The 61,856-nt window shown below is 46.2% G+C and overlaps 1 protein-coding gene across 1 annotated transcript; it reads right to left on the bottom strand.

Annotated features, from left to right (window-relative positions):
- Positions 1-28,742: 28,742 nt before the first annotated feature.
- Positions 28,743-58,224, bottom strand: LOC120038430 (stAR-related lipid transfer protein 13-like). The gene is made up of 13 exons (XM_038984198.1): positions 58,147-58,224; positions 55,917-55,980; positions 54,807-55,106; positions 42,599-43,707; positions 42,295-42,465; positions 41,929-42,088; positions 39,827-40,025; positions 34,741-34,954; positions 34,380-34,494; positions 33,724-33,972; positions 31,926-32,143; positions 31,398-31,574; positions 28,743-30,520 (listed from the first exon to the last, which is right to left on the bottom strand). Exons 2-13 carry the CDS (start codon positions 55,947-55,949, stop codon positions 30,403-30,405), a joined length of 3,063 nt encoding a protein of 1,020 aa, XP_038840126.1. The 5' UTR covers positions 55,950-55,980; positions 58,147-58,224; the 3' UTR covers positions 28,743-30,402.
- Between the last annotated feature and the right edge of the window lie 3,632 nt (positions 58,225-61,856).

Raw genomic sequence — 61,856 nt, 5'->3', positions numbered from 1 at the left:
AGGAGGAAACGTCTCCATAAGTCTAGGACCGATAGGAAGGAAAGCCCTCCGTAGTCCTAGGACCGATAGGAGGAACATCTCCATAGTCTAGGACCCGATAGGAGGAACGTCTCCATAGTCTAGGACCGAGTAGTGACGTGCCTTCCATAGCCTAGCTCTAGGACCGATAGGAGGAACGTCTCATAGTCCTAGGACCGATAGATGACCTCCATCAAGTTCCTCAGACGCGATAGGAATGGAAACGTCTCCATAGTCTAGGGACCATATAGGGTACGTCTCCATAGCCTAGGACCGAAGGAGGAACGTCCCCCCCCTCCAATAGTCTAGGACCCGAGAAGGAGGACGTCTCCATAGTCTAAGGACCGATAGGAGGAACGTCTCCATAGTCTAGGAACCGATAGTAGGAACGTCTCCATAGTCCTAGGCCAGAGGAACGTCTCCATAGTCTAGGAGAACCGATAGGAGGAACGTCTCCGTAGTCTAGGACCGATAGGAGGAACGTCCTCCTAGAGCTAGGCCGATAGGAGGAACGTCTCCATAGTCTAGGAACCGATAGAGTGAGACGTCTCCATAGTTCTAGGCCGATAGGGGAAACGTCTCCTAGTCTAGGACCGATAGGAGGAACGTCTCCTAGTCTATGGACCGATAAGGAACTCTCCCATAGTCTAGGACCGATAGGAGGAACGTCCTTCCATAACGCTTAGGACCGATAGAGGACGTCTCCATAGTCTAGGACCGATAGATGACGTCTCCTAGTCTAGACCGATAGGAGGAACGTCTCCATAGTCTAGGACCGATAGGAATGTACGTTCTCTAGTCTAGGACCGATAGGAGGAAACGTCTCCATAGTTCTAGGACCGATAGAGGAACGTCTCCATAGTCCTAGGACGAGAGGAAGGAACGTCTCTCCTCCATAGTCTAGGACCGAAGGAGGAACGTCTCCATAGTCTAGGACCGAAGGAAGGAACGTCTCCATAGTCTAGGACCAAGAGAAAGGGGGGGAGGAGGAAACGTCCTCCATAGTTCTAGACCGATAGGAGGACGTCTCCATAGTCAGGAACCCGAGAAGGAGGAACCGTCTCCATAGTCCTAAGGACCGATAGGAGGAACGTCTCCATAGTCTAGGACCGATAGGAAGGAACGTCTCCATAGTCTAGGACCGAATAAGAGACGAGAAGACACGTCTCTCCATAGTCTAGGACCGATAGGACGGACCGTCTCCATAGTCCTAGGACCGATAGGAGGAACGTCTCCATAGTCTAGGACCCGATAGATGGACGTCATCCGGTAGTCCTAGGACCGATAGGAGGAACGTCTCATAGTCTAGGACCGATAGGAGGAACGTCTCCATGTCTAGGACCGAAGGAGGAACGTCTCCATAGTCAGGAACCGAAGGTGAACTCTCCATAGTCTAGGACCCCGATAGGAGGAACGTCTCCGTAGTCTAGGACCGATAGGAGAACGTCTCCATAGTCTAGGACCCATTAGATAGACGTCTCCGTAGTCTAGGACCGATAGGAGAACGTGCTCCATAGTCCCTAGGACCGATCAGATGAGCGTCTCACATAGTCTAGGACCGATAGGAGGAACCTCCTCCATAGTCCTAGGGACCGATAGGAGGAAACGTCCTCCATAGTCTGGACCAAGGACGTCTCCATAACCCCATAGGACCGTAGGAGGAACGTCTCCCAATAGTCTAGGACCGATAGGATGTAGCGTCTCCATAGTCTAGGACCGATAGGAGGAACGTCATCATAGTCCCTAGGAACCGATAGAGGAACGTCTCCATAGTCTAGGACCGAGAGGAGAACGTCTCCATAGTCCCTAGGACGCGATAGAGGAGTAACCGTCTTCCTATAGTCTAGGACCGAAGAGGAAGGACGTCTCATAGTCCTAGGACCGATAGGAGGAACGTCTCCATAGTCTAGGACCGATAGGAGGAACGTCCTCCATATTCTAGGACCGATAGAGGAACGTCTCCGTAGTCTAGGAACCGTAGGAGGACGTTCTCCGTAGTCTAGGACCGTAGGAGGAACGTCTCCATAGTCTAGGACCGATAAGGAGGACGATCTCCATAGTCTAGGACCGATAGGAGGAACGTCCTCCCCATATAGTCCCTAGGGACCGATAGGAGGAACGTCTCCATAGTCTAGGACCGATAGCTGACGTCTTCCATAGTCTAGGACCGATAGCTGAACGTCTCCCATAGTCTAGGACCGATAGGAGGAACGTCTCCATAGTCTAGGACCGATAGGAGGACCGTCTCCATAGTCTAGGACCGATAGGAGGAACGTCCTCCATAGTCTAGGAACCGATAGGAGACGTCTCCCATATGTCCCTAGGAGCCGTAGTGAACGTCTCCATAGTCTAGGACCGATAGGAAACGTCCTCCATAGGTTCTAGACCAGAGGAGTGAGGATACGTCCTCCCATAGAATGTCTCTCCAGGACCGATAGAGGAAGTCTCGACCTAGGACGTCTCCTCCATAGTCTAGACCCGAGAGGACCGTCGTAGACAGTCTTCCGATAGTCTATAGACCGGACTCAGAGAGCTGGAGTCGGGAAAAAAAAAAAAGGATATAGGAGGAAAAAATAGGAGGAGAAGGAAAAAAACGTGAGGGCAACCCAAGGAGCGGAGAGGGGAAACGTCTCCATAGTCTAGGACCGAGAGGAGGAACGTCTCCGATTGGTCTAGGACCGAGAGGGGAACGTCTCATAGTCCTAGGACCGATAGGAGGAACGTCGTCCATAGTCTAGGACCGATAGGAGAACGTCTCCATAGTCTAGGACCGATAGGAGGAACTTCTCCATAGTCTAGGACGAAGCACGATAGGGAGAACGTCTCCATAGTCCTAGGACCCGATAGAGGAACGTCTCATAGTCTAGGACCGATAGATGACGTCTCCGTAGTCTAGGACCGATAGGAGGAACGTCTCCATAGTCTAGGGACCGATAGATGAAGGACCGATAGCTCCCATCGACGTACCTCTAGGACCGAGTAGGAGGAACGTCTCCATATTCTAGGACCGAGAGGAGGACGTCTCCATAGCTAGACAGAGGAGAACGTCCTCCATAGTCTAGGACCGATAGAGGAACGTCTCCATAGTCCTAGGACCGATGAATGACGTCCCATAGTCTAGGACCGATAGGAGGAACTGTCCTCCATAGTCTAGGACCGATAAGGAGACGTCCTCCATAGTCCTAGACCGTAAGGAGGAACGTCTCCAATAAGTCTAGAACCGATAGAGAGGAACGTCTCCCATAGTCCTTAGGACCGAGAGAGGAACGTCTCCATAGTCTAGGACCGAGAGGAGGAAACGTCCCTCATGAGTCTAGGACACAGAGAGAACGTCTCCATAGTCTAGGACCGATAGAGGTAACGTCTCCATAGTCCTAGGACCGATAGGAGAACGTCTCCATAGTCTAGGACCGATAGGAGGAACGTCCTCCATAGTCTAGGACCGATAGGAGGAAACGTCTCCATAGTGGTTTTTCTAGGACCGATAGGAGGAACGTCTCCATAGTCCTAGACACGATAGGAGGACGTCTCCATAGTCCTAGTGACCGATAGGAGGAACGTCTCCGTAGTCTAGGACCGAATAGAGAACGTCTCCATAGTCCTAGGACCGATAGGAGGAACGTCTCCGTAGTCCCTAGCCTACCGATAGAGGAACGGCTCCATAGTCTATGGACCGATAGGAGGAACGTCTCCATAGTCCCTAGGACGCGATAGGGTGGAACGTCTCCATAGTCTAGGACCGATAGAGAAACGTCTCCGTAGTCTAGGACCGATAGGAGGAACGTCTCCATAGTCTAGACCGATAGGAGGAACGTTCTCCGTAGTTCTAGGACCGATAGGAGTAACGTCTCATAGTCTTAGACCGATATAGCTACGTCTCCATAGTCCTAGGACCGAGATAGTGACGTTCTCCATAGTCTAGGACCGATAGAGAACGTCTCCCATAGTCTAGAGGACCGATAGGAGGAACGTCTCCAAATACGAATAGTCCTAGGACCGATAGGAGGAAACACGTAAGGGGGGGGGGGGGGTCTCCCCCGTTGACAATTTTGATTCTCATTTTTTATATTGTAAATAAGCTTTGGCAATATGTACATTGTTACGTCATGCCAATAAAGCAAATTGAATTGAATTGAGAGAGAGACAGAGAGAGAGAGAGAGAGACAGAGACAGAGACAGAGAGAGAGAGAGAGAGAGAGAGAGAGAGAGAGAGAGAGAGAGAGAGGGGAGAGACAGAGAGACAGAGAGAGAGACAGAGAGAGAGAGAGAGGAGAGAGAGACAGAGAGAGAGAGAGAGAGAGAGAGAGAGAGAGACACAGAGAGACAGAGAGAGAGAGAGAGAGAGACAGAGAGAGAGCAGCACAGTCAGACAGAGATATAATATAATATATATATATATAATATAATACATGCACAGACACACCCAGCAAACACATTTTCACTAGACACAGAAGTCAATTCAATGTCTATTCCACGTTGGTTCAATGTAATTTCAAACAACATTGATCCAACCAGTGTGAGCCCAGTGGGATGCCTTAGATGCAAGCCCCCCCCCCCCCCCCTTCCTCCTACACACACCTCTTTTGTTAGCACACAAAGGCACCTTTCTGCAGCTTTGTCATGATCCTACAAAGACTCCTTCAGTAGCAACACAAAGGTCTTAGCTGGATCTACTAGGACTGACTGGCTAAAACACTTGCATTGTTCTGTCTCTCCCTTTCCCTCCCTCCCTCCCTCGCTCCCTCCCTCCCTCCCTCCCTCCCTCCCTCCCTCCCTCCCTCCCTCCCTCCCTCCTGTTCTTCTCTCTCCCGTTCACTCCCTCCCTCCCTCCCTCCCTCCCTCCTGTTCTTCTCTCTCCCTTTCACTCCCTCCCTCCCTCCCTCCCTCCCTCCCTCCCTCCCTCCCTCCCTCCCTCCCTCCCTCCCTCCCTCCTGTTCTTCTCTCTCCCTTTCACTCCCTCCCTCCCTCCCTCCCTCCCTCCCTCCCTCCCTCCATCCATCCCTCCCTCCCTCCCTCCCTCCCTCTCAACCTCCCTCCTACCCTCCCCCCCTCCCTCACTCCCTCCCTCTCTCTCGCCCTCCCTCTCTCCCTCCCTTACTCCCTCCCTCCCTCCTGAAATCTCTCTCCCTCTCTCTCTTCTCTCTTTCTCTTTCTGTCTGTCTGCCTGTCTGTCTCTCTCCCTTGTTCCTTTCCTCTCCCACTCATTTCTCGCTCCCTTCCCTCCATCACCCTCTATCTCTTACCCAGTGTATAGACTCAGTACACGGGCAGATGGTCACTTAGCCGGCTGCTGTGACTGAGTGAGTGTGAGTGGGTGTATTATTGTACAGAGGTATTGGAAAGACCTTGACTAGGAATATGCATCACAAATTGCACCATATACCCTATATAGTGCACTACCTACCATGGGACCTGGTCAAAAGTACTGCACTAGATAGGGAATAGGGTGCCACTTGGTATGGAGGCTAGATAATAATCTCTGGAGTGGAAAGTGGAAAGTGAATGTTAGTTACAGGATCTGGAGGGTAATGGGAGATACAGGGTCTGGAGGGTAATGGGAGTTACAGGGTCTGGAGGGTAATGGGAGATACAGGGTCTGGAGGGTAATGGGAGTTACAGGGACTGGAGGGTAATGAGAGTTACAGGGTCTGGAGGGTAATGGGAGATACAGGGACTGGAGGGTAATGAGAGTTACAGGGTCTGGAGGGTAATGGGAGTTACAGGGTCTGGAGGGTAATGGGAGATACAGGGTCTGGAGGGTAATGAGAGTTACAGGGTCTGGAGGGTAATGGGAGTTACAGGGTCTGGATGGTAATGGGAGATACAGGGTCTGGAGGGTAATGGGAGTTACAGGGTCTGGATGGTAATGGGAGTTACAGGGTCTGGAGGGTAATGGGAGTTACAGGGTCTGGATGGTAATGGGAGTTACAGGGACTGGAGGGTAATGAGAGTTACAGGGTCTGGAGGGTAATGGGAGTTATAGGGTCTGGAGGGTAATGGGAGATACAGGGACTGGAGGGTAATGAGAGTTACAGGGTCTGGAGGGTAATGGGAGTTATAGGGTCTGGAGGGTAATGGGAGATACAGGGACTGGAGGGTAATGAGAGTTACAGGGTCTGGAGGGTAATGGGAGATACAGGGTCTGGAGGGTAATGGGATTTACAGGGTCTGGAGGGTAATGAAAGTTACAGGGTCTGGAGGGTAATGGGATTTACAGGGTCTGGAGGGTAATGAGAGTTACAGGGTCTGGAGGGTAATGAAAGTTACAGGGTCTGGAGGGTAATGGGAGTTACAGGGACTGGAGGGTAATGGGAGTTACAGGGTCTGGATGGTAATGAAAGTTACAGGGTCTGGAGGGTAATGGGAGTTACAGGGACTGGAGGGTAATGGGAGTTACAGGGTCTGGATGGTAATGAAAGTTACAGGGTCTGGAGGGTAATGAAAGTTACAGGGGCTGGAGGGTAATGGGAGTTACAGGGACTGGAGGGTAATGGGAGTTACAGGGTCTGGATGGTAATGAAAGTTACAGGGTCTGGAGGGTAATGGGATTTACAGGGTCTGGAGGGTAATGGGAGATACAGGGTCTGGAGGGTAATGAGAGTTACAGGGACTGGAGGGTAATGGGAGTTACAGGGTCTGGAGGGTAATGGGAGTTACAGGGACTGGAGGGTCTGGAGGGTAATGGGAGTTACAGGGACTGGAGGGTAATGGGAGTTACAGGGTCTGGAGGGTAATGGGATTTACAGGGTCTGGAGGGTAATGAGAGTTACAGGGACTGGAGGGTAATGGGATTTACAGGGACTGGAGGGTAATGGGATTTACAGGGACTGGAGGGTAATGAGAGTTACAGGGACTGGAGGGTAATGGGATTTACAGGGACTGGAGGGTAATGGGATTTACAGGGACTGGAGGGTAATGGGAGATACAGGGTCTGGAGGGTAATGGGAGTTACAGGGACTGGAGGGTCTGGAGGGTAATGGGAGTTACAGGGACTGGAGGGTAATGGGAGTTACAGGGTCTGGAGGGTAATGGGATTTACAGGGTCTGGAGGGTCTGGAGGGTAATGAGAGTTACAGGGTCTGGAGGGTAATGAAAGTTACAGGGTCTGGAGGGTAATGGGAGTTACAGGGTCTGGAGGGTAATGGGAGTTACAGGGTCTGGAGGGTAATGGGAGTTACAGGGACTGGAGGGTAATGGGAGATACAGGGTCTGGATGGTAATGGGAGTTACAGGGTCTGGATGGTAATGGGAGTTACAGGGACTGGAGGGTAATGGGATTTACAGGGACTGGAGGGTAATGAGAGTTACAGGGTCTGGAGGGTAATGAGAGTTACAGGGTCTGGAGGGTAATGGGAGATACAGGGTCTGGAGGGTAATGGGAGTTACAGGGACTGGAGGGTAATGGGAGTTACAGGGTCTGGAGGGTAATGGGAGTTACAGGGTCTGGAGGGTAATGGGAGTTACAGGGTCTGGAGGGTAATGGGAGTTACAGGGACTGGAGGGTAATGGGAGTTACAGGGACTGGAGGGTAATGGGAGTTACAGGGTCTGGAGGGTAATGGGAGATACAGGGACTGGAGGATCTGGAGGGTAATGGGAGTGACAGGGTCTGGAGGGTGATGGGAGTTACAGGGTCTGGAGGGTAATGGGAGATACAGGATCTGGAGGGTAATGGGAGTTACATGATCTGGAGGGTAATGGGAGATACAGGGTCTGGAGGGTCTAGAGGGTAATGGGAGATACATGGTCTGGAGGGTAATGGGAGATACAGGGTCTGGAGGGTCTGGAGGGTAATGGGAGATACATGGTCTGGAGGGTAATGGGAGATACAGGGTCTGGAGGGTAATGGGAGATACAGGGTCTGGAGGGTCTGGAGGGTAATGGGAGATACATGGTCTGGAGGGTAATGGGAGATACAGGGTCTGGAGGGTCTGGAGGGTAATGGGAGATACATGGTCTGGAGGGTAATGGGAGATACAGGGTCTGGAGGGTAATGGGAGATACAGGGTCTGGAGGGTAATGGGAGATACAGGTTCTGGAGGGTAATGGGAGATACAAGGTCTGGAGGGTAATGGGAGATACAGGGCCTGGAGGGTCTGGAGGGTAATGGGAGATACAGGGTCTGGAGGGTCTGGAGGGTCTGGAGGGTAATGGGAGATACATGGTCTGGAGGGTAATGGGAGATACAGGGTCTGGAGGGTAATGGGAGTTACAGGATCTGGACCCTGCTACAGGGTCTGGAGGGTAATGGGATTTACAGGGTCTGGAGGGTAATGGGAGTTACAGGGTCTGGAGGGTAATGGGAGTTACAGGGTCTGGAGGGTAATGGGAGTTACAGGGTCTGGAGGGTAATGGGAGTTACAGGGTCTGGAGGGTAATGGGAGATACAGGGTCTGGAGGGTAATGGGAGATACAGGGTCTGGAGGGTAATGGGAGTTACAGGGTCTGGAGGGTAATGGGAGATACAGGGTCTGGAGGGTAATGGGAGTTACAGGGTCTGGAGGGTAATGGGAGTTACAGGTTCTGGAGGGTAATGGGAGATACAGGGTCTGGAGGGTAATGGGAGATACAGGGTCTGGAGGATCTGGAGGGTAATGGGAGTTACAGGGACTGGAGGGTAATGAGAGTTACAGGATCTGGAGGGTAATGAGAGTTACAGGGTCTGGAGGGTGATGGGAGTTACAGGGTCTGGAGGGTAATGAGAGTTACAGGATCTGGAGGGTAATGGGAGTTGGCAGGCAGCAGATGGAGCTATATTGGGATTGGTTACGGTGGGTGTGTAGAGAGGGTGTAGGGTGTAGGTTGGGGATGGTTGGGGGTGTAGGGTATAGGTTGGGGATGGTTGGGGGTGTAGGGTATAGGTTGGGGATGGTTGGGGGTGTAGGGTATAGGTTGGGGATGGTTGGGGGTGTAGGGTATAGGTTGGGGATGGTTGGGGGTGTAGGGTATAGGTTGGGGATGGTTGGGGGTGTAGGTCTGAGAATACAGATGCTGTCAAATATATTGGCATGATTGACTATTTCTTCTAAAATAAGTTCCTATTGAAAAAACGTTTGGTGTTCACATGTGTATTTGTTTGATTTACAAACAAGAAGAAGAAAACAAATCGAAACTGAAATGGACATTTTCACTTCAAAGTCAAAATGCAGCTGGGGGCCACATAACAGCTTTTTGATGTGTGTTTGGGGTCATTGTCCTGCTGGAAGACCAACAACATTCAATGGTGACAACATTTTTGGACAGTGAATTGAAGATTGGACTCCAAAACCCCTGATAATCTTCAGATGTCATGATGCCATGTGCACTTCGACCCCAGTACCAGAGGGAAAAAAAGCAACCCCACAGCATTATCAAACCTCACCCATGTCTGATTGTAGGGAGGGTGTTATTTTCATTGAATGCTTCAGGATAGAGAGCTCAATAAAGAAAGTTGTGAGTCTAGAGAGGGGAGGTTGAACGTTTGGAGAGAGGAGGTTAATAGTTTAGAGAGAGGAGGTTAATAGTTTAGAGAGAGGAGGTTAATAGTTTAGAGGAGGTTAATAGTCTAGAGAGAGGAGGTTAATAGTTTAGAGAGAGGAGGTTAATAGTCTAGAGAGAGGAGGTTAATAGTTTAGAGGAGGTTAATAGTTTAGAGAGAGGAGGTTAATAGTTTAGAGAGAGGAGGTTAATAGTTTAGAGAGAGGAGGTTAATCGTTTAGAGAGAGGAGGTTAATAGTTTAGAGAGAGGAGGTTAATAGTTTAGAGGAGGTTAATAGTCTAGAGAGAGGAGGTTAATAGTTTAGAGAGAGGAGGTTAATAGTTTAGAGGAGGTTAATAGTTTAGAGAGAGGAGGTTAATAGTTTAGAGGGGGTTAATAGTTTAGAGGAGGTTAATAGTTTAGAGAGAGGAGATTAATAGTTTAGAGGAGGTTAATAGTTTAGAGAGAGGAGGTTAATAGTTTAGAGGAGGTTAATAGTTTAGAGGAGGTTAATAGTCTAGAGAGAGGAGGTTAATAGTTTAGAGGAGGTTAATAGTTTAGAGAGAGGAGATTAATAGTCTAGAGAGAGGAGGTTAATGGTTTAGAGAGAGGAGGTTAATAGTCTAGAGAGAGGAGGTTAATAGTTTAGAGGAGGTTAATAGTTTAGAGAGAGGAGGTTAATAGTTTAGAGGAGGTTAATAGTCTAGAGAGAGGAGATTAATAGTCTAGAGAGAGGAGGTTAAAAGTCTAGAGAGAGGAGGTTAATAGTCTAGAGAGAGGAGGTTAATAGTTTAGAGAGAGGAAGTTAAAAGTCTAGAGAGAGGAGGTTAAAAGTCTAGAGAGGGTAATAGTCTAGAGGGGGTAATATTCTAGAGGGGGTAATAGTCTAGAGGAGGTAATAGTCTAGAGGGGGTAATAGTCTAGAGAGGGTAATATTCTAGAGAGGGTAATATTCTAGAGGGGGTAATAGTCTAGAGAGGGTAATAGTCTAGAGGGGGTAATAGTCTAGAGAGGGTAATAGTCTAGAGAGGGTAATAGTCTAGAGGGGGTAATCGTCTAGAGGGGGTAATCGTCTAGAGAGGGTAATAGTCTAGAGAGGGTAATAGTCTAGAGAGGGTAATAGTCTATAGTCTAGAGGGGGTAATATCCTAGAGAGGGTAATAGTTTAGAGGGGGTAATAGTCTAGAGAGGGTAATAGTCTAGAGGAGGTAATAGTCTAGAGAGGGTAATAGTCTAGAGAGGGTAATAGTCTATAGTCTAGAGGGGGTAATATTCTAGAGAGGGTAATAGTCTAGAGAGGGTAATAGTCTAGAGAGGGTAATAGTCTAGAGGGGGTAATAGTCTAGAGAGGGTAATATTCTAGAGAGGGTAATAGTCTAGAGAGGGTAATAGTCTAGAGAGGGTAATAGTCTAGAGAGGGTAATAGTCTAGAGAGGGTAATAGTCTATAGTCTAGAGGGGGTAATATTCTAGAGAGGGTAATAGTCTAGAGGGGGTAATAGTCTAGAGAGGGTAATATTCTAGAGAGGGTAATAGTCTAGAGGGGGTAATAGTCTAGAGGGGGTAATAGTCTAGAGGAGGTAATAGTCTAGAGGGGGTAATAGTCTAGAAAGGGTAATAGTCTATAGTCTAGAGGGGGTAATAGTCTAGAGAGGGTAATAGTCTATAGTCTAGAGGGGGTAATAGTCTAGAGGAGGTTAATAGTTTAGAGAGAGGAGATTGATAATCTAGAGAGAGGAGATTAATAGTCTAGAGAGAGGAGGTTAAAAGTCTAGAGAGAGGAGATTAATAGTTTAGAGAGAGGAGGTTAATAGTTTAGAGAGAGGAGGTTAATAGTCTAGAGAGAGGAGGTTAAAAGTCTAGAGAGAGGAGATTAATAGTTTAGAGAGAGGAGATTAATAATCTAGAGAGAGGAGGTTAAAAGTCTAGAGAGAGGAGATTAATAGTCTAGAGAGAGGAGATTAATAGTTTAGAGAGAGGAGATTAATAATCTAGAGAGAGGAGGTTAATAGTTTAGAGGAGGTTAATAGTCTAGAGAGAGGAGGTTAATAGTCTAGAGAGAGGAGGTTAATAGTCTAGAGAGAGGAGATTAATAGTCTAGAGAGAGGAGGTTAATAGGGGGTTGATATTCTAGAGAAGTTAATAATCTAGAGGGGGTAATATTCTAGAGGGGTTAATAGTCTAGAGAGGGTAACATTCTAGAGAGGGTAATATTCTAGAGAGGGTAATTGACTAGAGAGGGTAATATTTTAGAGGGGGTAATATTCTAGAGGGGGTAATAGTCTAGAGGGGGTAATATTCTAGAGAGGGTAATTGTCTAGAGAGGGTAATATTCTAAAGGGGGTAATATTTTAGAGAGGGTAATAGTCTAGAGGGGGTAATATTCTAGAGAGGGTAATAGTCTAGAGGGGGTAATAGTCTAGAGAGGGTAATAGTCTAGAGGAGGTAATAGTCTAGAGGGGGTAATAGTCTAGAGGGGGTAATATTCTAGAGAGGGTAATAGTCTAGAGAGGGTAATAGCCTAGAGAGGGTAATAGTCTAGAGGAGGTAATAGTCTAGAGAGGGTAATAGTCTAGAGAGGGTAATAGTCTAGAGGGGGTAATAGTCTAGGGGAGGTAATAGTCTAGAGGGGGTAATAGTCTAGGGAGGGTAATAGTCTAGAGAGGGTAATAGTCTAGAGAGGGTAATAGTCTAGGGGAGGTAATAGTCTAGAGAGGGGAGATTAATAGTTTAGAGAGAGGAGGTTAATAGTCTAGAGAGAGGAGGATAATAGTCTAGAGAGAGGAGGTTAATAGTCTAGAGAGAGGAGATTAATAGTCTAGAGAGAGGAGGTTAATAGGGGGTTGATATTCTTGAGAAGTTAATAATCTAGAGGGGGTAATATTCTAGAGGGGTTAATAGTCTAGAGAGGGTAACATTCTAGAGAGGGTAATATTCTAGAGAGGGTAATTGACTAGAGCCGGTAATATTTTATAGGGGGTAATATTCTTGAGGGGGTAATAATCTAGAGGGGGTAATATTCTAGAGAGGGTAATTGTCTAGAGAGGGTAATATTCTAGAGGGGGTAATATTTTAGAGAGGGTAATAGTCTAGAGGGGGTAATAGTCTAGAGAGGGTAATAGTCTAGAGGGGGTAATATTCTGGAGAGGGTAATAGTCTAGAGAGGGTAATAGTCTAGAGGAGGTAATAGTCTAGAGGGGGTAATAGTCTAGAGGGGGTAATATTCTAGAGAGGGTAATAGTCTAGAGAGGGTAATAGTCTAGAGAGGGTAATAGTCTAGAGAGGGTAATAGTCTAGAGGGGGTAATAGTCTAGGGGAGGTAATAGTCTAGAGAGGGTAATAGTCTAGAGAGGGTAATAGTCTAGGGGAGGTAATAGTCTAGAGAGGGTAATAGTCTAGAGAGGGTAATAGTCTAGAGACGGTAATAGTCTAGAGGGGGTAATAGTCTAGAGGGGGTAATAGTCTAGAGAGGGCAATAGTCTAGGGGAGGTAATAGTCTAGAGGGGGTAATAGTCTATATTCTAGAGGGGGTAACAGTCTAGAGGGGGTAATAGTCTAGAGTGGGTAATAGTCTAGAGGGGGTAATTGTCTAGAGGGGGTAATAGTCTAGAGAGGGTAATAGTCTATAGTCTAGAGGGGGTAATAGGTGGTTGTGGAATTTAACGGCTAATTTCTGGATTTTGATAATTAACGGGTATCGGCCTAATTTTGATCTGCATGCATTATTTGGTATTTTACGTTGTACACAGAGGATATGTTTGCAGAATTCTGCATGCAGAGTCTCAATTTGGTATTTGTCCCATTTGGTGAATTCTTGGTTGGTGAGCAGACCCCAGATCTCAGACCTCATCTATAACTATTTTTTATCCAGATCCTAATTGGTATGTCAAATGGTATGTTCCTTTTGATGGCGTAAAAGGCCCTTCTTGCCTTGTCTCTCAGATTGTTCACAGCTTTGTGGAAGTTACTTGTGGCGCTGATGTTTAGGCTGAGGGTTGTATAATTTTGTGGGCTCTAGGGCAACGGTGCCTAGACGGAATTTGTATTTGTGGTCCTGGCGACTGGACCTTTTTTGGAACACCATTATTTTGGTCTGAGATTTACTGTCAGGGCCCAGGTCTGACAGAATCTGTGCAGAAGATCTAGTTTCTGCTGTAGGCCCTCCTTGGTTGGGGACAGAAGCTCCAGATCATCAGCAAACAGTAGACATTTGACTTCAAATTCTAGTAGGATGAGGCCGGGTGCTGCAAACTGTTCTAGTGCCATCGCTAATTTGCTGATATATATGTTGAAGAGGGTGGGGCTTAAGCTGCATCCCTGTCTCACCCCACGGCCATGTGGAAAGAAATGTGCGTGTTTTTCCCCATTTTAACCACACACTTCTTGTTTGTGTACATGGATTTTATAATGTCGTATGTTTTTCCCCCAACACCACTTTCCATCAATTTGTATAGCAGGCCAAATTGAGTCCAAAACTTTTTTGAAATCAACAAAGCATTTGTCAATTAGGGTGTGCAGGGTCAGTACGTGGTCTGTCGTATGGTAATTTTGTGGATTGTGGTGAATATGCCAGAGCTGAGGATGATGTTAAAGAGTTTAAGTATAGCCAATTGAAATTTGTGGTCTGTATATTTTATCATTTCACTTTAGGATACCATCAACACCACAGGCCTTTTTGGGTTGGAGGGTTTGTATTTTGTCCTGTAGTTCATTCAATGTAATTGGATAATCCAGTGGGTTCTGGTTGTCTTTAATAGTTGATTCCAAGATTTGCATTTGATCATGTATATGTTTTTGCTGTTTGTTCTTTGTTATAGAGCCCAAAAGATTGGAGAAGTGGTTTATCCTCACATCTCCGTTTTGGATAGACAACTCTCAATTTTCCCAGAAGTGGTTAGATTCTATGGATTCTTCAATTACATTGAGCTGATTTCTGACGTGATGATCCTTCTTTTTCCATAGCGTATTTCTGTATTGTTTTAGTGATTCACCATAGTGAAGGCGTAGACTCAGGTTTTCTGGGTCTCTGTGTTTTTGGTTGGATAGGTTTCTCAATATCTTTCTTAGGTTTTTGCATTCTTCATCAAACCATTTGTCAATGTTATTGATTTTCTTAGGTTGTCTGCTTGAATTTGTTTTATTTGATAGAGAAGCTGAGAGGTCAAATATGCTGTTTAGGTTTTCTACTGCCAAGTTTACACCTTCACTATTACAGGGAAACATTTTGTCCAGGAAATTGTCTAGAAAGGTTGAATTTATTGTTGCCTAACAGTTTTTTTGGCAGATTTCCACACTACTTTCCTTCCATCTATAGCATGTCTTAATATTATTTAGTTCCTTTGGCTTTGATGCCTCATGATTGAGTATTGCTCTGTTCAAGTAGAGTGTGATTTTGCAGTGGTCTGATAGGGGTGTTAATGGGCTGACTGTGAACGCTCTGAGAGACTCTGGGTTGAGGTCAGTGATTAAGTAGTCTACAGTTGTAACGCTCCTCCTCTTCGTCTGATGATGAGGAATAGGAATCATCGGACCAACACGCAGCGTGGTAAGTGTTCATAGTAAATTTAATCAAATAAACTGAACACTGAATGACAAAAAACAACAAAGAGAGTGAACGAACACGCAACAGTCCTGAAAGGTGAAAAAACACAAAACAGGAAACAACTACCCACAAACACAGGTGGGAACAGGTGACCTAAGTATGGTTCTCAATCAGAGACAACGATTGACAGCTGCATCTGATTGGGAACCATACCAGGCCAAACACATAGAAAAGGACAACATAGAACAAAACATAGAATGCCCACCCCAACTCACGTCCTGACCAAACCAAAATAGAGACATAAAAAGGATCTCAAAGGTCAGGGCGTGACAACAGTACTATTGCCAGGAGATGAGCTGTAGGTGTACCTACCGTAGGAGTCCCCTCTAAGCCTACCATTGACTATGTACATACCCAGTGTCCGACAGAGCTGCAGGAATTGTGACCTGTTTTTGTTGGTTATGTTGTCGTAGTTGTGTCTAGGGTGGACATATTGGGGAAGGAATGCTGTCACCTCCAGGTAGGTGTTTGTCCCCCTGTGTGCTGAGGGTGTCAGGTTCTTGTCCAGTTCTGGGGCCTCTTTTATAAAAAAAATTATTAGATTTATACTTGAACTTAGTCGTAAGATTATTTCCGAAGGTGTGTTTACGTTGGATTCATAAAGGATACTGAGCATAAAAAACCTTGCTTAGGCCGCTTCTAAGAAGCCCACTTGTAACTTACGCACCTGTGATCTATAAATCTCTCATTAACTTAACATTGACGGCACCTGAACGTGCCTTACAATCAGCGATTCCCCCTTATAGAATGCTAGCACACATGAGGGTTTAGTCAGGAATAGCCATGGACCAAAAGAGAAAAGCAAACGTTCTGGAAGACGAGATCACGACGATGGTAGAGGAGATTGAAGACAGGCAACACGTATTATTCAGTGGACTAAATAGTGGGTTGACAAACAAAGCCAAACAGGTATCTTGGGAGTGTGTCGCCGCTGCAGTGAACGAGGTGGGACAGCAAAGACAGAACTGTGTCTGATGTGAAAAATAAATGGTCTGACCTTAAACTGCAAGGGGGAAAAAATAGCCCTACATAACCAGCAGGAAAATCACTTCGGTCAAGTCTAGACTTTACGTAGAGATAAGATCATTTCCACATCAAAGTAATGTTTAATAAATAACTACTTATATGTGGTTTTCTGCGTAAGTCATACTTAAGATCAAAATTGATCGTAAGTCCGTTTTACAAATGAGGCCCCTGGCGTTTAGGTCTCCACAGTACATGTCCCTGGGCCTGGAAAGGGTTGATGTCCCCTTCTAGGATGGAGAAGCTGTCTTCATTAAAGTATGGGGATTCTAGTGAGGGGATATAGGTAGCACACAGGAGGACATTTTCTCTGTTGAGATCATTTCCTTTTTAATTTCTAATAAAAAAACATGAGCTGGCGCACACCCAAATAAAATTATTTTATGTAGAGGTGCTGACTAATGGCGAATAAACTATAAGCTATGAAAATAAAGAGAGTTACACTCTGTATATAAACTCCCATTAATTTATTGGGTAAATCAGATGCAAAATGTTCCTGTTTGGACTAATTGAATAGAGTGGGTTAGGTCTGCTCTATATCAAATTAGCACACACCCTGAGTCTCTTCCCTGTTTCACACCTGGTAGTTTGGTGGATGGGACTACCAGCTTTCTGTAACCTAGAGGGCAACCAGTGGGTCCGTCTCCTCTATATCATGTTTCTTGTAGGATGACAATGTCTGTATTTCCAATTTATTTGATGATGTCTGTGTTCCTGATCTTTAGGCCAGATGACCTCAGACCTTGTATATTTCAGGATTAGATAGTAAAAGCTTTGTGGTCCATAGTGTCTAGTGTTGTTTTTGGGTGGTTTCGGCCCGGACCATCACAGTAGGTGTGAGCAGAGCATATTGAACGTTTGATACAGTGCCCTGCAAAAGTATTCACCCCCTTGGCATTTTTCCTATTTTGTTGCATTACAACCTGTAATTTACATAGATTTTTATTTGGATTTCATGTAATGGACATACACAAAATCAGTCCAAATTGGTGAAGTGAAATGAAAAAACTAATTTATATAATAAAAAAAGGGAAAAGTGGTGCATGCATGTATTCACCCATTTTGCTATGAAGCCCCTAAATAAGATCCGGTGCAACCAATAACCTTCATAAATCACAAAATTAGTTTATAAAGTCCACCTGTGTGCAATCTAAGTGTCACATGATCTGTCACATGATCTCAGTATATATACACCTGTTCTAAAAGGTCCCAGAGTCTGCAACACCACCAAGCTAGCGGCACCACCAAGCAAGCGGCACCGTGAAGACCAAGGTGCTCTCCCAGGGACAATGCCGTGGAGAAGTACAGATCAGGGTTGGGTTATAAAAAATATTAGAAACTTTGAACATCCCACGGAGCAACATTAAATCATTATTTAAAAAGTTGAAAGAATTTGGCACCACAACAAACCTGCCAAGAGAGGACCGCCCACCAAAACTCACGGACCAGGCAAGGAGAGCATTAATCAGAGAAGCAACAAAGAGACCAAAGATAACCCTGAAGGAGCTGCAAAGCCCCACAGCGGATATTGGAGTATCTGTCCGTAGGACCACTTTAAGCCGTACACTCCACAGAGCTGGCCTTTACGGAAAAGTGTCCAGAAAAAAGTCACTACTTAAAGAAAAAAAAATAAGCAAACACATTTGGTGTTTGCCAAAAGGCATGTGGGAGACTGCCCAAATATATGGAAGAAAGTACTCTTGTTAGATGAGACTAAAATTGAGCTTTTTGGCCGTTAAGGAAAACGCTATGTCTGGCGCAAACCCAACACCTCTCATCACCCCGAGAACCCCATCCCCACAGTGAAGCATGGTGTGTCACGTTCCTGACCTTATTTTCCCTTATTTTGTATTTATTTAGTATGGTCAGGGCGTGAGTTGGGGTGGGTTGTCTATGTGTGTTTTCTATGTTGGGTTTTTTGTGTTCGGCCTGGTATGATTCTCAATCGGAGGCAGCTGTCAATCGTTGTCCCTGATTGAGAATCATACTTAGGCAGCCGGGGTTTCACGTGTGGTTTGTGGGTGTTTGTTCCTGTGTTAGTGTTTCGCCACACGGGACTGTTACGGTAGTTTCGTTTGTTGTTTTATATCGTGTATTGTTTTCGTGTACATTAAATTCATGGAAACCTACCACTCTGCACATTGGTCCTCCGATCCTTCTCGCCTCTCCTCGTCCGATGAGGAGGACGAAATAGACTATCGTTACATGGTGGTGGCAGCATCATGTTGTGGGTATGTTTTTCATTGGCAGGGACTGGGAAACTGGTCAGAATTAAAGGAATGATGGATGGCGCTAAATACATGGATATTCTTGAGGGAAACCTGTTTCAGTCTTCTAGAGATTTGAGACTGGGACGGAGGTTCACCTTTCAACAGAACAATGACCCTAAGCACACTGCTAAAGCAACACTCCAATGGTTTAAGGGGAAACATTTAAATGTTTTGGAATGGCCTAGTCAAAGCCCAGACCTCAATCCAATTGAGAATCTGTCGTATGACTTAAAGACGCTGTACACCAGTGGAACCCATCCAACTTGAAGGAGCTGGAGCAGTTTTGCCTTGAAGAATGGGCAAAAATCCCAGTGGCTAGATGTGCCTAGCTTATAGAGACATACCCCAAGAGATTTGCAGCTGTAATTGCTGCAAAAGTTGGATTTACAAAGTATTGACTTTGGTTTTTTTTTTTGTCTTATTTCTTGTATGTTTCAAAATAAAAAATATTTGTCATCTTCAAAGTATGTTGTGTAAATGAAATGATACAAAGCCCAAAATATCAAATTTAATTCAAGGTTGTAAGGCAACAAATTAGGAAAAATTCCAAGGGGGGTGAATACTTTCGCAAGTCGCTGTACATACCTCTTAGGTTGCAGAATGGGGCTTGGGCGGGTGTAATAGTGGGGGTTGGGCCTGTTGCTCTCCTCATGGCCTGGGCATATGTCCTGCTGTCATGTTGAGGTCCTTGCCGCAGGGTCATAGGTCTGATATGGGGGGTCCTATATAAGGTGTGGCCAGGGTTTGCTTGGGGTGGTCTGAGCTGGTTGGGGTGTGGCTGGTGATGCTGTGGTCTGGGTGTAGGTCCTCTTGGCGTGGGTTCTCTTGGTGCAAGTCCTTCAGAAGGGGGTTTTGCAGGTCTGAGAGGGTGTCTCACTGGCCTGGGCGGAGTGTCCGTTGCTCCTGTGTGAGGTGCTGGGGCTACGTTTGAGGGTGACGTCCTTCAGGGTCCTGGCAAAAGTTGGGATTGATGCCTTGTAGAGGTGAACCTGGTTGTAAAGGCTGTTCAAGTCCAGGGTGGAGTGGTGGGCCAGGTAGACATTATGTTTTGAGGAACCGTCTCGCTAAATGCTTGCATTCACCCGCTGTATGGTGGCAGGATGAAAGTATTTTCCTGGTAGCAGGGTGGAGATAACCACTTGTGCGTTGGGGAAAGGGGAAAAGGCTTTTTCAATCACTCCCTTGATTACTGTGGCCACCCTTTCCTGCTGGGCTCTCAGGTCATGTGTGTCTGTGTGAATGATGATGTGGCTGGGGGACCCTAGTCTGTCCTCTGACAGCAGCTCCAGGGCATGCCTAGTGTTTGGGTACCAGTGTTTGGACATGTATTTGCCATTTGAGTCAATGATGCACACAATCTCTGGCTTGTGTGTGTCCTCAGTGGATGTGTGGGGGTTGTCAAGAGGGTTATCAGGGGGGCTGACAGGGGGGCTGTTAGTGGGGGGTGGAGTGTATTTTGGGTTGGTGGGTCCTGTGTTGTGTGTCCAATTGTGGTGTTGAGGTTGTGGTCCGGGTCTGAGGTGGGCTGTTCTGCTGGCTTCTCTGGGGGAGTGTCCTGCTCTCTGTCACACCTCAGCTTTCTCCCATCCAGTACTGTTATCTGTGCCATGTGTTCCTCTCCCTCCTCCTTCAGTGCTGTTATCTGTGCCATGTATTCCTCTCCCTCCTCCTTCAGTGCTGTTATCTGTGCCATGTATTCCTCTCCCTCCTCCTTCAGTGCTATTATCTGTGCCATGTGTTCCTCTCCCTCCTCCTTCAGTGCTGTTATCTGTGCCATGTGTTCCTCTCTCTCCTCTTTAAGTTCTCTCACCTTAGTCCGTAGAGCAGCCTGCTCTCTCAGACAACTGTCCATCTCCACCTTCTGCCCTCTGGGTCTTGTTGGGCTGGTCTCTCTGGGTCTTGTTGGGCTGGTCTCTCTGGGTCTTGTTGGGCTGGTCTCTCTGGGTCTTGTTGGGCTGGTCTCTCTGGGTCTTGTTGGGCTGGTCTCTCTGGGTCTTGTTGGGCTGGTCTCTCTGGGTCTTGTTGGGCTGGTCTCTCTGGGTCTTGTTGGGCTGGTCTCTCTGGGTCTTGTTGGGCTGGTCTCTCTGAGTCTTGTTGGGCTGGTCTCTCTGGGTCTTGTTGGGCTGGTCTCTCTGGGTCTTGTTGGGCTGGTCTCTCTGGGTCTTGTTGGGCTGGTCTCTCTGGGTCTTGTTGGGCTGGTCTCTCTGGGTCTTGTTGGGCTGGTCTCTCTGGGTCTTGTTGGGCTGGTCTCTCTGGGTCTTGTTGGGCTGGTCTCTCTGGGTCTTGTTGGGCTGGTCTCTCTGGGTCTTGTTGGGCTGGTCTCTCTGGGTCTTGTTGGGCTGGTCTCTCTCATATATAAAGAATAGGGTGCCAGTTGAGACTGTACCCTAGATTCCTGATACCCACATTCTAGATTCCTGATACCCACATTCTAGATTCATGATACCCATATTCTAGATTCATGATACCCACATTCTAGATTCCTGATACCCACATTCTAGATTCATGATACCCACATTCTAGATTCCTGATACCCACATTCTAGATTCATGATACCCACATTCTAGATTCCTGATACCCACATTCTAGATTCCTGATACCCATATTCTAGATTCATGATACCCATATTCTAGATTCATGATACCCACATTCTAGATTCATGATACCCACATTCTAGATTCCTGATACCCACATTCTAGATTCATGATACCCACATTCTAGATTCCTGATACCCACATTCTAGATTCATGATACCCACATTCTAGATTCCTGATACCCATATTCTAGATTCATGATACCCACATTCTAGATTCATGATACCCACATTCTAGATTCCTGATACCCACATTCTAGATTCATGATACCCACATTCTAGATTCCTGATACCCACATTCTAGATTCATGATACCCACATTCTAGATTCCTGATACCCATATTCTAGATTCATGATACCCACATTCTAGATTCATGATACCCACATTCTAGATTCCTGATACCCACATTCTAGATTCATGATACCCACATTCTAGATTCCTGATACCCATATTCTAGATTCATGATACCCACATTCTAGATTCATGATACCCACATTCTAGATTCATGATACCCACATTCTAGATTCCTGATACCCATATTCTAGATTCCTGATACCCATATTCTAGATTCATGATACCCATATTCTAGATTCATGATACCCATATTCTAGATTCCTGATACCCACATTCTAGATTCATGATACCCACATTCTAGATTCCTGATACCCATATTCTAGATTCATGATACCCACATTCTAGATTCATGATACCCACATTCTAGATTCATGATACCCACATTCTAGATTCCTGATACCCATATTCTAGATTCCTGATACCCATATTCTAGATTCATGATACCCATATTCTAGATTCATGATACCCACATTCTAGATTCCTGATACCCATATTCTAGATTCATGATACCCATATTCTAGATTCATGATACCCATATTCTAGATTCCTGATACCCATATTCTAGATTCATGATACCCACATTCTAGATTCATGATACCCACATTCTAGATTCCTGATACCCATATTCTAGATTCATGATACCCATATTCTAGATTCATGATACCCATATTCTAGATTCCTGATACCCATATTCTAGATTCATGATACCCACATTCTAGATTCATGATACCCACATTCTAGATTCCTGATACCCATATTCTAGATTCATGATACCCACATTCTAGATTCATGATACCCACATTCTAGATTCATGATACCCATATTCTAGATTCCTGATACCCATATTCTAGATTCATGATACCCACATTCTAGATTCATGATACCCACATTCTAGATTCCTGATACCCATATTCTAGATTCATGATACCCACATTCTAGATTCATGATACCCACATTCTAGATTCATGATACCCACATTCTAGATTCATGATACCCACATTCTAGATTCCTGATACCCACATTCTATATTCATGATACCCACATTCTAGATTCCTGATACCCACATTCTAGATTCCTGATACCCACATTCTAGATTCCTGATACCCATATTCTAGATTCCTGATACCCACATTCTAGATTCCTGATACCCATATTCTAGATTCATGATACCCACATTCTAGATTCCTGATACCCATATTCTAGATTCATGATACCCACATTCTAGATTCATGATACCCACATTCTAGATTCATGATACCCACATTCTAGATTCCTGATACCCACATTCTAGATTCATGATACCCACATTCTAGATTCCTGATACCCATATTCTAGATTCATGATACCCACATTCTAGATTCATGATACCCACATTCTAGATTCCTGATACCCACATTCTAGATTCCTGATACCCACATTCTTAGTCCCACATCACATGGTGAGACACAACCCTCTCGACATTACTAAACATTATTAAACATATTTATTGGATATAAATAATACAAAATATATTGTGTTTCAGTCTAAGCAGACCTTTATCAAACAGCCTCTTAGAAGCATCAACAAATGTAAATAGTAATATAGTTATGGTCAACAGTAAACTATATTGTGCTGCACGTCTAGTCAAATATGAACAATAATCTACTGTACTACTCTGTCTATTCAGCTCTTTAAACAGATCTACAGGTTCTACATCAGGTCAACAGCGCCACTTAGTGGCCATGCTGACGAATAACTAGTGGGAGAACATTCTGTTGTGTTGTACGTAATGTGAAATTCAGTGGTTGATACTGTGCTTCAAGAGTGGTAGAGTGACGTACACTGTCATAAAAAAGGTTATATTCAAAACATAAAATGCTTCTTCGGCTGTCCCTGTGGGAAAACCCCCAAAATCCAAAAGGGTTCCACGTAGAACCATCTCCATAGTGTTCTACGTGGAACACTTACAAGCCCTTTTGGGGGGGGGGGGGGGGGGTGGATTGAGTGAGGCGGGCTGGTCACCTCTGGGTACGGGAGGTGACGTCCTAAGTCTGAGGGCTGATGTGTGTCCAGGCCACAGAGCATCATTGCTTGGTGCAGGAGGTTCATTTGCTAAATTGTAATTACTTTGCTACTATGGCCTATTTATTTTACATTTTTTTAATTATTTTTTATGGCACCTTTATTTAAACAGGTAGGCTAGTTGAGAACAAGTTCTCATTTGCAACTGCGACCTGGCCAAGATAAAGCAAAGCAGTTCGACACATATAACAACACAGAGTTACACATGGGATAAACAAAACATACAATCAATAATACAGTAGAAAAATCTATATACAGTGTGTGCAAATGAGGTAGGATAAGAGAGGTAAGGCAATAAATAGGCCATGGTGGCGAAGTAATTACAATATAGCAATTAAACACTGGAATGGTAGGGTGTGCAGAAGATGAATGTGCAAGTAGAGATACTGAGGTGCAAAGGAGCAATGTAAATAAATAAATACAGTATGGGGATGAGGTAGATTAGATGGGCTATTTACAGATGAGCTATATAGAGGTGCAGTGATCTGTGAGCTGCTCTGACAGCTGGTGCTTAAAGCTAGTGAGGGAGGTAAGAGTCTCCAGCTTTAGTGATTTTTGCAGTTTGTTCCAGTCAATGGCAGCAGAGAACTGGAAGGAGAGGCAGCCAAAGGAAGAATTGGCTTTGGGGATGACCAGTGAGATATACCTGCCGGAGCGCGTACTACGGGTGGGTGCTGCTATGGTGACCAGTGAGGTGAGATAAGGTGGGGCTTTACCTAGCAGAGACTTGTAGATGACCTGGAGCCAGTGAGTTTGGTGATGAGTATGAAGCGAGGGGCAGCCAACGAGAGCATACAGGTCGCAGTGGTGGGTAGTATATGGGGCTTTGGTGACAAAACGGATGGCACTGTGATAGACTGCATCCAATTTGTTGAGTAGAGTGTTGGAGGCTATTTTGTAAATGACATCACCGAAGTCGAGGATCGGTAGGATGGTCAGTTTTACAAGGGTATGTTTGGCAGCATGAGTGAAGGATGCTTTGTTGCGAAATAGGAAGCCGATTTTAGATTTAATTTTGGATTGGGAGATGCTTAATGTGAATCTGGAAGGAGAGTTTACAGTCTAACCAGACACCTAGGTATTTGTAGGTCTCCACATATTCTAAGTCAGAACCATCCAGAGGAGTGATGCTGGACAGGCGGGCAGGTGTGGGCAGCAATCGGTTGAAGAGCATGCATTTAGTTTTACTTGCATTTAAGAGCAGTTGGAGGCCACGGAAGGAGTGTTGTATGGCATTGAAGCTCATCTGGAGGTTAGTTAACACAGTGTCCGAAGAATGGCCAGAGGTATACAGAATGGTGTCGTCTGCGTAGAGGTGGATTAAAGAATCACCAGCAGCGAGAGCGACATCATTGATGTATACAGAGAAGAGAGTCGGCCCGAGAATTGAACCCTGTGGCACCCCCATAGAGACTGCCAGAGGTCCGGAAAACAGGCCCTCCGATTTGACACACTGAACTCTATCAGAGAAGTAGTTGGTAAACCAGGCGAGGCAGTCATTTGAGAAACCAAGGCTGTTGAGTCTGCCAATAAGAATGTTGTGATTGACAGAGTCGAAAGCCTTAGCCAGGTCGATGAATATGGCTGCACAGTAATGTCTCTTATCGATGGCGGTTATGATAACGTTTAGGACCTTGAGCGTGGCTGAGGTGCACCCATGACCAGCTCTGAAACCAGATTGCATAGCGGAGAAGGTAGGGTGAGATTCGAAATGGTCGGTAATCTGTTTGTTAATTTGGCTTTCGAAGATTTTAGAAAGGCAGGGCAGGATGGATATAGGTCTGTAACAGTTTGGGTCTAGAGTACTATTTGAAGAGGGGTTGACCCTGGCAGCTTTCCAATCTATGGGAATCTCAGACGATACGAAAGAGATGTTGAACAGGCTAGTAATAGGGGTTGCAACAATTTCGGCAGATCATTTTAGAAAGAGAGGGTCCAGATTGTCAAGCCCGGCTGATTTGTAGGGGTCCAGATTTTGCAGCTCTTTCAGAACATCAGCTATCTGGATTTGGGTGAAGGAGAAGTGGGGAAGGTTTGGGCGAGTTGCTTGTGGGGAGCGCAGGGCTGTTGACCGGGGTAGGGGTAGCCAGGTGGAAAGCTTGGCCAGCCGTAGAAAAATGCTTATTGAAATTCTCAATAATTGTGGATTTATTGGTGGTAACAGTGTTTCCTATCCTCAGTGCAGTGGGCAGCTGGGAGGAGGTGCTCTTATTCTCCACAGACTTTACAGTTTCCCAGAACATTTTTGTGTTTGTGCTACAGGATGCAAATTTCTGCTTGAAAAAGCTAGCCTTAGCTTTCCTAACTGCCTGTGTACATTCGTTCCTAACTTCCCTGAAAAGTTGCATATCACAGGGCTGTTCGATGCTAATGCCTTACCTCCTCACGCCATTTGCACACACTGTATATTTAGACTTTTTTTCTATTGTGTTATTGACTGTATGTTTGTTTTACTCCATGTGTAACTCTGTGTTGTTGTTTGTGTCGCACTGCTTTGCTTTATCTTGGTCAGGTCGCAGTTGTAAATGAGAACTTGTTCTCAACTGGCCTACCTGGTTAAATAAAGGAGAAATAAAAAAGGTTCATGCTCTGATGAATGTTTTCTGATGAATGTTGCTCAATCTAAAAGACACACAACTTCAACAGGGTTGACTAGTAGTCACACTCAGAGCCTGTAGATTATCAGACGTTCAGCTGGTTTCAGCAACTATGTTCTAGACAGACGGACAGATAAAAACACACACACACAGAGCGAGAGAACGAGAAAAGAGAGAGAAATAAAGGGACAAAGACAAAGAAAGAGAGAACTCAGACTCCAGTTGTATTTTTTTGAAGTTTTATTCTCCCCTGAAGAAACAAACAGCCTTGTATCTTCCACCCTGTTGACCTTAACCTGATTCCAGATCTGGTCCTGTTGACCTTAACCTGGTTCCAGATCTGGTCCTGTTGACCTTAACCTGGTTCCAGATCTGGTCCTGTTGACATAAACCTGATTCCAGATCTGGTCCTGTTGACCTTAACCTGATTCCAGATCTGGTCCTGTTGACCTTAACCTGGTTCCAGATCTGGTCCTGTTGACCTTAACCTGATTCCAGATCTGGTCCTGTTGACCTTAACCTGATTCCAGATCTGGTCCTGTTGAACTTAACCTGGTTCCAGATCTGGTCCTGTTGACCTTAACCTGGTTCCAGATCTGGTCCTGTTGACCTTAACCTGGTTCCAGATCTGGTCCTGTTGACCTTAACCTGGTTCCAGATCTGGTCCTGTTGACCTTAACCTGGTTCCAGATCTGGTCCTGTTGAACTTAACCTGGTTCCAGATCTGGTCCTGTTGACCTTAACCTGATTCCAGATCTGGTCCTGTTGACCTTAACCTGGTTCCAGATCTGGTCCTGTTGACCTTAACCTGGTTCCAGATCTGGTCCTGTTTACCTTAACCTGGTTCCAGATCTGGTCCTGTTGACCTTAACCTGGTTCCAGATCTGGTCCTGTTGACCTTAACCTGGTTCCAGATCTGGTCCTGTTGACCTTAACCTGGTTCCAGATCTGGTCCTGTTGACCTTAACCTGGTTCCAGATCTGGTCCTGTTGACCTTAACCTGGTTCCAGATCTGGTCCTGTTGACCTTAACCTGGTTCCAGATCTGGTCCTGTTGACCTTAACCTGGTTCCAGATCTGGTCCTGTTGACCTTAACCTGGTTCCAGATCTGGTCCTGTTGACCTTAACCTGGTTCCAGATCTGGTCCTGTTGACCTTAACCTGGTTCCAGATCTGGTCCTGTTGACCTTAACCTGGTTCCAGAACTGGCCCTGTTGACCTTAACCTGGTTCCAGAACTGGCCCTGTTGACCTTAACCTGGTTCCAGATCTGGTCCTGTTGACCTTAACCTGGTTCCAGAACTGGTCCTGTTGACCTTAACCTGGTTCCAGATTTGGTCCTGTTGACCTTAACCTGGTTCCAGATCTGGTCCTGTTGACCTTAGCCTGGTTCCAGATCTGGTCCTGTTGACCTTAACCTGATTCCAGATCTGGTCCTGTTGACCTTAGCCTGGTTCCAGATCTGGCCCTGTTGTCATAAACCTGGTTCCAGAACTGGCCCTGTTGACCTTAGCCTGGTTCCAGATCTGGCCCTGTTGTCATTGACCTTAGCCTGGTTCCAGATAAGGTTGTGCCGTCTCCGACAAGGCATTGTCTTACATCAGATAGCGCGATGATTCTGTCTGCATTGACTGGTTCAGGACTGCATGTCGACTAGGAATGAAGCCACCTGCCGCAGGACAATGGCAACAAGGAGTTGTCATGACAGCATAAACAGGTCTGGGACCAGACTAAGTTAAAGCCTGGTGTCAACCACCCTGTTGTCCTCTGAACGCATAAACAGGTCTGGGACCAGACTAAGTTAAAGCCTGGTGTCAACCACCCTGTTGTCCTCTGAACGCATAAACAGGTCTGGGACCAGACTATGTTAAAGCCTGGTGTCAACCACCCTGTTGTCCTCTGAACGCATAAACAGGTCTGGGACCAGACTAAGTTAAAGCCTGGTGTCAACCACCCTGTTGTCCTCTGAACGCATAAACAGGCCTGGGACCAGACTAAGTTAAAGCCTGGTGTCATCCACCCTGTTGTCCTCTGATCTCCTCAGCTATCTCCTCACATTTACCCATAATCCCCTATGGCTCACGTCAGAATCAAGTACACTGTTCCCACGCAAACAGCACTCACAGAGCATGGCGGTACTATAGCAACACCATAGCAACATTACAGTTTAGCTGTGCCATGGTAACTCCGTGGTAAAGCCATGGCGATACCATAGCAACGTTACGGTTTAGCGGCACCATAGTAACGCCACGGCAATACCATGGTGATCCTATAGCAACACCAAGTCAACCCTACAGCAACCTAACACCATGGTATCGTCATGGCGATGGCACTGCTATGGCAATACAGTATAGCATTATACAACAGCTTAGTAACCTCACGGCAACGACATGGTACAGTTCTATTATAATACATTAGATAGTTACAGTATTGCTTTAGGACATGTGATATGACCATAACATCAGCATATCAATATGATAAAGTCCTGATGGGCAATTAGAGACATTTTCATCTGCTGGTACAGAGAGCATCACTTATTTACACTGTGTGTACAGACTAGCACACGCACACACACACACGCGCACGCACACGCATACACACACACACGCACACGCACACGCACACGCACACACACACACACACGCACACGCACACACACACACACACACACACACGCATACACACACACACACACACACACACACACACACACACACACACACACACACACACACACACGCACGCACACGCATACACACACACGCACGCACACGCATACACACACACACACACACACACACACACACACACACACACACACACACACACACACACACGCTTCCCAGAAGCAGTGAAATGGGTAAATGTCCTAGACATTGTATAACAGGATTAAAAGAAAGCAACGATTATACAACAACAATGATGATGTCATAATATTAAAATAACAATAATACAATAATAATATAATTAACACAGACAATAAAGATGATAGTACTAATAATATGAATAATAATAGTAGTTTAAACGGACGGTGATGCTGATGCTGAGAGCAAAGATAAAGCTTTAGGAAGCAGGGGCCCAGATACACAAAACCTTCTTTAAGAAGAAATGTCTTTTTAACTGACATTTTTTCCCCTTAACTGTAGACTTATGAAGAAAGTTAAGCAAAGTTGATATTCCTCAAAAAGGTTATTGGAAATGTTAAGGGTTCATTTTTTATAATTTCTCCTTAAACAAAAAGTTAAGAAGAAATGTGATTCTTAAATAAAGTTATTGGATTTGTTCGTAATTCCAAGATAGCTAAACCCTCGTCTTAAACTCAGGGCAGTGAGAGAATACGCTCATGAAAACTATTGAACCTGTTTAATTCATTTAAAAACTTCATCTGAAAGTTTCAGTATTGGTTATTTTAACCCCAAGAACATGTTTTAGAACAGTAATCTCAGTAGGAAATATGCTAACATGATTACTGTTGTTAGCTAGATAGCTAGCTAAACCGGTTGCCTAGCAACAAACATCTTAAGAAGATTTGTAAGAAGATATTTCAGGAGTTCGTAAAATCATTCAATCTTAAGATATTGTGGAGGAAATGCACTATCTTATGAACTTCTTGTTTTTTTTCTTAAGCAGCTTCTTACATTTTTTTTGCGTAAGAAATGTTTTGTGAATCTGGGCCCAGATCTGTCTTCAAATTCAATCTAGAACATTCCATATCCCTGGTTCTGAATTCTAGATTATTCAGTGTCACTGGTTCAAAGTTCTAGAACGTTCCGTATCCCTTGTTCCAAGTTCAATATTGTTCAGTGTCACTGGTTCTACATTAGATTGTTCCAAATCTCTGGTTCAGAGGTTTAAAAAAGGGTTTCTTAAACTATGGGTCGGCACCCAAAGTGGGTCCCTGGGCATGTGAGAGGTGGGTCGTGAGTTTTCAGAATACATCTATCATCACACACTATTTCTTCTTAATTTGGGTCGTTGGAGGACGATTTGGGTCATGGGAGGACAGTCAATTTCTGAAACAGTTTAAGAATCCCTGATAGATTGTTCCATATTTCCTGGTTCTACATTTTATATCACCAGTCGTTGTTCCCTGGTTCTAGGTCGCTGCTTTCAGAACCCTGGTTCCTAGTTATAGGTCGAACTAGTCTTCCCCCCTGCTTCCTCAGTTCCCTGGTTCCTCGGTTCCCAGGTTCTAGGTTCCCCGGTTCTAGGTTCCCTGGTTCTAGGTTCCCTGGTTCCTCGGTTCCCTGGTTCTAGGTTCCCTGTTTCTAGTTTCCCTGGTTCTAGGTCCATGAATCTCGGTCCAAGCTTCATAGGTCCACGGTTCTAGCCCTCCTGTTCTTCTGTGTTTTTACTTCTCTCTGGTCTTCTGGTCCTTGGGGCCGTGCTCCCTGGCGGTGTAGCCCAGCCTCATGCCCTGGTCCTGGGGTTCAGATCTTGGTCTCTGGGCCTGGGGGGTCTGGAGGGAGGAAAGAGGAACGGATCCTCTGGGCCTCAGAGACACACAGGTGACCGAACACCTTGTTGTACCACTCTGGAGACCTGCCCCTGGACACAGTAACAACATGGGTTAAAACACCTTGTACCAGTCTGGAGACCTGCCCCTGGACACAGTAACAACATGGGTTAAAACACCTTGTGCCAGTCTGGAGACCTGGACACAGTAACAACATGGGTTAAAACACCTTGTACCAGTCTGGAGACCTGGACACAGTAACAACATGGGTTAAAACACCTTGTACCACTCTGGAGACCTGCCCCTGGACACAGTAACAACATGGGTTAAAACACCTTGTACCAGTCTGGAGACCTGGACACAGCAACAACATGGGTTAAAACACCTTGTACCAGTCTGGAGACCTGGACACAGTAACAACATGGGTTAAAACACCTTGTACCAGTCTGGAGACCTGGACACAGTAACAACATGGGTTAAAACACCTTGTACCAGTCTGGAGACCTGCCCCTGGACACAGTAACAACATGGGTTAAAACACCTTGTACCACTCTGGAGACCTGCCCCTGGACACAGTAACAACATGGGTCAAAACACCTTGTACCACTCTGGAGACCTGCCCCTGGACACAGTAACAACATGGGTCAAAACACCTTGTACCACTCTGGAGACCTGCCCCTGGACACAGTAACAACATGGGTTAAAACACCTTGTACCAGTCTGGAGACCTGGACACAGTAACAACATGGGTTAAAACACCTTGTACCAGTCTGGAGACCTGGACACAGCAACAACATATGGCATGACTATGAATAGTAGAACAGACTGTTACTACACACACACACACACACACACACACACACACACACACACACACACACACACACACACACACACACACACACACACACACACACACACACACACACACACACACACACACACACACACACATGCACACAGCCTTACTTCAGATCGACTCTGCAGATGTGTGTGAGTCTGGACCTCCCGGTTCCGTGGGGTTCTAGAAGGTACTGTGATTCTAGAACCACTCCTCTGACTGATACCATGGCTGGACTGTCCTCATAGTCCACTGATACACACACCAACACACTGCAACCCTTACAAATGTTGCTACGCCACGACCTGAGAGAGAGACAGAGAGAGAGAGAGAGAGAGAGAGAGAGAGAGAGAGAGAGACAGAGAGAGAAGGAATGAAGGAAGGTAAAGAGAGAGCGAGAGGGTAGAAGCAGAGAGAGAGAGAGAAAGAGAGACAGCGAGAGAGAGAGAGAGCGAGAGAGAGAGAGAGAGAAGGAAGGAAGGAAGGAAGGAAGGTAGAGAGAGAGAGAGCGAGAGCGAGAGAGCGACAGAGAGAGAGAGAGAGAGAGAGAGCGATAGAGAGAGGGAGACAAAGAAAACACATCAGACAGTCAGTGAGATAAAAATAATGATTGAGGTGAAAAAAATAGTCTGATTAAAGTGATTTGCTCCACTAACCTCAGTACCACGTAGTCAGTGTTGGGGTGTGGGGCCATGCTCTGCAAGCTGTACTGGTAGATGTCTGTCTGTCTGCCCAGGGTTTCCAGGACCTTCTCCTGCAGTACGTCTGTCTGCCACAGGGGGCGCTCCCGCAGCAGCCTCTCCAACACCTCACTGGGCGTCGCACACACCTCCACACACACACGCCACCGCCGCAGCGGGTTACCATCACCCACCTAGAGTAGAGAGAGAGAGACACACACACACACACACACACACGTTAGGTAGAATGTGTTTGTGGGAGTAGGTGCTTACAATATAATAAACTGGGTGGTTCGAGCCCTGAATGCTGATTGGCTGACAGCCGTGATATACCGCGGGTATGAAAACATGTATTTGTACTGCTCTAATTATGTTGGTAACCAGTTTATAATAGCAATAATGCACCTTGGAGGTTTGTGGTATATGGACAATATACCACGGCTAAGGGCTGTATCCAGGCACTCAGCGTTGCGTCTTGCGTAAGAACAGCCCTTGGCCTTGGTATATTGGCCATATACCACACCTCCTCGGGCCTTAGTGCTTCATTCTAATATGTCTGTGGTGTGTGTATGGTATGACTGTGTGATGGTATGAGTGTGTGATGGTATGAGTGTGTGATGGTATGAGTGTGTGTATGGTATGAGTGTGTATGGTATGAGTGTGTGATGGTATGAGTGTGTGATGGTATGAGTGTGTGTATGGTATGAGTGTGTGATGGTATGAGTGTGTGATGGTATGAGTGTGTGTATGGTATGAGTGTGTGATGGTATGAGTGTGTGATGGTATGAGTGTGTGATGGTATGAGTGTGTGATGGTATGAGTGTGTGATGATATGAGTGTGTATGGTATGAGTGTGTGTATGTGTATGGTATGAGTGTGTGATGGTATGAGTGTGTGTATGGTATGAGTGTGTGTGTGTATGGTATGACTGTGTGATGGTATGAGTGTGTGATGGTATGAGTGTGTGATGGTATGAGTGTGTGTATGGTATGAGTGTGTGATGGTATGAGTGTGTGTATGGTATGACTGTGTGATGGTATGAGTGTGTGATGGTATGAGTGTGTGATGGTATGAGTGTGTGATGGTATGAGTGTGTGTATGGTATGAGTGTGTGATGGTATGAGTGTGTGATGGTATGAGTGTGTGTATGGTATGAGTGTGTGATGGTATGAGTGTGTGTATGGTATGAGTGTGTGATGGTATGAGTGTGTGATGGTATGAGTGTGTGATGGTATGAGTGTGTGATGGTATGAGTGTGTGATGGTATGAGTGTGTGTATGGTATCCGTGTGTGATGGTATGAGTGTGTGATGGTATGAGTGTGTGATGGTATGAGTGTGTGTATGGTATGAGTGTGTGATGGTATGAGTGTGTGATGGTATGAGTGTGTGATGGTATGAGTGTGTGATGTATGAGTGTGTGTATGGTATGAGTGTGTGATGGTATGAGTGTGTGTATGGTATGAGTGTGTGATGGTATGAGTGTGTGTATGGTATGAGTGTGTATGGTATGAGTGTGTGATGGTATGAGTGTGTGTATGGTATGAGTGTGTGTATGGTATGAGTGTGTGTATGGTATGAGTGTGTGATGGTATGAGTGTGTATGGTATGAGTGTGTGATGGTATGAGTGTGTGTATGGTATGAGTGTGTGATGGTATGAGTGTGTGATGGTATGAGTGTGTGTATGGTATGAGTGTGTGATGGTATGAGTGTGTGATGGTATGAGTGTGTGTATGGTATGAGTGTGTCATGGTATACATGTTAAGTACACACACCTTTTTGCAGGCCAGTTCAGTGTGGTCACTGGTAGCCCGGGAGACCCATCCTTTGCTGCTGTCTCTGGCCTCCTTTAGTAGACCCTGGACCAGCCCCTCCATGTGTGTGTGGTAGGATCCTTCCTCCTCTTCCTCCTCCTCTTCCTCCTCCTCGTCGTCATGTGTCTTACGCAGCTCGTCCAGAGGGGGCGCTAGTAACTCAGCTTCCATGTAGGAGTTATGGGACCGGCTTACCATGTCCTGTGGGATCTGAATGGGACAGGAGTTGTGTGTGTGTGTCAGCTATGAGGTATATTACTAAGGCTGTGTTTACACCGCAAGCCACATTCTGATCAAATACAGGCAAATGAGCTGATCTGACTGGTAAAAAAGACCAATTAGAAAGAAAAATAAAATCGGAATTTGTCTCCATGTGTAAACGTAACCAAACAGTAGAAAAAGGACTGGTTAATTAGGACCAGAATATAAACAAAGTACAATGTGCTGACATGACACTACCCCCTTGACTTTCAAATGTAATTCACGCTTGAGCCGACGTCCACATTGTTTACTGCAAATGCGATCTCCTCCAACGTCAGGAAAATGACCTTTAAATGTACAGTGAACTGTCATCACCTTACAGTTAGGTAATAACTAGTCTATGAAATAATTCTCACCTCAAACAGGTGCTGGCACTCAGTGATCATGTGAGCCAGGCCTTGTGTGGCGGCTAGGTTCTCACTCAGGTCCTTCTGGTCCGGACGGCCCGTAGCATACTTCCTCTGGATCGACCTATAGGAGGAGAGGAGGGGAGGAGTTAGTGACTGAGGGGAGGAGTTAGTGACATGGTAGCAGAGGGGAGGCCCAAAACTAAACCACATTGTTAATGCAGTACAGGTCAGCAGATGTTCTGTGTGTGTGTGTGTGTGTGTGTGTGTGTGTGTGTGTGTGTGTGTGTGTGTGTGTGTGTGTGTGTGTGTGTGTGTGTGTGTGTGTGTGTGTGTGTGTGTGTGTGTGTGTGTGTGTGTGTGTGTGTACCTGGGGGACAGGTTGTCATTCTTCAGTATGTTGAGGTGGAACAGGGAGGGGCCCAGACACACAGCCAGGTTCATAGGGGTCATCTGGTTCTCCTCTACACAGGAAGTGACATCACGCAGGAAGCAGAGCAACGTCTGGAGCACTTCCCTGTTCTCGTCTGACATCAGCAAGATGGCCGCCCTCACGGCCTGCAACCTCTGCTCCTTAGGGACATCTACAGGGAGAGAGAGAGAGAGAGAGAGAGAGAGAGAGAGAGAGAGAGAGAGAGAGAGAGAGAGAGAGAGCAAGAAGAGCATTCTATGCCATTAAAAGGAACATCAAAATTTATATAAGTTATAGAACCAATTGCTCTATATGGCAGCGAAGTATGGGGTCCACTCTCTAATAATGAATTTACTAAATGGGACAAACATCCAATTGAAATATTGCATGCAGAGTTTTGCAAGACTGTATTGCAAGTACAAAGAAAAACTCCAAATAACGCATGTAGGGCAGAATTGGGCCAATACCCCCTCCTCATTCGAATAGAAAAAAGAGCCATCAAATTTTACAACCATCTAAAAACAAGTGACCCCAAAACATTCCATCACACAGCTCTACAATGTCAAGAGATGAAACCAGAGAAGAGTCCCCTCAGCCAGCTGGTTCTGAGGCTCAGTTCACCAACCCAAACCAACCCCATAGAGCCTCAGGACAGCACTCAGCCAGCTGGTTCTGAGGCTCAGTTCACCAACCCAAACCAACCCCATAGAGCCTCAGGACAGCACTCAGCCAGCTGGTTCTGAGGCTCAGTTCACCAACCCAAACCAACCCCATAGAGCCTCAGGACAGCACTCAGCCAGCTGGTTCTGAGGCTCAGTTCACCAACACAAACCAACCCCATAGAGCCTCAGGACAGCACTCAGAAAATCTGGCCCAACCAAATCATCACAAAACAAAAAGAAAAATACATCACCTATTGGAAAGACACCACAAAAAATCAAAGTAAACTTCAATGCTATTTGTCTCTAAACAGACAGTACATGGTGGCAGACTATCTGACCACTGTGACTGATAGAAAACTGAGGAAAACACTGACTAGGTACAGACTCAGTGAGCACAGTCTGGCTATAGAGACCGGTCGTTACAGACAAACCTGGCTGCCCAGAGAGGACAGGCTGTGCTCACTCTGCTCCAGGGGAGAAGTAGAGACAGAGCTGCATTTCCTATTACACTGTGACAAATACTCAGACCTAAGAGCATATTTCTTTCCCAAAATTATAATTCAATACAAATAATTTGAAACTATAAAAGATGAAGAAAAAATCGAATATTTATTGGGTGAAAAGCCAAAATGTGCAGTTTTGGCAGCCAAATATGTGTCCTCCTGCCACAACCTGAGGGACAGCCAGTGAAAAGTGCAAAGTAATGTTGATAATATTTCCCATCTTGTTTTGTTTTGTCTTTCATACCAGGTCATGTGTCTTCTCAGTCATGTTGACACTGGTCTACTACCAGGTCATGTGTCTTCTCAGTTAGGTTGACACTGGTCTACTACCAGGTCATGTGTCTTCTCAGTTAGGTTGACACTGGTCTACTACCAGGTCATGTGTCTTCTCAGTCATGTTGACACTGGTCTACTGCCAGGTCATGTGTCTTCTCAGTTAGGTTGACACTGGTCTACTACCAGGTCATGTGTCTTCTCAGTCATGTTGACACTGGTCTACTACCAGGTCATGTGTCTTCTCAGTCATGTTGACACTGGTCTACTACCAGGTCATGTGTCTTCCCAGTCATGTTGAGACTGGTCTACTACCATTGCTTTAATGTATTGTTGTTCTGATTAATATTGCTGTTGTAGTTGTTGTAATGGTAATCCCATGTCCACTACTACTATTATTATTGCTGTTGGTCCCACCATTTATTTATATATAAATATATATATATATTTTGTATATATATACATATATATTTGATTTTTATTTTTCGATATGTATACTTTGACAATGTAAGTAATAATGAACTTGCCATGTCAATAAAGTACTGGCTACCTGCAAGGCTCACTTTCCTGTTGAACTCAGCTAGGTTACGCTAGATTAAGGCTACTGGCTACCTGACAGGCTCACTTTCCTGTTGAACTCAGCTAGGTTACGCTAGATTAAGGCTACTGGCTACCTGCAAGGCTCACTTTCCTGTTGAACTCAGCTAATTACGCTAGATTAAGGCTACTGGCTACCTGTCAGGCTCACTTTCCTGTTGAACTCAGCTAATTATGCTAGATTAAGGCTACTGGCTACCTGTCAGGCTCACTTTCCTGTTGAACTCAGCTAGGTTACGCTAGATTAAGGCTACTGGCTACCTGTCAGGCTCACTTTCCTGTTGAACTCAGCTAGGTTACGCTAGATTAAGACTACTGGCTACCTGTCAGGCTCACTTTCCTGTTGAACTCAGCTAGGTTACGCTAGAATAAGTCTACTGGCTACCTGTCAGGCTCACTTTCCTGTTGAACTCAGCTAGGTTACGCTAGATTAAGGCTACTGGCTACCTGTCAGGCTCACTTTCCTGTTGAACTCAGCTAGGTTACGCTAGATTAAGGCTACTGGCTACCTGTCAGGCACACTTTCCTGTTGAACTCAGCTAATTACGCTAGATTAAGGCTACTGGCTACCTGTCAGGCTCACTTTCCTGTTGAACTCAGCTAGGTTACGCTAGATTAAGGCTACTGGCTACCTGACAGGTTCACTTTCCTGTTGAACTCAGCTAGGTTACGCTAGATTAAGGCTACTGGCTACCTGTCAGGCTCACTTTCCTGTTGAACTCAGCTAGGTTACGCTAGATTAAGGCTACTGGCTACCTGTCAGGCACACTTTCCTGTTGAACTCAGCTAATTACGCTAGATTAAGGCTACTGGCTACCTGTCAGGCTCACTTTCCTGTTGAACTCAGCTAGGTTACGCTAGATTAAGGCTACTGGCTACCTGACAGGTTCACTTTCCTGTTGAACTCAGCTAGGTTACGCTAGATTAAGGCTACTGGCTACCTGTCAGGCTCACTTTCCTGTTGAACTCAGCTAGGTTACGCTAGATTAAGACTACTGGCTACCTGTCAGGCTCACTTTCCTGTTGAACTCAGCTAGGTTACGCTAGATTAAGGCTACTGGCTACCTGTCAGGCTCACTTTCCTGTTGAACTCAGCTAGGTTACGCTAGATTAAGGCTACTGGCTACCTGACAGGTTCACTTTCCTGTTGAACTCAGCTAGGTTACGCTAGATTAAGGCTACTGGCTACCTGACAGGTTCACTTTCCTGTTGAACTCAGCTAGGTTACGCTAGATTAAGGCTACTGGCTACCTGACAGGTTCACTTTCCTGTTGAACTCAGCTAGGTTACGCTAGATTAAGACTACTGGCTACCTGTCAGGCTCACTTTCCTGTTGAACTCAGCTAGGTTACGCTAGATTAAGACTACTGGCTACCTGTCAGGTTCACTTTCCTGTTGAACTCAGCTAGGTTACGCTAGATTAAGGCTACTGGCTACCTGACAGGTTCACTTTCCTGTTGAACTCAGCTAGGTTACGCTAGATTAAGGCTACTGGCTACCTGACAGGTTCACTTTCCTGTTGAACTCAGCTAGGTTACGCTAGATTAAGGCTACTGGCTACCTGTCAGGCTCACTTTCCTGTTGAACTCAGCTAGGTTACGCTAGATTAAGGCTACTGGCTACCTGTCAGGCACACTTTCCTGTTGAACTCAGCTAATTACGCTAGATTAAGGCTACTGGCTACCTGTCAGGCTCACTTTCCTGTTGAACTCAGCTAGGTTACGCTAGATTAAGGCTACTGGCTACCTGACAGGCTCACTTTCCTGTTGAACTCAGCTAGGTTACGCTAGATTAAGGCTACTGGCTACCTGACAGGCTCACTTTCCTGTTGAACTCAGCTAGGTTACGCTAGATTAAGGCTACTGGCTACCTGTCAGGCTCACTTTCCTGATGAACTCAGCTAGGTTACGCTAGATTAAGGCTACTGGCTACCTGACAGGCTCACTTTCCTGTTGAACTCAGCTAGGTTACGCTAGATTAAGGCTACTGGCTACCTGACAGGCTCACTTTCCTGTTGAACTCAGCTAGGTTACGCTAGATTAAGGCTACTGGCTACCTGACAGGTTCACTTTCCTGTTGAACTCAGCTAGGTTACGCTAGATTAAGGCTACTGGCTACCTGACAGGCTCACTTTCCTGTTGAACTCAGCTAGGTTACGCTAGATTAAGGCTACTGGCTACCTGTCAGGCTCACTTTCCTGTTGAACTCAGCTAGGTTACGCTAGATTAAGGCTACTGGCTACCTGACAGGCTCACTTTCCTGTTGAACTCAGCTAGGTTACGCTAGATTAAGGCTACTGGCTACCTGACAGGTTCACTTTCCTGTTGAACTCAGCTAGGTTACGCTAGATTAAGACTACTGGCTACCTGACAGGCTCACTTTCCTGTTGAACTCAGCTAGGTTACGCTAGATTAAGGCTACTGGCTACCTGACAGGTTCACTTTCCTGTTGAACTTGTCAGCTTTCTTCTTGAATCCGCAGGACATAAAACAATATAGAGGTAAAATGCATATCAATTCTGAGACATGACATGTAGTATTTTCATATTTTAGTATACGCTTTTCATATTCATTCCTGTATCTCTGTGAAATGTAAACGGAGCACTGAGTGTACACCAAGGTTTTGATTTTCAAAGTCTTTTACATTTCACTTAGCTTGTGTCATGCTAGTTTAGCTTTTTGCGACCCACGTGAACAAATCATATTTGAGCTGAAAGTAGAAAAGTTCTGGATTAAGAGGGTGTTTAAAAAAAGAAATATATATTTTACCTTTAATTAACTAGACAAATCAGTTAAGAACAAATTCTTATTTACATTGACAGTCTAGGAACAGTGGGTTAACTGTCTTGTTCAGGGGCAGAATGACAGATTTCTACCATGTCAGCTCGGGGATTCGATCTTGCAACCTTTCAGTTACCGGTCCACCGCTCTGACCACTAGGCTACCTGCCGCCTCTGTGCACGCTTCCATGAGTGTGTGTCCATGTACGTCAGTTTGTGTGTGTTCTTACACTGGTATATATGCAGGAAGGTCTCTCCCAGCTTGCTCGTCAGCAGAGGTTCAGGAAGGTCTCTGTAGAACTGTTTCACCATGTCTGCTACGTCGTACGCTGACTGGTCCTCGTAACACACACTGTCAGGACAGGTCTCACACTCCTGTCTCAACGCCTGGATACGAGACTTCACACCAGATTTACGGAACAGACCCACCTAGGAGAGGGAGAAGGGGAGAGAGAGGGATAAGGGGAGAGATGGGGAGAGAGGGAGAGTGGGAGAATGGGAGAGAGGAGTAGAGGAAAAGAGGGAGAGGGAGAGTGGGAGAGAGGAGTAGAGGAAAAGAGGGAGAGGGAGAGTGGGAGAGAGGAGTAGAGGGAAAGAGGGAGAGAGAGAGTAGGAGAGAGGAGTAGAGGGAGAGAGCGAGAGAGGAGTAGAGGGAAAGAGCGAGAGAGGAGTAGAGGGAGAGAGGGAGAGAGAGAGTGGGAGAGAGGAGTAGAGGGAGAGAGCGAGAGAGGAGTAGAGAGAGAGTGGGAGAGAGGAGTAGAGGGAGAGAGGGAGGGAGAGAGAGAGTGGGAGAGAGGAGTAGAGGGAGAGAGGAGTAGAGGGAGAGAGGAGTAGAGGGAGAGAGCGAGAGAGGAGTAGCGCAAGAGTGGGAGAGAGAGAGTGGGAGAGAGGAGTAGAGGGAGAGAGCGAGAGAGGAGTAGAGGGAGAGAGGAGTAGAGGGAGAGAGGAGTAGAGGGAGAGTGGGAGAGAGGAGTAGAGGGAGAGAGGGAGAGAGGGAGAGAAGGAGAGAGGGAGAGAGGGAGAGAAGGAGAGAGGAGTAGAGGGAGAGAGGGAGAGAAGGAGAGAGGAAAGAAGGAGAGAAGGAGAGAAGGAGAGAGGAGCAGAGGGAAAGAGTTACACTACTGTCTCAATGCCCATATACGAGATTTCACACCTTCACACCTAAGTCTCGTGCGGTGGAGGAGATGTTCGTAGGCTATACTCAGCCTTGTCTCAGGGTAGCAAGTTGATGGTCTGTTGATATCCCTCTAGTGGTGTGGGGGCTGTGCTTTGGCAAAGTGGGTGGGGTTATTTCCTGCCTGGTTGGCCCTGTCCGGGGGTATCGTCGGACGGGGCCACAGTGTTCCTCAACCCCCCCGTCTGTCTCCAGTATCTATGCTGCAATAGTCTATGGTGTAATTCTCCTGTCTTATCTGGTGTCCTGTGTGAATTTAAGTATGCTCCCTCTAATTCTCTCTCTCTCCCAGAGGACCTGAGCCCTAGGACCATGCCTCAGGACTACCTGGCCTGATGACTCCTCGCTGTCCCCAGTCCACTTGGCCATGCTGCTGCTCCAGTTTCAACTGTTCTGCCTGCAGCTATGGAACCCTGACCTGTTCACCGGACGTGCTACCTGTCCCAGACCTGCTGTTATCAACTCTCTAGAGACAGCAGGAGCGGTAGAGATACTCTGAACGATTGGCTATGAAAAGCCAAATGACATTTACTCCTGAGGTGCTGACCAGTTGCACCCTCAACAAACAGACCTGCTGTTTTGTACTCTCTCTCTCTCTCTCTCTCTACGGCACCTGCTGTCTCGACCTCTGAATGATCGGCTATGAAAAGCCAACTGACATTTACTCCTGAGGTGCTGACCTGTTGCACCCTCTACAATCACTGTGATTATTATTTGACCCTGCTGGTCATCTATGAACGTCTGAACATATTGATGAACAATCTGGCCTTAATGGCCACGTACTCTTATAACCTCCACCCAGCACAGCCAGAAGAGGACTGGCCACCCCTCATAGCCTGGTTCCTCTCTAGGTTTCTTCCTAGGTTCTGGCCTTTCTAGGGAGTTTTTCCTAGCCACCGTGCTTCTACACCTGCATTGCTTGCTGTTTGGGGTTTTAGGCTGGGTTTCTGTACAGCACTTTGAGATATCAGCTGATGTAAGACGGGCTATAAATAATACATTTGATTGACTTACACAACTATTTGAGTGTGTGTGTGTGTGTGTGTGTGTGTGTGTGTGTGTGTGTGTGTGTGTGTGTGTGTGTGTGTGTGTGTGTGTGTGTGTGTGTGTGTGTGTGTGTGTGTGTGTGTGTGTGTGTGTGTGTGTGTGTGTGTGTACCTGGTCAAGGCAGTGCATCCTGAGATGCCTCAGGGCCTGCTGTAGACAAAGAGGTAGAGGGTAACCACAGCGCTGTGTGTGAACGATGAGGGGAACACCAAACACGCTCCTCTCTCTGTAGTCAGGGACCTTCAAACGCTTCATAAACTTAGGGACAGACCTGGAGAGAGAAAGTAGAGGAGGTGACTGTGTGTGTGTGTGTGTGTGTGTGTGTGTGTGTGTGTGTGTGTGTGTGTGTGTGTGTGTGTGTGTGTGTGTGTGTGTGTGTGTGTGTGTGTGTGTGTGTGTGTGTGTGTGTGTGTGTGTTTGTGTGTGTGCGTGCGTGCGTGCGTGCGTGCGTGTATGAGTGCGTGCGTGTGTACCTACCAGGTCCAGCCGTGTTTGTTAGACATGGAGTAATTCTCCATGATGGCTGTGAGTCGGAGCAGAGAGAACTTCTGGAGCAGGCTGAGCTGGCCTGCTGATTGGCTACTGATCTGCAGCGCGGAGCCTGATTGGCGCAGACGGTCAGAGAGGCGGAAGCTCGGCCACCGCAGACTGGAGGGAGGAAGGGAGGGAGGGAGGGGGGAGAGAGAGAGAGAAATGAAAGACAAAAGACTCAGAGACTGACCAGAGAGACTGACCAGAGAGACTGACCAGGATACATACAAGTTACATTAGAGAGACTCACCGTGGTCTGGTAAGGGAAGCTCCCACTCCAGAGTCTCTCCTCTCTCTGGTCCCTGTAGACTCCATGTCAGTCAGGGAGACCCCGTCTCTCTCCCCCTCACTGGGCATGGTCCTCCCCTCTCCATCCCCCTCACTGGGTGTGGTCCTCCCCTCTCCCTCCCCCTCACTGGGTGTGGTCCTCCCCTCTCCCTCCCCCTCATCCTCACCCCTCTTTCCCTCCCCTGCCTCCCCCTCCTCCCCCACGCCACCCTCCGGCAGCACACTGCGACTCCAGTGGTCTACGATCTGCTGCAGGCCGCTGATGTGACTGATGATGTCATCCAGGTGGGGGAACAGGTGATCGTCTCGGTCCACATCCAGCAGGTCACCTGTGGACGCGTACAGGTGAGACCCGGGGACGTTGTCATACACACTCACCCTGCTGCCCCGCGGAGCTCCAGGACAGGGAGGCTTCTTGGACAGAGCCGTACCCGCCCAGGGGGAGCCTTTGCTGCGGTGGAGTGGGGAGGGAGAGGGGGTCTGGTGCTGGTGGTTGGTGGCTGTGGCTAGACTCTCTATAGACAAGGCTTTGGGGAAGGTGCCTGGTTTGTGGTTCTTGGGGATGTGGACCAGCAGGTCCTCATAGGAGCGGAAGTGGTTCCTGCTGAACGGGCTCTGTTGTGCTTCAGTCCTCCAAACATGGGGGGCGCCAGAGAGCAGCTCCATGTCTTCCAGGTACATACTTCCTCTTTTTGGCTTGGAGACAGACTCCCTCACACAGGGGCGCATGGAGCTCACACCGCTCGTCACCGATTGGCCCTTGCTGCCGTTGCCGAGAGCGATACGGGACGAGTTGTCGTCTGATTGGTGGGGAGGATGAGGACTGTCCTCTGATTGATTGATGGGAACACAGTGGAGTGTCTGTAACGCCTGGGGCTCCTCCCCATGTAGGACCGGCCCACTGATGACGAGCGGCGCCCGTCCACTTCCTGACTTCCTCTTGGAGGACGGCCCCCAGGTACGCATCATCTCCATGCGACGCAGGAAGGCCTTTGCCGGACTCCGCCCACCCTGGCCGTGACGGCTACTTTTGATTGGTAGAGAGTTGTAGTGGGACAGGTCTCCTGGGGGCTGGAAATAAAAAATACATCAATAAAAATCATTTATTTGATCTATTTTGTGCTTTTCAAAACTCCTAAAGTCACTTCACATAAAACACATCAGCAATATCAATAAAAAAGCTTTAAAAAACTATAAAATAACACATTAATTAACACAATAAGATAACACATTAAAATAAAACATTAAATTAACACAATAAAATAACACATTAAAATCAGCAAAACAAAGGCAAACGAGTGTTCCAAATGGCACACTATTCCCTACTAAGTAGTGTACTACATAGGGAATAGGGAGCCCTATGGGCCCTGGTCAACAGTAGTGTACTACATAGGGAATAGGCAGCCCTATGGGCCCTGGTCAACAGTAGTGTACTACATAGGGAATAGTGAGCCCTATGGGCCCTGGTCAACAGTAGTGCACTACATAGGGAATAGGGAGCCCTATGGGCCCTGGTCAACAGTAGTGCACTACATAGGGAATAGGGAGCCCTATAGGCCCTGGTCAACAGTAGTGTACTACATAGGGAATAGGCAGCCCTATGGGAAGACAACAACCAACTGGGCACACACCGGTTGAATCAACGTTGTTTCCACGTCATTAACCAATGAGGTCCCGTGGGGCTTAGTTGATAGAGCATGGCACTAGCAATGCCAGGGTAGTGGGTTCAATACCCACGGGGGACCAGTATTAATGAAAATGTATGACTTTACTACTGTAATTCGCTCTGGATAAGAGCGTCTGCTAAATGACAAAAATGTAAATGTCTATTAATCTGGGCATGCTTATAAGAAATGTCTGACAAACCATCAAACAGGCAAAGCATCAATACAGGACTAAGATTGAATCCTACTACACCGGCTCTGACGCTCGTCGGACGTGGCAGGGCTTGCAGACTCTTACTGATTGGCAACCCGGACTATTTGCATTGACCCCCGTTTTTACACAGCTGCTACTTGCTGTTTATTATCTGTGCATAGTCACTTTACCTCTACCTACATGTACATATTATATCAATTACCTCAACTAACCTGAACACACGCACATTGACTCTGTACCGGTAACTCTTGTATACAGTGCATTGTGAAAGTATTCAGACCTGTTGATTTTTCCCACATTTTGTTACGTGACAGACTTATTCTAAAATGGATTCAATTGTTATTTTTCCTCATTAATCTACACACAATACCCCATAATGACAAAGCAAATATCAGGTTTAAATGTGTTTTTGCTAATGTATTAAAAATTAACTAAAATATTACCTTTACATAAGTATTCAGACCCTTTATTCAGTACTTTGTAGAAACACCTTTTGGCAGAGATTACAGCCTCAAGTCTTCTTGGGTAGGACGCTACAATCTTGGCACACCTGTATTTGGGGAGTTTCTCCCATTCTTCTCTGCAGATCCTCTCAAGTTCTGTCAGGTTGGATGGGGAGTGTCGCTGCACAGCTATTTTCAGGTCTCTCCAGAGATGTTCGATTGGGTTCAAGTCCGGCTGGGCCACTCAAGAACATTCAGAGACTTGTCCCAAAGCCACTCCTGCGCTGTCTTGGCTGTGTGCTTAGGGTCGTTGTGCTGTTGGAAGGTGAACCTTCGCAGCAGTCTGAGGTCCTGAGAGCTCTTGAGCAGGTTTTCATCAAGTACCTCTCTGTACTTTGCTCCGTTCATCATTCCCTCGATCCTGACTAGTCTCCCAGTCCCTGCTGCTGAAAAACATCCCCACAGCATAATGCTGCCACCACCATGCTTCACCGTAGGGATGGTGCCAGGTTTCCTCCAGACGTGACGCTCGGCATTCAGACCAAATAGTTCAATATTGATTATATCAGACCAGAGAATCTTGTTTCTCATGGTCTGAGAGCCTATAGGTGACTTTTGGCAAACTCCAAATGGAATGTCATGTGCCTTTTACTGAGAAGTGGCTTCCGTCTGGCCACTATACCATAAAGGCCTGACTGGTGGAGTGCTGCAGAGATGGTTGTCCTTTTGGAAGGTTCTCCCATCTCCACAAAGGAACTGTGGAGCTCTGTCAGAGTGACCATCTGGTTCTTGGTCACATCCCTGACCGGGCGGCCAGCTCTCGGAAGAGTCTTGGTGGTTCCAAACTTCTTCCATTTAAGAATGTTAGAGGCCACTGTGTTCTTGGGGACCATCAATGCTGCAGACATTTTTTGGTACCCTTCCCCAGTTCTCTGCCTCGACACAATCCTGTCTCAGAGCTCTACGGACAATTCCTTTGAGCTCATGGCTTGGTTTTTGCTCTGACATGCACTGTCAACAGTGGGACCTTATATAGACAGGTGTGTGCCTTTCTAAATCATGTCCAATCAATTGAATTTACCACAGATGGACTCCGATCAAGTTGTAGAAACATCTCAAGGATGATCAATGGAAACCAAGACGCAGCTGAGCTCAATTTTGAGTCTCATAGAAAAGGATCTGAATACTTATGTAAATAAGGTTTTTCTGTTTTTAAACGTTGAATACATTTTCAAACATTTCTAAAAACCTGTTTTTGCTTTGTCATTATGGGGTATTGTGGGTAGATTTGCTTATCGCAAATCAGAACCTCACAGCAACGCTGATGGTTTATCACTGAGACCAGTGATGCCAGAGCCGAGGCAATGTCGGCTCACATCCACACACTGCTGACAGATCACTTCCAGGAAGCTAACAGAGAACTTCCAGGAAGCTGAACAGAGAACTTCCAGGAAGCTAACAGAGAACTTCCAGGATGCTAACAGAGCACTTCCAGGAAGCAGAACAGAGCACTTCCAGGAAGCAGAACAGAGCACTTCCAGGAAGCAGAACAGAGCACTTCCAGGAAGCTAACAGAGAACTTCCAGGAAGCCGAACAGAGAACTTCCAGGAAGCACCACTGAACGCTAAACAAGTAGCCAGAGCAACACGCACGGACAGCGAGCTCACAAAAGTCTTCAAATACATCACTGAGGGTTGGCCTTGAAGAAAACATGAAATCATTCTACACACAGAGGAGAGCTGTCAGCGGAACAAGGTTGTGTCTTCTGGGACACTAGAGTAATATTTCCAACAAAACTGTGAAGGGCAGCGCTAAAATAAATTCTCACAGGACATCAGGGTATTGTGGAAATGGAAGCACTGGCAAATAGTGTCCCAAACCCTTTACGGAGAAGTGGAGACGTTTATAATGGAGTGGATCAGGAAACACAATGACAGGTCCCGTTGCATCCTGGGAGTTCCCTGGTGAGTGTTGGAAAGGTTTACACAGGCTTTGCAGGCCCATTTCAAAACAACATGTGTATGATAGTGGTTGACTCACACTTCTAAATAGTTAGAAGTGTTCAGAATGTCACAAATCACTTCAGAGGGGCTCCTGAGTGGTGCAGCGGTCTAAGACCCTGCATCTCAGTGTTAGAGGAGTCACTACAGACCCTGGTTCCATTCCAGGCTGTATCACAGCGGTCTAAGGCACTGCATCTCAGTGTTAGAGGTGTCACTACAGACCCTGGTTCCATTCCAGGCTCTATCACAGTGTTCTAAGGCACTGCATCTCAGTGTTAGAGGTGTCACTACAGACCCTGGTTCCATTCCAGGCTGTATCACAGTGTTCTAAGGCACTGCATCTCAGTGTTAGAGGAGTCACTACAGACCCTGGTTCCATTCCAGGCTGAATCACAGCGGTCGAAGGCACTGCATCTCAGTGTTAGAGGTGTCACTACAGACCCTGGTTCCATTCCAGGCTGTATCACAGCGGTCTAAGACCCTGCATCTCAGTGTTAGAGGAGTCACTACAGACCCTGGTTCCATTCCAGGCTGTATCACAGTGGTCTAAGGGACTGCATCTCAGTGTTAGAGGTGTCACTACAGACCATGGTTCCATTCCAGGCTGTATCACAGCGGTCTAAGACCCTGCATCTCAGTGTTAGAGGAGTCACTACAGGCCCTGGTTCCATTCCAGGCTGTATCACAGCAGTCTAAGACCCTGCATCTCAGTGTTAGAGGAGTCACTACAGACCCTGGTTCCATTCCAGGCTGTATCACAGTGGTCTAAGGCACTGCATCTCTGTGTTAGAGGAGTCACTACAGACCCTGGTTCCATTCCAGGCTGTATCACAGCGGTCGAAGGCACTGCATCTCAGTGCTAGAGGAGTCACTACAGACCCTGGTTCCATTCCAGGCTGTATCACAGCGGTCGAAGGCACTGCATCTCAGTGCTAGAGGAGTCACTACAGACCCTGGTTCCATTCCAGGCTGTATCACAGCGGTCGAAGGCACTGCATCTCAGGGCTAGAGGAGTCACTACAGACCCTGGTTCAATTCCAGGCTGTATCACAGTGGTCTAAGGCACTGCATCTCAGTGTTAGAGGCGTCACTACAGACCCTGGTTCCATTCCAGGCTGTGTCACAACCGGCCTAGATCTGGGGTCCTATAGGGCGGTGCACAATTGGCCCAGCGTTGTCCGGGTTTGGCCGGAGTCATTGTAAAATAAGAATTTGTTTTTAACTGACTTGACTAGTTAAATAAAGGTTAAATAAAGGTTAAATAAAGGTTGAATGAAGGTTAAATAAACATAAACATAAACGGAATCCTGCACTCCATCATCGCGCCTGGACACCCAGATTCAGACTGGCTGGCAGAGAGGTATGTTCAGACTGGCTGGCAGAGAGGTATGTTCAGACTGGCTGGCAGAGAGGTATGTTCAGACTGGCTGGCAGAGAGGTATGTTCAGACTGGCTGGCAGAGAGGTATGTTCAGACTGGCTGGCAGAGAGGTATGTTCAGACTGGCTGGCAGAGAGGTCCGTTCAGACTGGCTGGCAGAGAGGTATGTTCAGACTGGCTGGCAGAGAGGTATGTTCAGACTGGCTGGCAGAGAGGTATGTTCAGACTGGCTGGCAGAGAGGTATGTTCAGACTGGCTGGTAGAGAGGTATGTTCAGACTGGCTGGCAGAGAGGTATGTTCAGACTGGCTGGCACAGAGGTATGTTCAGACTGGCTGGCAGAGAGGTATGTTCAGACTGGCTGGCAGAGAGGTATGTTCAGACTGGCTGGCAGAGAGGTATGTTCAGACTGGCTGGCAGAGAGGTATGTTCAGACTGGCTGGCAGAGAGGTATGTTCAGACTGGCTGGCAGAGAGGTATGTTCAGACTGGCTGGCAGAGAGGTATGTTAAGACGGCTGGTAGAGAGGTATGTTCAGATATAATTTTAAAAAATGGCATGACAAAAGCTTGGGTTTGTCACACAACAGACAGGTCCAGTATCGTACAAACAACTGACATGACTGACGATCAGGGTTCAATGTAGGACAAAACTGTCACGCCCTGACCATAGAGAGCCTTTTACTCTCTATTTTCGTTAGGTCAGGGTGTGACTAGGGTGGGTAATCTAGTGTGTGTATTTCTTTGTTGGCCTGGTATGGTTCCCAATCAGAGGCAGCTGTTTAGCGTTGTCTCTGATTTGGGATCATATTTAGGCAGCCATTTCCCCACTGTGTTTTGTGGGATCTTGTTTCTGTGTAGTTACCTGTGAGCACTGCTTGAGCTTCACGTATCGTTTATTCTTTATTGTTTTTTGTTCGGTTCTCTTATAATAAAAAGATGTCGAACTGATTCCACACTGCGCTTTGGTTTGAGTATGATTACAACGACGATCGTGACAGAAGATCCCACCACGACAGGACCAAGCAGCGTGCCCGGGTGAAGAAGGTATCCTGGGCTTGGGAGGAGATAAAGGAGGAGAGGACATCCTGGACTTGGGAGGAAAATATGGCAGGAGACGAAAGCCTTCCATGGAAGCAGACGCAAGGAGAGAAGGGAGGACAGCGACGACGCCGGGGTTCGCGGCCACATAGAAAGCCCAAAAGACAGCCCACATTTCTTTTTTTGGGGGGGGCACACGGGGTGGTCAGCGGAGCCGAGGGTTGAACCAGAGCCAGTCAGGGAGTCGAAGGAGGAATTCAATGAGAGATTCCGGAGAGAGGTGGTAGCGATGAGAGTGCTGCAGCACAGGCGTGCTGAGGAGCGTGACACCAGTCCGGTATCATCTGCACCGGTTTCACGCATCTGGCCTCCAGTGCGCATCCCCAGTCCGGTATGTCCTGTGCCTGCTCCTCGCACTCGCCCTGAAGTGCGTGTCACCAGTCCGGTGCCCCCTGAACCGGCTCCACGCACTAGGCCTCCAGTGCGCATTCACAGTCCAGAGCTTCTGGCGACGGTTCCCAGTCCAGAGCATCCGGCGACGGTTCACAGTCCAAAGCTTCCGGCGACGGTCCCCAGTCCACAGCTTCCGGCGACGGTCCCCAGTCCAGAGCATCCGGCGACGGTCCCCAGTCCAGAGCTTCCGGCGACGGTTCACAGTCCAGAGCTTCCGGCGACGGTTCACAGTCCAGAGCTTCCGGCGACGGTCCCCAGTCCACAGCTTCCGGCGATGGTCCCCAGTCCAGAGCATCCGGCGACGGTTCACAGTCCAGAGCTTCCGGCGACGGTCCCCAGTCCACAGCTTCCGGCGACGGTCCCCAGTCCAGAACATCCGGCGACGGTCCCCAGTCCAGAGCATCCGGCGACGGTTCACAGTCCAGAGCTTCCGGGGACGGTTCACAGTCCAGAGCTTCCGGCGACGGTTCACAGTCCAGAGCTTCCGGCAACGGTCCACAGTCCGGAGCTTCCGGCAACGGTACACAGTCCGGAAACTCCTGCGACGGTCCACAGTCCGGAACCTCCTGCGACGGTCCACAGTCCGGAACCTCCTGCGACGGTCCACAGTCCGGAACCTCCTACGACGGTCCACAGTCCGGAACCTCCTACGAAGGGTCCACAGTCCGGAACCTCCTACGACGGTCCACAGTTCGGAACCTCCTACAACGGTCCACAGGCCGGAGCCCTCCTTTGCGCCGGTGCTCAGTCCAGGCACGGTGTCCAGTCCAGCTCCAAGGCCGGAGCCTTCCTCTGCGCCGGTTCCCAGTCCAGGCATGGCGTCCAGTCCCACTCCAAGGCCGGAGCCTTCCTCTGCGCCGGTGCCCAGTCCAGGCACGGCGGCCAACTCAGCTCCATGGCCGGAGCCTTTCTCGGCGCAGGTTCCCAGTCCGGTTGCGGCGTTCTACCCGGCTCCATGGCCGGACCCGTGGTCTGGGCGGGGGCAAAGTCCCGCACCAGAGCCGCCATCGATGCTGGCGGATCCGCAAGCAGGGTGGGTACTTCGCCCCGCACCGGAGCCACCACCGACGCTAGATGCCCACCCGGACCCTCCCCTATAAAGTCAGGTTTTGCGGCCGGAATCCGCACCTTTGGGGGGGTACTGTCACGCCCTGACCATAGAGAGCCTTTTATTCTCTATTTTGGTTAGGTCGGGGTGTGACTAGGGTTGGTAATCTAGTGTGTGTATTTCTTTGTTGACCTGGTATGGTTCCCAATCAGAGGCAGCTGGTTAGCGTTGTCTCTGATTGGGGATCATATTTAGGCAGCCATTTCCCCACTGGTTTTTGTGGGATCTTGTTTCTGTGTAGTTGCCTGTGAGCACTGCTTGAGCTTCACGTATCGTTTATTCTTTATTGTTTTTTGTTCGGTTCTCTTATAATAAAAAGATGTCGAACCGATTCCACGCTGCGCTTTGGTCTGAGTATGATGACAATGACACTGTAACAGGTGAGAGAAGAACATTGAAGCGCAGACATGCAACAGTCCGGCTTGTACCATTTGTTCTCACAGCGTCTTCAGACCATTACAGCCCTTAAAAACTTCTTATGGCTGCAAGCCCGATGTCGGTACACTTATGACAACAGCCAGCTCAAGTGCAGGGCGCGAAATTCAAAATATATTTTTTTGAAATATTTAACTTTCACACATTAACAAGTCCAATACAGCAAATGAAAGATAAACATCTTGTGAATCCAGCCAACATGTCCGATTTTTAAAATGTTTTACAGCGAAAACACCACGTATATTTATGTTAGCTCACCACCAAATACAAAAAAGGACAGACATTTTTCACAGCACAGGTAGCATGCACAAAACCAACCTAACTAACCAAGAACCAACCAAACTAACCAAGAAACAACTTCATCAGATGACAGTCTTATAACATGTTATACAATAAATCTATGTTTTGTTCGAAAAATGTGCATATTTGAGGTATAAATCAGTTTTACATTGCAGCTACCATCACAGCTACCGTCACAAATAGCACCGAAGCAGCCAGAGTAATTACAGACACCAACGTGAAATACATAAATACTCATCATAAAACATTTCTGAAAAATACATGGTGTACAGCAAATGAAAGACAAGCATCTTGTGAATCCAGCCAATATTTCCGATTTCTTAAGTGTTTTACAGCGAAAACACAATATAGCATTATATTAGCTTACCACAATAGCCAGAAACACAAGCCATTTACCAGCAGCAAAAGTTAGCGATCGTAACAAACCAGCAAAAGATATATAATTTTTGACTAACCTTGATAAGCTTCATCAGATGACAGTCCTATAACATCAGGTTATACATACACTTATGTTTTGTTCGAAAATGTGCATATTTATAGCTGAAATCAGTGGGTATAAATTGTGCTAATGTAGCATCTTTTTCCCAGAATGTCCGGATATTTTTATGACACTCACCTATTCTGACCAAATAACTATTCATAAACGTTACTAAAAAATACATGTTGTATAGGAAATGATAGATACACTAGTTCTTAATGCAATCGCCGTGTTAGAATTCTAAAAATAACTTCATTACGACATCCAGCTTACGTTATAGCGAGAGAGTGCCCAAAATCTGGGCGCAAACTAATAGTACACATGTTCGACAGATATATGAAATAGCATCATAAAATGGGTCCTACTTTTGATGATCTTCCATCAGAATGTTGTACAAGGGGTCCTTTGTCGGGAACAATCGTTGTTTGGTTTTAGAATGTCCTCTTCTCCAGTCAATTAGCACGGAAAGCTAGCAAAGTGGCGCGAAGCTCTCCTTCGTGAACAAACGCAGACAACGCAACACGCCTAACGTCCCGAAAAAATTTCAATAATCTAATAAAACTATATTGAAAAAACATACTTTACGATGATATTGTCACATTTATCAAATAAAATCAAAGCCGGAGATATTAGTCGTCTATAACGACAGCTTATCAGAAGGCAATACCCGGTCCCTTCTCGCGCGTTCCAGAAAACAGGAAATTGGTGTCACGTCATGCCAAGAGCTCTTATTCGACCTCAGATCAAGTTATACACTCCATTTCTTCTCTCACTGCCTGTTGACATCTAGTGGAAGGCGTATGAAGTGCATGTATACTAATACATATCAAGCACATTTATAGGCAGGCCCTAGAACAGAGCATCGATTTCAGATTTTCCACTTCCTGTCAGGAAGTTTGCTGCAAAATGAGTTCTGTTTTACTCACAGTTATAATTCAAACGGTTTTAGAAACTAGAGAGTGTTTTCTATCCAATAGTAATAATAATATGCATATTGTACGAGCAAGAATTGAGTACGAGGCTGTTTGAAATGGGCACCTTTTATCCAGGCTACTCAATACTGCCCCTGCAGCCCAAAGAAGTTAAAGACGTTTATATTCACACTGATAAGAGTGGGTTAAAGCTCTAACTTTACTTTCATTTATTTTATACTATTATACAGTATACTGATTACTGCATTGTTGGGTAAAGAAATACTATTTCACTGTACTTGTGCACGTGACAATAAAAAATTAGACACTTGAAGAGACAGAACTGTTGTGACGTGAAGAAGACAGTAGTACACAATAAACATATGATGTCAGTGTTGACACATTGAAAATGTTTACAGGTTTAAAAGATACATAACTCTTTGAGTTGCTTACAGTACGAGCGTTTACTGGGAATCAGTACTGTATCTCAGACTTAAAAAGGTGGATGACGTAGTGTTTTGACCTACATAACTTCATGCATTGTTAACAATGACCATTCATTTCCATTGACATGTTAGTCATTTAGCAGACGCTCTCATCCAGAGCCCCTTATTGTAGTGCATTCTTTTTAAGATAGCTAGGTGAGACAACCACCTATCACAGCCAAGAGACCAGCAGAACGGAGTGTTCGAGTTAGGATGTTGGGTTTGAGCATAGCTTGAAGGTAGGTAGGGACAGTTCCTCTTGCTGCTCTGTAGGCAAGCACCATGGTCTTGTAGTGGACGCCAGCTTCGACTGGAAGCCAGCGGAGTGTACGGAGGAGCAGGGGTGACATGGGAGAACATGGGAAGGTTGAACATCAGATGGGAGTTGTCCACCGTGATGGAGAGGTCTTGGAGCTGGCAAGACTTCTCCGGGAGGAACAGCGGCTCCGTCTTGGTATGTGCAGGTTGCCGTACCAGGGTCAGGTCAAAGTGCATTATGGGAATGCACATGTCAATTCATTCTGTTATTAATCTTGACGCAAAACAAAATGGCTGCGATCCGGACATTTTTTTAAATTTTCTCCTAAAATGACAATCTAATAACGGATATAAATAACGGATATCTCAATCGAACTGCCTGTAACTCAGGCCCTAAAGCAAGGATATGCATATTTTTGATACCATTTGAAAGGAAACACTTTGAAGGTTGTGGAAACGTGAAAGGAATGTAGGAGAATATAACACAATAGATCTGGTAAAATATAATACAAAGAAAAAACCAACCGTTCTTTGGTATTTTTTTGTACCATCATCTTTGAAATGCAAGAGAAAGGCCATAATATATTATTCCAGCCCAGGTGCAATTTAGATGTTGGCCACTAGATGGCAGCAGTGCATGTGCAAAGTTTTAGACTTCGTTTTAGACGAACCATGTATCTCTAATTTGTTTATTAATATATTTTCATGTTCAAAATTGTCACTCTCCTCAAACAATAGCATGGTATTCTTTCAATGTAATAGCGACTGTAAATTAGACAGCGCAGTTAGATTAACAAGAATTTAAGCTTTCTGCCAATATCAGATATGTCTATGTCCTGGGTATTTTTATTGTTACTTACAACCTCATGCTAATCGCATTAGCCTACGTTAGCTCAACCGTCCCGTGGAAGGGACACCGATCCCGAAGAAGTTTTAAATCTACCACAACTACATAGGGAATAAGGTGCCATTTGGGAGGCAGACATGAAGACAGACTAACCTGGTAGGGTCCTGCCAGTGAGGCCATAGAGAAAGAGTCAGGAAGCATGGCTCCCAGAGAGTCTTGACTGTGCAGAGAGGATATATCCGTGATCTCTGGTTCGCTCAGGTCCGTCAGGACGCTCTCACTGCTCACCGTGCTCCTCAGTCGCCCCTCCCCCTGGCACCCCTCAGGGCTGCTCTCATTGGGCGAGCCCAGCAGGAAGTGCATGTCCTGGAGGCGGGACCAGCGCCGGCTGTTCCATTCAAAGGTCCATCTCTTACTGATGGCCAGCGGGTCATCGTCGTCTGAATCATCAGTCTGGAGAGAGAGAGTATATTGGTCTGTACTACCGCAAAACACATTATTTTAACCAGGCAAGTCAGTTAAGAACAAATTCTTATTCACAATGACGGCCTAGGAACGGTGGGTTAACTGTCTTGTTCAGGGGCAGAACGACAGATTTTTACCTCGTCAGCTCGGGGATACGATCTAGCAACCGTTCGGTTACTGGCCCAACGCTCTAACCACTAGGCTACCTGCTTCCTCTACACTCTAACCACTAGGCTACCTGCCTCCTCTACACTCTAACCACTAGGCTACCTGCCTCCTCTACACTCTAACCACTAGGCTACCTGCCTCCTCTACACTCTAACCACTAGGCTACCTGCCTCCTCTACACTCTAACCACTAGGCTACCTGCCGCCCCCGACACATTCCACATTCCATCAATATAAAACTACTCTCCTAACAGACCAGTCACATAAAACACTTAATAGCTGGAGTTTAAACATGTTATTGTCAAAGTCAGTTCTGTGCGATCAAAAACATTGGTTTTGCTCATTGAATGGTGCTATATCCATAATTTACCACAAGGTGGCAGAATATATTTAGTTTTTTTCTGACCATGCACAGTACAGGCCCGCATCCTCTGAATGTGAATCTGCAGCATTTTGCATTATTCTCTGATTCATACGTATCAATGGTTCAGTGACACAAAAAAACATACAAAACTGTTATTAATTCAGATCACCTCTTTTACCCAGACATTCATTCAGATCACCTCTTTTACCCAGACATTCATGTCGGTTTGGAGATAATAAAAGACGGAAAGATGGAGAGATGACTTACTTTCTTCCTGGGGTGGCTGACGTCTAGTTTCATGGAGAAACACTTGTTCAGGGTGTTAAGACGTCTGAAACAACCGAGAGAGATACAGTTAGGTCACAGAGAGATACAGTTAGGTCACAGAGAGATACAGTTAGGTCACAGAGAGATACAGTTCTAATGTCACAGAGAGATACAGTTAGGTCACAGAGAGATACAGTTAGGTCACAGAGAGATACAGTTAGGTCACAGAGAGATACAGTTAGGTCACAGAGAGATACAGTTAGGTCACAGAGAGATACAGTTATGTCACAGAGTGATACAGTTCTAATGTCACAGAGAGATACAGTTAGGTCACAGAGAGATACAGTTCTAATGTCACAGAGAGATACAGTTAGGTCACAGAGAGATACAGTTATGTCACAGAGTGATACAGTTCTAATGTCACAGAGAGATACAGTTAGGTCACAGAGAGATACAGTTCTAATGTCACAGAGAGATACAGTTCTAATGTCACAGAGAGATACAGTTAGGTCACAGAGAGATACAGTTAGGTCACAGAGAGATACAGTTAGGTCACAGAGAGATACAGTTAGGTCACAGAGAGATACAGTTAGGTCACAGAGAGATACAGTTAGGTCACAGAGAGATACAGTTATGTCACAGAGAGATACAGTTAGGTCACAGAGAGATACAGTTAGGTCACAGAGAGATACAGTTATGTCACAGAGAGATACAGTTAGGTCACAGAGAGATACAGTTAGGTCACAGAGAGATACAATTAGGTCACAGAGAGATACAGTTAGGTCACAGAGAGATACAGTTAGGTCACAGAGAGATACAGTTATGTCACAGAGAGATACAGTTAGGTCACAGAGAGATACAGTTAGGTCACAGAGAGATACAGTTATGTCACAGAGAGATACAGTTAGGTCACAGAGAGATACAGTTAGGTCACAGAGAGATACAGTTAGGTCACAGAGAGATACAGTTAGGTCACAGAGAGATACAGTTAGGTCACAGAGAGATACAGTTCTAATGTCACAGAGAGATACAGTTAGGTCACAGAGAGATACAGTTAGGTCACAGAGAGATACAGTTAGGTCACAGAGAGATACAGTTATGTCACAGAGAGATACAGTTAGGTCACAGAGAGATACAGTTCTAATGTCACAGAGAGATACAGTTCTAATGTCACAGAGAGATACAGTTAGGTCACAGAGAGATACAGTTAGGTCACAGAGAGATACAGTTAGGTCACAGAGAGATACAGTTAGGTCACAGAGAGATACAGTTAGGTCACAGAGAGATACAGTTCTGCTGATACCATCACCTCTACTGTCCGATGGGAACTCTGACGCTGTGTCTTAAATGGTGTTAGTTCTAATTAATGTAGTCTACAGAATGGTGTTAGTTCTAATTAATGTAGTCTACAGAATGGTGTTAGTTCTAAGTAATGTAGTCTACAGAACGGTGTTAGTTCTAAGTAACGTAGTCTACAGAATGGTGTTAGTTCTAAGTAATGTAGTCTACAGAATGGTGTTAGTTCTAAGTAATGTAGTCTACAGAACGGTGTTAGTTCTAAGTAATGTAGTCTACAGAATGGTGTTAGTTCTAAGTAATGTAGTCTACAGAATGGTGTTAGTTCTAATTAATGTAGTCTACAGAATGGTGTTAGTTCTAATTAATGTAGTCTACAGAATGGTGTTAGTTCTAAGTAATGTAGTCTACAGAACGGTGTTAGTTCTAAGTAATGTAGTCTACAGAATGGTGTTAGTTCTAATTAATGTAGTCTACAGAATGGTGTTAGTTCTAATTAATGTAGTCTACAGAATGGTGTTAGTTCTAAGTAATGTAGTCTACAGAACGGTGTTAGTTCTAAGTAATGTAGTCTACAGAATGGTGTTAGTTCTAATTAATGTAGTCTACAGAATGGTGTTAGTTCTAAGTAATGTAGTCTACAGAACGGTGTTAGTTCTAAGTAATGTAGTCTACAGAATGGTGTTAGTTCTAAGTAATGTAGTCTACAGAATGGTGTTAGTTCTAAGTAATGTAGTCTACAGAATGGTGTTAGTTCTAAATAATGTAGTCTACAGAATGGTGTTAGTTCTAAGTAATGTAGTCTACAGAATGGTGTTAGTTCTAAGTAATGTAGTCTACAGAATGGTGTTAGTTCTAAGTAATGTAGTCTACAGAATGGTGTTAGTTCTAAGTAATGTAATCTACAGAATGTTGTGTTTGTGTGTTCTCTTACCGACACAGCGGTTCCACCAGGTCCCTGTCCAAGAAGTCATGGTCCCTCTTCACTGACAAGATATCTATAGGAAACTGGGAGTCTGAAAGAGAGAGAGAGAGAGAGAGAGAGAGAGAGAGAGAGAGAGAGAGAGAGAGAGAGAGAGAGAGAGAGAGAGAGAGAGAGAGAGAGAGAGAGAGAGAGAGAGAGAGAGAGAGAGAGAGAGAGAGAGAGAGAGAGAGAGAGAGAGAGAGAGAGAGAGAGAGAGAGAGAGAGAGAGAGAGAGAGAGAGAGAGAGAGAGAGAGAGAGAGAGATTCCAGCAAACGGCAGCAGTACTATAGTTAGAGGTCAGTGAAGTCACTGACTGCTAGTGTTCACAGACTATGGCTGTGTCCCATTCATTTGGAACACAGCTACAGGCTACAGGCCACCACACTGAAAATAGTTTCATCTGGGGGGAATGACAGAGTGTCTTTGGAAAAATACACACACACACACACACACGCACACACACACACAGTGTTAAATACGTACATGCTTTTCTGTTTGTGTGTGTGGTGGAGAGAGAGGGTGAATCTACAGTAAGCCACAGAAACACAATGCTGGTCCCCCCTCTTTCCCTCTCTCTCTCTCTCTCTCTCTCTCTCCCTCTCTCTCTCTGAGAGGAGACGATTGGCGTGAGCTCAGTGGGATTAGCGACACAGCATGTTGTACAGGTGTGTGTGTTAATTAACGTCTGTGCTGACGAATCCTTTATTCCCATGCCAGCAGGAGCACTGCCTTCGGTCTCAACCGCAATGCCCTCTGGGACTGTGGTGCTTAGTTAGTTAGTTAGTTAGTTAGTTAGTTAGTTAGTTAGTTAGTTAGTTAGTGTGGACTGTATAGACTGATGATTGATTCTATTCACCGTAGTATCCTTTCCTTTCCTGGAGTGGAGTGGAGTGGAGTGGAGTGGAGTGGAGTGGAGTGGAGTGGAGTGGAGGGGAGGGGAGTGGAGTGGAGTGGAGGGGAGTGGTCTGTCTGTCTGTCTGTCTGTCTGTCTGTCTGTCTGTCTGTCTGTCTGTCTGTCTGTCTGTCTGTCTGTCTGTCTGTCTGTCTGTCTGTCTGTCTCCCCCTCTTTCCCTCTCTCTCTCTCCCTCTCTCTCTTTCTATTAGAGAACAGTTGAGAGTCCTAGCATTAGAACAGTGGAGAGTCCTAGCATTAGAGAACAGTGGAGAGTCCTAGCATTAGAACAGTGGAGAGTCCTAGCATTAGAGAACAGTGGAGAGTCCTAGCATTAGATAACAGTGGAGAGTCCTAGCATTAGAGAACAGTGGAGAGTCCTAGCATTAGAGAACAGTGGAGAGTCCTAGCATTAGAGAACAGTGGAGAGTCCTAGCATTAGAGAACAGTGGAGAGTCCTAGCATTAGAACAGTGGAGAGTCCTAGCATTAGATAACAGTGGAGAGTCCTAGCATTAGAGAACAGTGGAGAGTCCTAGCATTAGAGAACAGTGGAGAGTCCTAGCATTAGAGAACAGTGGAGAGTCCTAGCATTAGAGAACAGTGGAGATTCCTAGCATTAGAGAACAGTGGAGATTCCTAGCATTAGAGAACAGTGGAGAGTCCTAGCATTAGAGAACAGTTGACAGTCCTAGCATTAGATAACAGTGGAGAGTCCTAGCATCAGAGAACAGTGGAGAGTCCTAGCATTAGAGAACAGTGGAGAGTCCTAGCTTAGAGAACAGGGGAGAGTCCTAGCATTAGACAATAGTGGAGAGTCCTAGCATTAGAGAACAGTGGAGAGTCCTAGCATTAGAGAAAGTGGAGAGTCCTACATTAGGAACAGTGGAGGTCCTAGCATTAGAGAACAGTGGAGAGTCCTAGCATTAGAGAACAGTGGAGAGTCCTAGCATTAGAGAACAGTGGAGAGTCCTAGCATTAGAGAACAGTGGAGAGTCCTAGCATTAGAGAACAGTGGAGAGTCCTAGCATTAGAGAACAGTGGAGAGTCCTAGCATTAGAGAACAGTGGAGAGTCCTAGCATAGAGAACAGTGGAGAGTCCTAGCATTAGAGAACAGTGGAGAGTCCTAGCATTAGAGAACAGCGGAGAGTCCTAGCATTAGAGAACAGTGGGAGAGTCCTAGCATTAGAGAACAGTGGAGAGTCCTAGCATTAGAGAACAGTGGAGAGTCCTAGCATTAGAGAACAGTGGAGAGTCCTAGCATAGAGAACAGTGGAGAGTCCTAGCATTAGATAACAGTGGAGAGTCCTAGCATTAGAGAACAGTGGAGAGGGGAAAAGAAGGACAGAGGAAGTGAAAGAGTTAAGAGAGAGAATTCAGGAGGAAGAGAGGAATTTAAAGGATCATAATAAAGGGTTAACTGGAACGATAGAGGAGAAGAAGAAAGAGTGGCAAAACAACCGCAGAGAGAGAGACAGAGAGAGACAGAGAGAGAGAGAGAGAGAGAGAGAGACGAGACAGAGAGAGAGAGAGAGAGAGAGAGAGAGAGAGAGAGAGAGAGAGAGAGAGAGAGAGAGAGGAGAGAGAGAAGAGAGAGACAGAGACAGACAGAGAGAGAGACGAATCTTGTCAAGTTACAGGGGAAATCTCTGGATGAGTTTGATGGATGAAGAGAATATTACCCTTTTATTGGAGAAAGGACGTTCTGCATGTCACCAGTATGACTGAACTATGAGGACTTCTAGTGAGTTTCATCTCTTATTTTTCCATTTCTCTTACAGACACTCACAGACACAGACACACAGTCATAGACATACAGACATACAGTCACAGACACACAGACACACAGTCACATACGAACTATCATTGTCATAGACACACAGACACACAGACACACAGACCCACAGACACACAGTCGCAAACATACAGACACAGAGTGACATATACACAGTCACAGACACACAGTCACAGACACACATAGATACAGACCCACAGACACACAGAGATACAGACACACAGTCACAGACACAGACACAGAGACACACAAACACAGAGACACAGACACAGTCACAGAGACACACAAACACAGAGACACAGACACACAGTCACAAACATACAGACACACAGTCACAGGCACAGGCACAGACACAGAGACACACAAACACAGAGACACAGACACAGTCACAGAGACACACAAACACAGAGACACAGACACAGTCACAGAGACACACAGTCACAGAGACACAAAGACACACAAACACAGAGACACACAAACACAGAGACACAGAGTCACATATACACAGTCACAGACACACAGGCACAGACACCCATAGCCACAGACACACAGTCACAGACACAGAGACACAGACACAGTCACAGAGACACAGACACAGTCACAGAGACACACAAACACAGAGACACACAAACACAGAGACACAGACACAGTCACAGAGACACACAAACACAGAGACACAGACACAGTCACAGAGACACACAAACACAGACACAGTTACAGAGACACACAAACACAGAGACACAGACACACAGTCACACAGGAGACTGTATATTCAGGAGACTGTATATATAGCCCAGAATGTTCTCTCTATACCATGTCTGTTTTCACTGAAGGGCATTATATTATCTCTACAGTCTTATCTTCTATGGTGTATTGTGGTATGTGTGACAGGCAGGCATGTTTGGTGTGAAAGAGAGAAAAGTTATGCAGAGAATGTTGTGAAAGAAAAAGGCATGTAATTGTTGGATTGTGGTGAGAAGTAGTTTCTTGCC

This window comes from Salvelinus namaycush, unplaced genomic scaffold (genome assembly GCF_016432855.1).
Source record: "Salvelinus namaycush isolate Seneca unplaced genomic scaffold, SaNama_1.0 Scaffold220, whole genome shotgun sequence".
Taxonomy (NCBI): Eukaryota; Metazoa; Chordata; class Actinopteri; order Salmoniformes; family Salmonidae; genus Salvelinus; species Salvelinus namaycush.
Note: the sequence above shows the minus strand (reverse complement) of the source record. Positions and strands in the feature narration are given on the sequence as shown.

Excerpts from the sequence above, each read along its gene's own strand:
- LOC120038430 (XM_038984198.1), bottom strand. The coding sequence starts at position 55,949 with ATGAAACTAGACGTCAGCCACCCCAGGAAGAAA. Across the intron at positions 55,107-55,916 it reads TCAGCCACCCCAGGAAGAAA|ACTGATGATTCAGACGACGA; the intron begins GTAAGTCATCTC and ends CTCTCTCTCCAG. Across the intron at positions 31,575-31,925 it reads ACTGACTACGTGGTACTGAG|GTCGTGGCGTAGCAACATTT; the intron begins GTTAGTGGAGCA and ends TCTCTCTCTCAG.